The sequence below is a fragment of the Photinus pyralis genome, unplaced genomic scaffold (assembly GCF_008802855.1).
Source record: "Photinus pyralis isolate 1611_PpyrPB1 unplaced genomic scaffold, Ppyr1.3 Ppyr1.4_LG3a, whole genome shotgun sequence".
NCBI classification, from domain to species: Eukaryota; Metazoa; Arthropoda; class Insecta; order Coleoptera; family Lampyridae; genus Photinus; species Photinus pyralis.
In genome coordinates this window covers 13,015,432-13,073,782 of record NW_022170509.1, presented here as the reverse complement: position 1 = coordinate 13,073,782, position 58,351 = coordinate 13,015,432, and the positions used below count along the sequence as shown (strand labels likewise).

Sequence of the window (58,351 nt, the reverse complement as noted above, 5' to 3'; positions counted from 1 at the left end):
ACAAAATCACCTGCACAAATGGGAATAACTATGTCAAAGGAAATGAGGCGTTTAGAGTTAGCGTAATTGACGTGTTCTACTATGGTCATCAAGCCACTATAGAAGATTTTAACTTAATGTTTTGTTTTAAATTGTTGTATTATATACTACTGTTACACATGTTATTTTATATCTATTTGTCATGTTTATTTGCGTTTTTGCATTCTCATCGTTCCATCTTTAGTAATTTTTTACCGCATTATTTTATGAATCTTCTAGTGAGCTCGATTAAATATTTTTGCATGTTGCTTGCTTCGTATGTGTTAGTGTTTAAACACATACATAGATAAATGTCTTGTATACATAATGGTCCTACTATACGTTGTTATCTTACCTACATAGAAGCTGTTTAATATAAAATACATCTCTATAACATATCTTCCAAACCTGGAATGCAGCTGTTTTATTGCTATTACAAAATAACCCTAATACATTAATCATTTTCCTTTACTTTTCACTGTATAGCATAGTTTTTCTTATTTGCTGTATTAAAATTAGTAGGAAGAAGAGTGGGTACCTGTGGATTGGTGGAGAAAGGAAAGTAGGGATGGTGAAGTTACAAAAGGAGTAGGCATAACTAGAATACAAGGCTTCAAGTACGAAAATCAGCCACACTTATGGACGACCAGAATCTTAAGATTGGCCCATCAATGCCAAAGCCTTTAGCAGCCTAATGGATTGAATCAAACGTGGTGTTAAACGCACCCAGGGCTACCCCGCCAAACATTTCCTTCCCCAGCCCTCACACGAGACTGTAGAGCAGTCTCCGTGGACCTACCGCCCCTGTAAGCATGTTGGAATGAATGTATAGTGGTCCCATTCTTTATGTATGCATATATCATCTTCTCCACCGTTTTCAGAAGGACCAACCCAGCTTAGGTACGTCCACAACTCTTACCTTTCCCCAGCTTTCGGGGATATACCCTAAAACCAGGGAGTATCTAAAGAGGTGCAACAAATGTGAGACCAGTGGCTCTAGGCCCTTCTATCACCTTTACCTTTGAATATAAAGCCTTTTAACATAGACCCGGGTAGCTCCTTTCGGTGGGTCGGAAGTTATATAGTCTCCAGAGTCTGGAAAGTATGTATCCAGGAGACTTGGGAGTTTTTCTACTTGACATAAATGCAAATCCTTAGGGTTCAGTTGGCTGTCCCTCTTACGATAAAGATAGTCCTCCACCTAGCCCAGGCCTCGGTTACTCGTCCCCTGTAAACCCAAGGTTCTTGTATGAGGCATTGTCTGCTTTACCAAGTTGAGGTTCCCCCTTACTGTGCTGCAAATTGCTCTGTAAGTAGGTTACATGGGCAATATTTATTTATTGTGGTCTTTATTTTTGAGTGGGCAGAGTTTCAGCCAACACTGCTCCAACAACCCAATCCACTATACATTTACAGATATCCATGCCCGAACCACGGCACCTTTTAGTTCAACTGTCGCGCTTCAATTCAACTGCGCCACACGAGTCGGCACTGATATGTACTAGGTTTCCTCCCTCTCCCCCCTAGTGATGCCGACGGTTCCGAACCCGGAGCCAAGAACCGCCACACGAAAGCTCGTCGACATCTTCCTTGACCTCTAAGGGCGTCCGTAGAAATCCTGACGCCCTTTGGAGGTCGATTGCGAAACCCTCCGTTGCAAGGAAATTGGATCCCGCTGCTGCAGTAGAGCCCTCTCCCTTATCAGGCGCAGCCAGAGCACTCGCTTTCGTCCCTGCAAAAGGACGTACTGAAACCAGGATTTTTCCTCTGGAGGGGCTTCAAAATGGCGACCGTGTCATTCGGGAGCCCGTATAACAGAGCCAACACCCTCGTTACCTTAGGGACGTGTCGCTACACTTTCAGAGGCGCGCCACCCCAGGAACGGTCCTCCAACACTAACAGTAGACCTTGCTATACTGCTCTTCGCATTCGGTCTCAATGTGGCACTCTACGGATTCCAGCGGAACTTTGTCGTCAGCCGAGGAAAGCCCCCCCCCCCCCCCTTCTATTTTGTGAACAACTGCAATGCAGCCATAATACACTTCGACTGAGGGCTCAGTGATGTCCACCTCCGGGTGCAACCCCGCAGCGACTTGCTCATAGTTTTCTTGAGCGACACCCTGGAGTGCTTCCCTTTGTTCTGAGACGCTTATTGGTCGCCGACGTCGAGTTACGCCCTTGACGAGCCACCGGTCTTAGGCTATATGGTGCAGGGCCGCCCAGACAATTTCAGGGGCCTGGGACAAAGTAAATTTTGGGTCCCTGTTGTGGAATAGAAAAAATTTCAAAGAAAATGTTATTTTAGAAATGTACTGGCATCATCGGAAGTACAAATGAAAATGTGGCAACGGCAACTCTATTGCTGTTTCATTCATCCTCACAGATCCACGGCCAACACGGGGGCCCTTTGAAATCGGGGGCTTGCGGCAAATCGCCCCAGTTGCCTCCCCCCCTCTGGTGGCCCTTGGGTCCCGCTTGACCCGAGGCTTTGCCATCGAGAACCGGTGGATCCGATCATATCGTCTTTTATGGGCCAGTCCTATTCTTCTTGCGACTAGGGGCTGGGGTCACCACCAGGTCTTTGATTAAGGCCCTGCACCGTCCCCTCTTTCGAGTATAACCGGCCTCGGTACCCGACTTGTTGGTGTCCTCTGTCGAGGAGTCTAGAAAGGGTACAAACGTTTGTTTAGTCGTCCATACAATTCCCACGAGTAGTGCGAAAATGCAGTTTCACACCTGGGCCAAACCGCTTACCCAAGACTTGGCTGCCACCTCCGTCCCGAAAGGAAGGAGTCACCACTCAGAGGTTTCCCGGTATCAGAAGGGCATCGTTGTGGAGACGGCGCCGCAGTGCCACGCAGCCCTTGGCGCAGTCGCTAGCACCTTAGGAGCCAGGAGGTTCTTCCGCGGCGACGACCTTCGTTGCTATCAGTCAGGCGTTTAGCCCCTGTACGAGCCACTTATATAATCTTCACTGCACACACGGAAACACGGGTTACTTTACAAACATACTCGGGTGTCTGTGTGCGCGTCCTCCATCCGCCACCCGATGACGTGCCCGCTGGGTACCTCCACCGGTCCGCACAATTAACCAACACCAAAGATTAAACACGGAAATAGTACTAAGTCAGGTACTTATTCATCAAGGCAATGCATTTTTGCAGTTTATTCCGGAACAAAATTACTAGATAAATGAAGATTTTACTCTACCCATTGAATAAATTTTTATTCAATGCCTACCTTAAGAGCGCAAAATTTAGCTCCCGTGCATTAATGCTATTTTGCGGTTGCCCCGCCCCGATGAAATTGGTGTATAAATACAGTCATAGAGTAAATTGTATTTCCTCTATGATACAGTTCTTGTGTTTAGCTCTAAATAATACTGAAGAACTAATATTTATTTACATATACATACCTGCTGGTTGTTGGCCACATGATGCTTGATGATGATGCGCTGACGGTGCCAAGGAGCACGGGGCACCTACTGCTTTTCTGGGCAGTTTTCTATCGCTCGCTTTCTTCTGATTGGATAGTCAGACGGGCGAATCATAAGAGGCGGTTATAGTTTGCCGTGAGTCGTTACGCGGTCGCTCAGTCGCTGCAGAGTACTCCACCTCCCAAGATTTTGGTACATTTGGGACCAGTATTTTGGTGTGGGATCTGGGATATAGGTTGGTTCGAATGGACAGTGTTTGCGAAACATGAAGATCCCGTGTTGGAGGTGTCCGCTAGCGGTGGACTTGCTGGTGAAAGTAATTAAGGTGGGGGATGGCGATGGTCACGTCGAAGACAATAGGGATTTTGGTTTCAATTGGGACTGCAATTCTGTGGGCATATGTGCTGAGGGGGGATTGGTGGAGGAGAAGGGTATAGTGGTCGAGGAGAACGGGATGCAGAAGATAACCGTGGCGAACCATGACAAGATTCTGAGGGAAAAGAAGATCAATGCTAGCCAGACACTTGTCTGAAAGATGTTTAACGTGTCGCTCCCAGATAGTGCATTTTGCTTGCCGTTTCCTCCACGAAATCGGTAATAAATAAAAATGTTTTGATATCACCTGGAGTCAGTTTGGAAAAATTCGCAATTTAAAACTTTGGCTTTTTGATAAACCACGGAAATAAAAAAAAATTGTTTATAAAAGGCCCCCGTCGTAGGAACGAGTCGCCGCTGATAAACAAGAGCAGCTACGTATATACGTTTGAATACTACGCAATAGAAACAAATCATTTTTATTGTAATGTAGTAAACATTATAAAAATTAATTAAGGCCCTCTGCATGATAACGTTATTTATTAATTTATTTAATCGCTTTTCAGAATTTGAAATCAATTTTTAAAAAGGCAAAAGGAAGACAAGGAAAGAATGATTAGTACCACTAATTACCGTTAGTAGTAATGCCGCCATTGCAAACTTAACTCTGTGTATTTGTGCACAAAGACTAAATTTGTTTGCTTGTGCATTGTTTGTGTATGAGATTACAAGTCACGTAGACCTTTATTTGTCTGTGATTTGTGTAGTAAGAAATACAAACGAAAATCCTTTGTCATTACACGTAAAAAAGGCGAACGTTATTCTCCGAGTATTGCGACGTTAAACGTGTGAAAAATGTCATTAAAATCGAGTGTCGATGATCTTCTTGGAGGTGAGATACTCTTGTTTACGTTCCAGCTGGCATGCTCACATTCAAAATGTTGTTTACATTATTGTTGTTGTTCATAACGTCCATTGTTTCATCTTTATGCATTTCTTATAGAATCTTGGGTCGATGTCACGGCATCCTCAACTTGTGGTTCGCAAGGTGGTGGTACTCCCGGATCTGTTACGCCACAAGTTTCGGCGGAAGAATATTTACGCTTACTACGAGAAGCACAAAGAGAATCGAACCAGTCCTCTGCTAGAGTTTCGCTAGCTGGATCGAGGCGCGATTCTCCTAGGAGTAGTCCCAAATCACCTCCAAATAGTCCAGTTCAAGGTACACCCCTAATAATGGAATGGCAATCGTATTATATGAACAGTGAAGCGAAGGAGGTAAGGGAACTGTTTTTGGTTTATTTCGCATGGCAACTACCAAACTAAATAATTTTTATTAGATTAATTTGTTGCTCTATCATAAACTAACAATCAGTTTTTATTATAGGAAGCTGATTTGTTTAACGATTGGAGTAGTCGCCCGGACCAACTTCCACCAAAGAACTGGAGCTTCAGACATCCTAAAAGAGACGTCCTAAGCATTCGTTACGCACGTGTAGGCGATAACAGTGTTTTCTCACGCAAGGGTCTCTGTACGTTATTTTTAACGAATCTTCTATCTCTTTTACTGGGTGCCGGTGTCGGCTTATGGCTAAGTAAATATGGTTTCTTCGTACCGTCAATAAGAACCCGTTAAATGTATCTCTATAAGCAGTTTATACTGGATCGTGTATCAAGCGTAACTCGGAAGGAATTTTGATACACTTTTGTGATTATTTTTCTATAATTTGGTTTACGAATGCTGCCTTGCGAATGAGACTGGATTTTTCTACATGGACAAAATTTTTCATTTCTGGCAGGAATAACTCGGCTTAAGTTTAGAAATTGTTTAATCTTTTTATTTTGTATATTTATCATGTTACGTTAATATCTTAGAAGTTTAATGAAACAACAGGTACTGTGTAACACAAATGCTTTGTGTGTGTATGCGTACAGTAGAATGTTTTGTTAAAAGTTAGAGTACCTATCTTTATTGTTATTGATCTGGAAAAATAACCTATCAGTCTTATATAGGTATATATATTTTTATTTTTTACATTGTTATTTTACCAGCTCTATAAATTATATGCATATAAATATTAATATGGTCTTCTAGTGTAACTGGTTGACGTTTGTATATTCAGTTTAATATTATTAATAGATTAGGTTAACCTGTATCGTGTTTCTATTAATCACAGTTAAAATACATTTTATAAGGACATTATTTTGTTTTTTAATTCCCAACAACTTTAAAGTATAGGGAGTAGATTAGGAAGTAAATTATTTAAAATCAAACTCAACTGGGCAACTTATATAAATGACAGAAGTTTGGGTTGATTACGGGACATTTAAAAGCAATCATTAAAATAGCCACTCTAGAGGTTTCTGCATCACTTTAAATTTTCCTAATTTCTATTCGAACAAGTCATTATTATTTATTTTCCATTGCCTCTACTTTGCATTCAGTATCAACAGTTCTGCAATTTGATACTTGCAGTTGAACAGGTTTCTTGGATTCAGACAGCCCATCTACACACTACAGGGTAATAATAATAATAATAGTCTTTATTTGGTTTCCATTAAATCATAAGCTACAAAAAAAAAAGGTTTAAATCATATTTTTTTTTAAAAAAAAAAGGAAACGGAAAATAACTACTAGTTTCAGAAACCAAACCACAAGGGGAGGTTCAGTATAAACTACTCTTCCACCTAACCCTTGAAATGCAAAACAAACCATAATTCGTGATAATGAGCAATGCATTTAATAACTAAAATGTGTGAAAAACAAAATAAGGCATTATGGGGACATATTTATATATAATGAAATTTTAATTTGGCTACGCATAGGTACTTACTGATTTTGTAATAAAAGTTTTCTGAGCTTGATACAAAATATTGAAAGTGGCAAATCTTTTAATGCTAGCGGTATATTGTTATAAATATGATGGACCGTGTAACTGAATGACCTTTCAAACAAAGCTGTTCTGTGATTTGTGTCAGAGTTGTGGACATCGTAATTGCAGGAATATTATGTGTGATATTGGTCCATTATGGGTTTTTGCAGTAATAGTGCAACAGACCTCTACTTCCGCAAGCGCGGAAGTTCTGCATATTTTTCCCCATACGGTTCTGCTATTTGATAACGGAAGTATACCCAGCTTTTCAAATATGGAAGGATGCGCTCTGATTGGCACGTGACGTGAGCGCTTTGTCTTTGTTTACTCTCATTCATCTCATTAGTTCGTGCGTTTTTTCGCATATATATAGTTTAATATACTACATTTATATGACTAATTATTCTAGTTTTTATCAAACTTCCGTTTTTGCTTCCGCAAACAATATTTTGCCTTGTTTCTGCTTTCGTTATAATATAACACTTCCGTTAGTTAGAATAAGCATCCATCAGTAATGCACCGAAGACGCCGGTTATAAAATCGGCCTGATCTCGGCAAAGAGCGATGCACTGTGACCAGGGGCGGACTGAGTAACTGCGGGCCAGATGGAATTGCATAGGTTACGGGCCATTAAAGTATTACTGTAGTAATTATGGTGGCGGGGGGGTATTAGTATAGTAATGAAGGTGGCGGGGGGGTAGCTCTGCGGTGCACCACAATAACATTTTTTGCTTCATTTTAAAGTACTCCTTTTTCGGAAATCAATTACAATACAGGTTTTTTTAAATTGCAGCTGATAATTAAAACTAACAAAATATACAATCCAAACGAGGCGCGACGCCTATCATTGTATTTCATCACTTTCATGCTACGACAAAAAATGATAAATTCATTGTAAAACACTTCAATTAAAACAGAATTTTTTAATTTTTTAACAACCTAACATCAACCGCAATTAGAGAAACGTGTTAATAATTTATTAATAGTGCAAGAAACTAAATACAGCACATACTTATAAATTTCCAACGGGCCACTATGATCTAGAGGCCAGATGGCAATCGCCACCCACCCCCCGGGCCAGTGCGCCCCTGGTTACACACTGCCTTTTTTTAAACCACGAAATAAAAATTGTCTCAGATCAACCCGGAAAAAAAAATTTTCTTATAGAATGTGGCCTGTAGAATCCATAATTTCAAACAGTTCCAAGATTGGGCTACTAGGTCAAAAGTTACAGCCCTTTGAATTTTCTTTCGAAATTGGTTTCTAGTCTATAACTTTTGACTGAGAAGTCTAATCGAAAAAGTACGAATTGTTTTGGATTCTACGCACCAAAATTAATAAGAAAAAGTGTTTTCCCGAGAAATTTTGGTGCAGTCGATTTTTGGTAAAAAGGGAAGGTTATACACTGCCTTTTTTTGAGCCCCGAAAAAAAAAATTGTCTTAGAACGACCCGGAAAAAAAATTTTCTTATAGAATGTGGCCTGTAGAATCCATAATTTCAAACAGTTCCAAGATTGGGCTACTAGTTCAAAAGTTACAGCCCTTTGAATTTTTTTTCGAAATTGGTTTCTAGTCCATAAAACTTTTGATTGAGAAGTCTAATCGAAAAAGTACGAATTGTTTTGGATTCTACGCACCAAAATTAATAAGAAAAAGTGTTTTCCCGAGAAATTTTGGTGCAGTCGACTTTGGTAAAAAAGGAAAGTTTTATATACACTGCCTTTTTTTGAGCCCCGAAAAAAAAATTGTCTCAGATCGCCCCGGAAAAAAAATTTCCTTATAGAATGTGGCCTGTAGAATCCATAATTTCAAACAGTTCCAAGATTGGGCTACTAGTTCAAAAGTTACAGTCCTTTGAATTTTCTTTCGAAATTGGTTTCTAGTCTATAACTTTTGATTGAGAAGTCTGATCGAAAAAGTACGAATTGTTTTGGATTCTACGCACCAAAATTAATAAGAAAAAGTGTTTTCCCGAGAAATTTTGGTGCAGTCGATTTTTGGTAAAAAAGGAAGGTTATACACTGCTTTTTTTTGAGGCCCGAAGAAAAAATTGTCTCAGATCGACCCGGAAAAAAATTTTCTTATAGAATGTGGCCTGTAGAATCCATAATTTCAAACAGTTCCAAGATTGGGGTACTAGTTCAAAAGTTACAGCCCTTTGAATTTTCTTTCGAAATTGCTTTCTAACCTATAACTTTTGATTGAGAAGTCTGATCGAAAAAGTACGAATTGATTTGGATTCTACGCACCAAAATTAATAAGAAAAAGTGTTTTCCCGAGAAATTTTGGTGTAGTTGAATTTTGGTAAAAAAGGAAGGTTATACACAGGGGCGGACTGGGTACTTAGTATTAGTGTAGTAATGAAGCTGGCGAGGGGGGGGGGTAGCTCTGAGGTGCACCACAGAAACATTTTAAAGTACTCCTTTCTCGAAAATCAATTACCATACAGTTTTTTTTAAATTGCAGCTGATAATTAAAAGTAACAAAATATACAATCCACACGAGGTGCGTCGCCTATCATTGTATTTCAGCACTTTCAAAATACTACGACAAAAATGATAAATTCATTGTAAAACACTTCAATTAAAACAGAATTTTTTAACAACCTAACATCAACCACAATATTAGAGAAACACATACTTATATATATACTTATAAATTTCCAACGGGCCACTATGATCTACAGGCCAGGTGGCAATCGCCACCCGCCTCCCCGGGCCAGTCCTCCCCTGACTGTGACCCACCATCAGTATGGTTGTTAGCATGGAGATCTCGATCCTTTCCAATCTTCAGCCGACCTTTTCAGTGCCAAGTAGGAGGTGCCCATATCTTCCATTATTATATTAACGAGCTCCTAGTGAGTTTATAATTTTGCGTTGTCTGTCTGTTAGCACGAAATCTCGATAACGAATGGACCGATTACGATGAAATTTTGTAGGTGGGTTCTTTATCAAATTTATAGATCGAAGTTGGTGAATTGGCAATGTAGGCCAAAAAATAAAAAAATTTGGTTTTGCGCATGCGCAGTGACAACTTTCTTATTTATGGAAGGATTTAAATGAAATTTGATACATATAGCCACTTGGAATAAAAGCAAATGTAGCGCCAGTTTCCAAATTTGGTTTTGTGCGCGTTAAATATTGTAGAAAGCTTGAAAAGGTTTCATTTAATATTTACCATCAGGATTCACGAGCATGCCCAATGGTACTGTTTTCGTGGCGGTAGACATTAGAGAAAGTGAAGTTATAAAACATCATTTTTTGCAAAGATTTTACAACGTTTACGTAATGCTTGTGCATCTATTTATCTGAAGTGGCTTGAATGCATAATACGAGCCACCTCGGCAAGAGTCTGATTTGATAAATCTTTAATTCCTAACCAAAAGACCAGGAAAGAAACCACATGTAAGGGTTGGGTGTACGAATAAAATGCGGTATTGTCGTTCGCACGTATGAGTATCTACCATTACTTCTTAGATTCTGTGTAGGAATTTCTTAATTCTTCTTATTGTTTTCATAATGACGCATAGGAAATCTGCCGACAAAGTGCGATAGACCTAATTTACATTTTATTAACGATCTTTTTGTATTGGTCTCTGCCCGGATAACTTTGTATAGAAACGTCCAATCACGTTGAAAGTTGGTACACATGTTCAAAAGTAACTACGTGCGCATGCGCAATCAAATTTTTTGATTTGTTAACATATTTAAATGAAATTTTGTATACCTCGAATAAAAGTACCTACTGTAAACTAATGTAGATACAAAAAAATTTGTTTGGCGCATGCGCAGTACGATTTTTTTATTTGTTAACCTATTGAAAGGAAATTTTGAGATTAGGTACTTCGGAAAAAGTAGAGCCAAATCACAAAATTTGTCTTGCGCATGCGCAATCCGATTTGTTAAAATATTAAATGAAATGTTGGATGTGGGCACCTCGAATAAAAGTAAAGCAAATGCTGATTTAAAAAATTTGTTTTACAATAAGGTGTGAAGATCTCGAGGATCGTTCAGTATTCAGTTGTATCGGATTTTTTTTCACTGCCCATCGCGTCCATCCATTTGTCGGTGGCATACATTATTAAGTTGATTCCGCGGCTAATCTGGTGTAGGTATATTTGGTGTGGCTTTTAGTGGGACCCTTATGTATCATTCTAATGCCCTTAACCGGAAGATTGCTCTATTTGTCCAGGGCTATCCGAACTTATGCTGCTTGGTCCACTCATCTACCGAATTTAACGTTGAATCTCTCATTTAAGTTCTTTGCCGCGTCACTGGGACCCACACCATTAAATTGCAACTTTAACAAAATACGTTTATTGCTTTTGTCTAAATTGTTACAATTTCTATTCATCTAAACAGATACAGCAGCCAATATATAATTTGGAATAATTAGTATTGAGTTGCAACACTTTCTAATTTGTAAACATTGGGTTTCAATATCAAACACAACAGCGAATATATACTCACTCTTTGCAATTTATCAATGCAGTACTTGATCACCGTAGCAAGTATAACATTTTAGTAAGTTTATAAACTATATCAAAAATATCACATTTTAAAATTAATCGGTAATCAGTCAGGTACAATCAGTGCGAATCATACAAAAGATCAAAGGCACATAAGTTCACATATGAATTTTAAGGAATACTGGTAAAGAATGTATTCATTCAATTATGAGAAAGTCACAGCTGGTGGAGGGCACACAAGTTTTGCCCTTTCAAACGCTTCGACAATAGTATTCCTAAAAAAGATCCTAGAAAACACAAAGTAATAAATGTATTTCATTTGCATACCTAAATAAGTGAAGATACCACAGGTACGCACCAACATGACCCGTTTTTACATATCTTATAGTCGCTTGAGGCCACACATCTTCTAATTTACAACAGCCGCTGTTAGGAACATAGCCATCATGTAGGGCACAAATGGCATAAATAAGTGAGGTGTCGAACGGTATTGAGAAATTCTTCAAATGTGTGCATTCATCCATAATACCCTTCATGAACCACACGGCTTCTGCATCACGCCTCTTCACATCCCAGTTAGCCAACAACTTGGGGATAGACTGATCGCGCAATATGTTGACTAAATTTAAGTTCAAAACTGAAGCCATCATAGTATTTTTTTTGTTACTGAATTCATTCGATAAAGATGAATAATTATTAGAACGTAACAAATTGATTAATTCGAAAGGAGTTAGCCGAGTTCTTGAATTTTTATTTTTTGGAATTTCCATATCTATAACGTAAAGTTTAAATATAAACACTTGAGAAAATCCCAAACGCAAATGGGATATCAGAATGGAGAACAAATAGGGAACCTTATTGAATATAAGCGGAAACTAATAAGAGCCGAAACATTTTGCCAAATGGAGGGTCTACCATTGCAATATACTTTATTTTTAAGCCACTCTAAAACGCCAGATCAAACTTCTATTCTATTCACCAGGGGAACCCGCACATAGGCACACCCCTTTCCTTCGCAACTAGGTTGAGTCAGTTCTTCTTAATAAAGGTTCCAGATAATTTTTTCAAGAAAAATCACAGCATACAGGGTGATCCAAGCGGAATGGGCAATCTTTTGGGAAAATAAAGTAGAGGTTATTTGAGGACAAAAACTCTAATAAACTATATTTTTATTCTCAACCGTTTCGAAGATATAGTCAATAATTGTCATTTTGTTAAAACTAGGTACCTAGTTTTAATGTTCTAGCCAACTATAGTTAGCTTGGGGATTCATGGCTCAGTGGTAGAGCATTGGGTTATGAATCCGAAGGTCGGGTGTTCGAACCTGGGTTGAGGTGAATTTTACATCTGTGGCGGAGATGGAAATTACCTTAGACCAGCTCCGAGCATTCTACCAGCTACTCCGAATTAGGTTTTCCTGCAGTTTTCCTAATTCGTAAGATAAATACCGGAGTAGTATAGACCAACTTAAGACCTTCTGCAGAGGCACCTCTAAATAGCATTATGCGGGTCACTCTGTAATTGGGCGCATGCCTGTTGAGGGCCCAAAACAAGAGAGGGATAATAATAATAATAACAATAGAATACAAATAAACAGTGCATAAATATAAATTACGAAATGAAGCAAAATTTAAGAAGGATGGTGAAGTGCATTAACGTACAAAGGTAAAATTTTTGAGCCTTTGAAGCAGTCACACTGATTCAAAACAACTCAATTGTTACCCCAAATTTACTATAGTTGGCTAGAGACAATTGATTTATAGTTACTTTATTTAAACTAGGTAGTTAAAATAAAATGACAATTGTTGGCTATATCTTCGAAATGATTGAGAATAAAAACATAGATTATTAGCGTTTTTCTCTTCAAATGCCCTCTACTTTAATTTCCCAAAATATTGCCGATTCCTTCTGGAACATCCTGTATAGCTAACGCCCTCTAGTGACGACCGTAAAAATACCAGGCAAATACAATGAATAACCTTTATTCATTGGGCAAATAGGCTGTTGGTAGGCCAAAGTTTGCTAAAATCGATTAAGCCAAACTTGGGAAATAAATATTTATTTAAAAAAACATTTGATTTCCCCCCACCAGTTTATTTCACAAGATACGAAATAAAAGTTAAACAAAAAAGAATGGATATTATATCTTTGGTACCACTTTATTAGATACAATCGAGAGAAAATTAAAATTTTATATTTGATCAAGACTGTTTGCATCCTCTGATGGTCATTTTATACACTTTCCATATTTCCAGCAATTTCTCTTGGCCACTTTTATTACATAATTTTTTACCCGAAAGCTCTATGTGTACTAGTTTCTGAGATATGGCCATTCTTATTTGGCCACCAGGTACATCCATAAATATGTTTTTTAAGGTTAATTGAAACTTGTTTTGTAGCTTGCGCGTTCGTTTTACCTTTCTCAACAGCCTCTTTTTTTCTACTTTTCTTTTCTTCAGCAGTAGTTTTGCCTCACACATTAGTCACTTTAAGACATGACATGTTTCTTTAGTAGTAAGGGGTTGGTAGAAATTAGTGAGGCAGCTCTGAATAAAAGGAAGAATTTTGATTTGAAATTTATTGCAAATTTAACAACTCTGAACGTAAATCACAAGGTAATATTTTATTATTTATATTTGGCCAATAACATAAACTACATGTTTTTTCTTTAATTTTCTTATAGCGAATTTTCTAGAGCCATATCAAGGCGCCATCAAGTCGAGAAATGATTAGCCACCGGCGATAAGTGTGATATACCGACTCTAGAATCTACAAGCTTTTCGTTTGGTACATAAGCAAATTGAATTGTGTTTAATAGTCCCAATGCAGGACGTTACGAATTGTGAAATTCGCGCTTGTGTAATAAATTTGAGTACAAGAAGTGATAAATAATAATAACTTATAAACCAATCTATTTAAGGTCCATTTATAATTCAATTGTACATAAATAAATCACATAGTTAAATTTACGTTAATTTATTCTCCCCAAGGGATTTCATGAGCTAACCCTAAAATACTTTTTCTTAATGTTCTGGGAATTATCAATCGGTTATTTAAAAAAATCAGTTTGTCGTTAGCTACTACTTCATTTCTCATGTTATAAAAATGTACTAACGTCCATTAACCTAGCAGAGCAAGGTCAGCAGAACAAATCAAACATATTGCATACTTAGTTGCTAATTAAGCACCCTATCCCCGAATTAAATGCTCCTTTTTTTTAAAATTATTAAATGTTCTGCCAGGTTCATATGAACTCAGCAGAGCACTACCTTAAAACCCCAAGAAAATGAAGAGTGAACTAACTATAATTAGGTGCTAATTAAGTGCCCTATCCCCAAATGAAATGCTCCTGCTTTTTTTAAATTATTACATGTTCTGCCAGGTTCATATTAACTCAGCAGAGCACTACCTTAAAATCCCAAGAAAATGAAAAGTGAACTAACTATAATTAGCTGATAATTATGTGTTAATTAAGTGCCCTATTCTCGAATTAAATGCTCCTTTTTTTTAACTATGAACCTGCAGAACATGTAATAATTTAAAAAAAAAAGCAGCATCTAATTCGGGGATAGGGCACTTAATTAGCACCTAATTATAGTTAGTTCACTTTTCATTTTCTTGGTTTTTGAGGTAGGGTTCTGCTGAGTTCATATGAACCTGGCAAAACATGTAATAATTTAAAAAAAAAGAGCATTTAATTCGGGAATAGGGCACTTAATTAGCACCTAATTATGCAATATGTTTGACTGTGTTCTGCTGACCTTGCTCTGCTAGGTTCATGGATATGTACTATATAACAACTCCTCATCGTTACCTCATGGCAAAATTTTAAAATGACACTCACTCTGAAGAAAAGGGAAAATTTTGATTGATGCAGGGTTGCCACACTAATTTCTACCAACTTAACATTAATACAAAACAATGTTATCTCAGCATTTCAAAGACAGGAGCAGGACTACGTTTACCCCTACCCATCTTACATATACTTTATCGTCAATAATAACCAGTAACCACCATAGACGTTTCATATGTCTATGGTAGCCACTAATGTTAATCTAAGAAAAGTTCTTAACACCAAATTTTAAAAGCAACAATATGAGACAAAGTGAAACGTGTCTACTTTACCGACAAGAGAAAACTGAAAAAGACTGTTTTTTTGGCATTCATTTGTAATGGTACTGGTTTCAGTTATCATAACTTCTTAAGTAACGGTTCTGGATCCAAGTGAGGGGCTTATAAATGCCAATCCGTTCCAGTAAAAAAAAAACAGATAAATTAACACAAAGAAAATATGACTGTACACAGAAGCCAAATGGTTGTCGTCATGGCCCACCTAACATCACGTAGATGGTTTGATCATTCGGCAAAATGTTCAGGTCTCAGTTTCATTTTCAAATTGGCGACGAATCTAAGAAATTGTACCAGATTGGAGCGAATTGTACTAAAAAACTGCAAATAAAGTACTAATTTCCAGCTCTAATCAAAGTGGCACTTATTAAATTCCATTTGATGGTTTCCCAAAGTGTATACAATCTAGTGTGCCAAATTGATTAAAACTCGATGTTTCATACTCTATTGCAAATACTACTGTTATAAAAGTATAAGTAAAATGGTTGATGTATGGAAGATGAAAATGCATGCATCGCCGATAATTACTAATGAACCGTGGTAAATGATACAGCAACAGCCATCACAAACCTGATAAAAGACTCAAATTGCACTGAAACGGGTCATCTACGATGGTACACAGTTTTGACAGGGTATTATAAAATTTACTATCAGAGCTAAACTGTTTTTGGAGAAGGTCCCAATTTATTGACTGACTCATAACACCCTAGATAAAAAAGGATTATTTAGTTACAGTTCTCAATGATGCATGAAATATGTCTTCTGAAAGATACAGTGGGAGGAATTTAGAGAATAGTAACAGTAAAAAAGAACGAGCATTCAGAAGACATATTTTGATTAATGTCCTTGAGTTCCTAAAATTTCCAAGCAAGTAAATAAATACCTCTGTAAACACTGCAGATGCCGTGGACGAAGATAGACAAGGAACAAGCACTAAAGGTTTTGGCCAGCTGGTTGCAGCTAAGGAAGCCATCTAAACAGCAACAAGCAAGTATAATGTGATTGGCAAAATTATACAAAATTAAATATTCAATAAATACATACAATTTGTAATCGTTTCCCCAAGAAAGATCACAAAAACCATTCCAAAGCAAAAAAATAGTTAAAAATTGAGCTGAAAAAACTTACGGCGATTTATTTTTGGTGCCCACTATAAAACCAGACAGAAAGAATATTTACTATTTAACAGTGTCATCCTTCAAATTGGGGCGCAAGAGAACAATCAATACCATACATAAAAAAATTGAAGTAATATTTTAGCCACATTTTTCTACATAATGAAATTTAATGGCAGTCCGATATCACGGGTAATAAAAAATTGCATATCAAGAATTAATGGAGAGAGACAACTTCGTAGATTTTTAATTTTGCAGTTTGTGTGATTTTAAAAGATATTTACAAAAAACTAGAATTTTCCCACCCTATATCCTTTAAAATTAACAAAACGTGGATGTGGCGTCAAACACTCCCACTTTATGCTCGTGCAACCTTGGCTGCCATTTAATCTCCATACAGAAACTTAATTTACACAAGATTATAACCCCAAGCAAATAAACGTGGTAACTAGCAATGAGTTTACAGAGAAGTAGTACTCACATGGCCCCCCATTGATAATCCGGATATACCAAGTGGACCAAAACCCAAAGATTCGCACCATCGAAGCAAGACCAGACACTCCAGCATTAAACAGCCGCCCATTACGAATATATCCGAGACATTATGCAAACTAGAACGAAACTGATCTTTGGGTTTGCGTAGACCGTAGAATGGATTCTCCAATATCAATGCGGATATATCGTGTTTCAATAGTGGCACAGCCATAACGTTCCGTCGCTTCCAAAAGTGCTGCAATGCGGAGAATTAGAATAAAAATAAACTGCTAGTTCAGTACATGATCCCCAGTTCCGGCTAGGTGTATGCACAAGGGACGATACGTATTTGATTTCCATTTCTTCGGAAATATCAGTTGAAATCGAGCAGGTCTCACTTCTGGTATAACAACATCCGGTAAGAAATGAGCTAATGGACTGTGAAATGTTCCTTCTATTAACTGGTAGTCTTCGAATGATTGTTCCTAAACGTACAAAAATAATTTAAAGCATGTCCCGTAGAACTTACATTTAAAATTGTGACTGGATAGTCTTTGGGAATTAAGTCCACGCATTTATTTCGGTTTGATATTTCTTTTCGAAATTGGAACAATCTGTAAATATAACCACAAAACTAGCCCTGTAGTATAAACGCAGTTTACTACCTTAGTATATGATTTGGATTTCCCCAGCCTTTTACGAAGAACTTTGTTAATAAAATTCTTCTGTATAACTTGTCCAAACGGCTGATAGACATTACAAATAGCAAAAATGGATGTGTTTACATATAAATGAATAGAAAAAGTTAATAAAGCATATATATAAGAGATATGTAATAAAGACATTAAATTGACATTTGACAATTTCTGATCACGTCGTCCATAGTTAGGTAATGTGTCTCTTGGGCAACATTTGATTACGTGAATGTGTCACAACTACCACAAACAAACTATACGTGGAATCTTTTCTGTAAATAAAAGACATATTCATGTACTGAATGAAACACGAACCGCTTACAAATAACGTAGACGTATCACTATATCTATATGACAAATCACCTCAATCAATGCCATCAAGTGAAAACCACATTCCATTTCCCAGTTAAATGATAAGTCTTGTCAAAGGCACTTGCCATTTTTATGACAAACCTCGAACATTTTTAAATGCTTATCAACGCACATGTTTTTAAAAGATCCAAGAAAGTACTGCAGGCTCTTAGAGGTTCAAACTCTTGGAGGACTTTAGTGGTTTTTACATTTTGTTCAAAAGGTTTAGAAGGTGCTAAAAGACTCTTGAAAGTTTCTACACGGATCCTTAAACATATTTAAAATACTCTTAAAAGAACATATAAAGACTTTTAAAACGTCTTAAGGGGTTTTTAAAGGCACGATAGCTTAGAATTTTTTTGGTTCAAGTGCCAAAATGTGAATGCAAGTTTATTTTACTGTCTCTCATTTTAGGTGGACTGTGACGTGTGAAAGTTATAATTGTGAACATAATCAAATTTGAATTTTTGCCTTGACCTGAATCTATAGTATAGATATCAGTGATTTACTACTTATACTATAATAATATACTTAGCGTGATTGACGATATCAATTTGTGAAGGAACCCCATCGCATTGTTTGCAATAAGAAAATATATCAGTCCCATTCTGCTTGAGCATGTCTACCATAACATTCTCCCTAGCTGACTTCTTTTGCAACTGTGCTACGTGCTTGTCCACAGAAGGTCATCCACGGTCCTCGCTTAGACTTTTGAATATGGTCCTTATACGTACCTGCGCTGAGTAATCTTGAGATCTTCCCAGAGCATACGAGGTTAGTTCGCATGGCCCTATTAAGAAGCTTGCGAACCTCCATACGAATCTTTTCGCGGTCCGAGTTCCTCCAAAGGTCCGTGGTTTACAACTGTTCTCATAAGACACCGATAATGCGTCGCTTACTAATGCGGCCGCTTCCTCCATCTGCTCTGTTTTCCGATAGAGCAGAGGTGGCCACATAGCAGTCCCATTCAATGGATCGGGGATTCCGAAACCTACAGGGCCCGCAATGAGATGCCTGTTTAGTTGGAAAGGAATAATGTGTCTGTGGTCTGATAGCGACGACTCATCAGACATCTTCCAGTTCCTGATCATGTAAGCTATTGAAAATGAGCCCAACGTTAGATCTGACCCCGCGCTGTGACGGAGGTGGGGCGGAGCCTCTTCTGTGTAGTAGGTACCATCTTTGGAATCTTAGAACTACGAAATCACTGAGACTGAAGCAGAGATAAGACTCGATTCGTCTATCGACATGAATGCACTAGTATTCAGTTGCCTGTCCCCTCTTATAATAAAGAGGGTCTTACGCTTGGCCTAGACCTCCTACGCGTCCCTGTTGAGGACCTATTAAACAGGTCGTCCTCTTACTGTGCTGAAAATTGCTCAATAATGGTACTAGGTTTCTCTCTTCCCTGGTGATGAACCGCCACACGAGCCAGAAGATCGTCTCGACATCTTGATCGACTTCTAAGGGCGTCGATAGTAAACCCAACGTCACTTTGAGTTCGACAGCGACCAAATGCGACCAGTCCTGAAACCAGGATTTTGCTTCTGAAGGCGCTTCAAGATGGTGGCCGTGCCATCCGAAAGCCCGTATAGCACGGGCTAACGCCCTCCTTATATAATGGGGACTACCCAACCCACACCTCAGTACAAGTCACTTTACGCTCGTTCGGGTGTGTGTGAGATTGATTATTGAACCAATTATATTATACCATTGTAAAATTTACAATCTGGCACTGCCGCCATGAGAATACAGAAGAAACTTGGCGCCGCAGTTCACAGCAAAGTAAACAAATTCTGGCGCACTTTTTAAAATAAAAGCGGGCAGATCTAGTAGTTTTTATTCGACAATCTACAACCTGAATTGTGTTAAATAAATTCTATAGGTTTTTGTAGAACTCGGCGATATAATTTATAGCCTTTAAATTAATAGTAAACGCATTGATGCAATATATTGGCACGTTTCGTCGACTTGAAACGATCGTCACGTTTGTGATTTTTGTATGTTCCCAGTCAGTATGTTGAATGAAAAAGTAAACAATAAATACGGAGTTCCCACGGTAAAAGCAGATAAGGTTTCGTTTACATTTTTTTCGCGGTTGTATTAGCGTAGCCATAGCGACACTCCTGACATTTAAAAGCGCATCATATTTTATCTTTTAGGATAGCCGTATCCGTATCAATCGAAGCTAGTTCTAAACTCAGCGCGGAGTATCTGTGCGCGGCTTTGTTATGATTCGGAATTCCTTAGTATTTTAGTAAAGTAAGCAACAATTTACAAAGGAAAGTTTGTCGGTTCCAAAACGAGCTCTTGTTGTTAACCTGTCTACTACATTCACGTCATACTCATACGGTTAGTTACCGTCCCTGCTGCACCGCACTGTTGTTTTCGACGTTATTGTGTTAATTTCGTCTCGCATGAACTTCGTTAGTGATAAATTAAAGTGATTAAAGTGTCCTATTAATTTTAGTGCCAAAAATGGCATTAAGTCAGGACGAATCTAGTAAACAAGTGGTAAGGGTGGATCAAGATTCGGAAACAGATTTGCAGGCTTTGTTTGATAGTGTGTTAAAACCGGACTCTAAAAGACCTTTACAAGTTCCGTGGAGTATGCGAAAACTTCCCGATTCTTTTTTCAACCCTCCGTCGACGGGATCGAAATCTATTAACCATTCTAGAGAAAATTCGGTGGATTCGGCTTTCGGGTCATCAAGCGGGGGCGGTGGCAGTGGAACCGGCGCCACAGCTGTCAGCACTGTGCCATTACAAAATCAACATCACCGTGCCCATAGTTCCCCAGCTTCCTTACAACAAACCTATGCAGTAGGACAACAAACAGCCCCAAGTCATCATCATGTAAAACAACGTTCATACGACGTGGCTACTAAGTCGTCCGAGGACAGCACTCCCCTTCCCCCTGGCTGGGAACAAGCTCGCACCCCAGAAGGACAGGTGTATTATCTTAAGTGAGTATCTTTCTACCTGTATTTACCTGTTATGACTACCCGTTTTCTGCCACCTTCATACATAAATCGGAACTTGTTCTTTACTGTCTCTAAACAACCCCTCTAACCCCAACGGGTTCACTTGATAACAACCTGTAAAAGTGTAACAGTTACATAAATTAAGACCAAGAAATGCTAATTAACTTTTATATTGTACCGATTGCGGGTCTATTACTTTTCACGTTATGTAGGTACCAAACCTCTTACAACATCGTGTTTAAATAAAAAATGAGAAGGTTTGATTTATCTTAGAAACTCGACTTCCTAGTGCTAGATTTGTCATAAGCCTTTATTGTAATAAAACGGTTATTGGAAAACCCGTTCTGTCATGTCGCTGATTAACGAATTAATTAATCGTTATTTTCTATTTTCCTTGTAGTCTGTGAAGGTAGCACATCGTTATCGAAAATTGTGTTTACCTGCTTAATGTTGATAGTTAAAAATCTGCAAACGACTCTGAATAAGTTTAAATTTTCAAGGTGCAACCACATTACTTTACGTAGTTATAAATGTGATTAGTAGACCAATTATGGGTGCAAATAAAACTACTTAATACGGAAACTTTCGATTTTTGGAAATGAGGTGCAGTTGAATCGCCTGCTCTCCGTAAAGGAAAAATAATACTTCTGAAATGTGCATCTCCAGCCAGGTTTTGAATTAGGTCGTTTGTCTCCTGAAACTTTTTTTATTTCAAGAATTGGAGGTGCAATGGGAATTATGTGTACCAACAAAAACTGAGCTAATTAAGTCCACGTCCACCTCATGTTTGGGTCTGTGATTATATGATGTAAATAAACGGAATGGTAAGATAATTAGATCCTTTACAGTTTACAGTTTACCTGTGTGAATTTAGCAATTTAGGAGAGTTTGGACGCGAATTATACCAAATCTTGCAATTATTTCGAAATGTACACATGTCAACCCTTAAATAACGTCAGTAAAATTTGTACAAAGTTTGTCTGAAATAATGTTGCTGTATGTGTTTAAAGTTTATTGGCGGCATTTAAGGGTTGATCTGCTTGGATTTACTATCAATCGCATGTAATTACTGTCGAATCGCCTGTAAATAGGATTTACCGATTTATTGCTGTTAGCTGGTTATTGCGAGGGTTATTGCTTCACAGAGCACAGAGCTTATAGGTTTCCATCGTTGTCCGCTTGTCTGTGTGCATGCCTACTTTTTAAAAAGTCGATCGTGTGATTAAGGTACCTAACTCAAAATCGTCATCTTTGAAAACAAGACCATTATTTCGATGTCCAAGGACATAAATTTGAATTAACCACATACATTTTGATCAAAATATGTCACATTGCCTTCATTTGCAATTCTGGTTAGATAAATTTTGGGGCACTTCCAGTAGTATTCTCATTTGCGCTAAATATGTTATATACAAGGGGTGTCAAAAATGCCTTGAAGTAATTGTAATTTAGATTTTCGCCGGCGCATCCGGAACAAGCTGCAATAAAGCCCGACTTTTCGACAGCCATATTTTTAATCATCACTCCATTATTTTTTTATGATAGAAAGTTTATTAAACATTATTGTGAAGATTATTACAAGAGTTAAATCTTTTAAGGGTGAGTTTAAAGGATTCAAAGAATATATAAATACACGTTTTAAATTTCTATATCTCACTTAATTTTTGTTGTACAGAAAATGCTCGAGAAAATGTTTGGAATAAAAAAAGCTACAATTTGATAGTGTAGCATACTTGCGGTTTCAAGAACGCTGAGTGTGTACCTACAATATTTATTAATACCCGCAACGAGACCCGCAATATGGTCATTCGCCATCATGCAGGTGTAGGCATCCGGAAAATAGAGTTTGAATTTGAAAATATTCGCTCGCTTGAAAAGATTCTGGAGAAATTATTCAATTCAATTCAATTTTAGAATGGATTCATTTTATTAGGTACAGAAAAATGTTGCAAAAGTTACTGTATAATGAATTAATGATTATCGAATAATCTGCGGTTTTCAAAATGAGTATACGGAGTCAGGTAAAAAAGTTATAGGAAATAACATATTAAATTCTCTTTTCAAAAATATAATAATATTAATATTGATTTTTGATTTAAAAATTAAAAAAGATTTTTAAAAACTTCAAAACTTTTGAAACATTTTTGATTCATTTGAATCTTTTTTAATTTTTTTCCCCTATCTATTTAAATTTATTATGGTTAAATAGTGAAAATATCTTAAATAAATAATTAAAAATATATTAGGTTAGCAAATAAATTTTTTAAATCTTTTTTTAATATCCTCGGCGTGTTATGCTACCCTTTTCATTAAAATATACATTTAAAAAATTAGGTTAGGTGTGATAACTTTTTTACCTTGCCCCGTGTGTTTTTTTTAAAATGGCTTATTTAAACTTGTGAAACTTTTTTGTATCTTTTTTTCCCGTCAACAAAAATGTTTAAATTTTACCATTTTAAGTTTGACCCAAAAAAAAACGTTTTTCTACAACTGTCAAAAAACCTGTCATTTTCTGACATATTTCGAAGCACGAAGTACCTACTAGATTTTTCAACGGTTAATTAATAAGTAAGGTTGTTCTTGACAACGTTCGCGAAAACTTTAACAGTGAAAAAAGGTATTTCGCGCACGGACAAAGTGGTACCTAAACAGAAATTTAATGAATAATCAGTTCACTGTTCAGTTATAGAAAAAATGTATATAAGTATAACACGAGATATACGGAATTACGGAAATATTGTATAATAGTGTCGAAAATGAGCCACCCTGTACATGACTCTAGCTTTGTTAATCTCGAGGTTAATCTCGTCATTTTTTTTATGCATGATGTTGACCATTGACCGTATTTCGGGTATTTGCATGTTTTAGTGATTAGTGATGATTAACCAACAAACCCCGCAAACCTGAAGTAAATTTCTTAATTCAGGGATGTTGCGTAATCAGACAACACAATAGTATGTACAAAAATACTGTACAATAAGTCAACTTTTCCTATCCTGCTTGGTGCTATATAAAAAAACTGTTTGGGTCGCATTTCAGAATGACCCTATATCATTGAATTTAAGTTAAAAGCAATGCAGAAAAGTGTTTATTACCAAAGTTTCTTTATAGTGGTTGTTAAATAATCTGCCGTTTTCAAAATAAGTTTACGGGATCGGGTCAACAAGTTATCGGGCCTAACCTCATTTTTTTAAATCTATATTTTAATGTAAAAAATAGCATATTACATTTTTTTCAAAAATATAACAAAAGTTTCAAATGATTCAAAAAATTAAAAAAAGATTCAAGCGGGTTAAAAAAGATTAAAAAAAATTCAACAAAATTATATAATTAAAGAAAAAAAACGAAAATGGTTCTATAATTTTTCCTCGAAAGGAGCAGTTGTCCCGTTATTTGGCTTTGACTCTACTTTTCTTTGTTTTTTAAAAGCTACAATTTTCTTCTCGGCGGTTTTTTTAAAATAAAATGCATACTTTTCGAGTTTTTCCCTAATAACCAATTAAAAACATTGATCCTTTCTATGAACAAGAATTGAGGTTCTATTGAACATTTATTATTCACGAGCTCCTAGCAGTTTATAATTTTGTTGTGTCTGTCCGTCCGTCCGTCCGTTAGCATGATAATTCATAAACGAATGGACCGATTACGATGAAATTTTTCAGGTGGATTCTTTATCAAATTTGTAGATCGGAGTTCGTGAATTGGCAATGTAGCCCAAAAAATAAAGTAGGCCCTTTTGACATCTCCGTTAGTTATGAACCGAATTGCATGAAATTCAATATGCGCATAGCTTTAGCCATATGAAACACAATTCCAAAAGTTGAACCTAATCGATCAGCATTCACAGTGCCCTTTGTGCATCTCGACCATTTACAGATCGAATTGCAAACTTTCTTATTTATGAAGGTATTTAAATGAAATTTGATACATAGCCACTTGGAATAAAAGCAAATTTAACGCCAGTTTCAAAATTTGGTTTTGCGCATGCGCAGTGCCAACTTTCTTATTTATGGAGGGATTTAAATAAAATTTTCCGACGAAGTTGGGTGGACTATTTGCAGCCACATTTTCTGTCCGTCCGTCGGTACTACACTTTCAATATATTTTAGTTTGTTCTTTTTGTATTGTACATGTTGTAAATGGAAAGTATTCGGAGCGCAAACGATCACTGAAAAAACCGTAAAGTGAGGGAAGGTAGCAGTATGGAATTTTGTATTTGGAATAATTGAAACACGACGGGGGCGCAAACGAAGATATTCGGGGCGCTCTCTGAGAAAATATTCGTTTGAGGTCAGCTTCCGAAAATTGTGGCGCCAAAAATTAAACTGGTGAAGAATTGGTGAGATTATAGCGCGGCAACGCCGATTCTACTGTAAATAAAGAATTGACGACAGAATAAAAACTCCCCCCCCCCCCTCACTATTGTCAATCAAATAATAATAATTTTACTCGTGATCGCATTGCACATGTGAAATCAACACGTTACGAGTGATGTCGTGCGCGATCGTGAAACCAATCGTGCGCCACGAAAAACGACCTATATTTTCATGTTTTTGGTAAAATCACATTTAATAAAATCATGTCCTAAAATGTGAACATTTTATAATGGCATAAATTAATGGGGATATAGATTATGGATTTTTTTTAAATATCAGATTTTTTTAGCGCATTTCCACAAAAATAAAAAAAAATGCGCTATTGTGGCCACTTTGTCCGTCCGTCCGTCCGTCCGCTACTTTTGCGACGCTACTAGTTCTTTATCTTAAGAGCTATTGTTCTACTTTTTTCGCTATTTGGTTCGTTATGGTGTCGAGTCTTGTACCAAGGAAGGAATTTTTTCTGTACCGCTTACAAAAAAAGTTATGTAAAAAAACAAAAAACCGTTTTTTACATGTTCCATAATTTTACACTTTTGCCGTTTATTTACGATCCTAGAGATCGTTTATAATTTTGCATTGCTATCTGTCGCCTGCCGGTTGGTCTCTCCGTCTGTTCCTTTGTCTGTCTGTCCATCTATCTGTCCGTGGGAACGATAACTTTGTTTAGAAATGTTCGATCGCTTTTACATCTCCGTTAGTTATGAACTGAATTGCATGAAATTCAATATGGGCATAGATTTAGCCATATAATACGCAATGCCAAAAGTTGGATCGAATCGATTCAAAATTCACAGTGCCCTTTTCGCATATCGACCATAAACCGAATTGCAAACTTTTTTACTTATAAAAGTATTTGAATGAAATTTGATACATAGGCACTTGGGATAAAGGAAATTCAAACGCCAATTTCAAAATTTGGTTTTGCGCATGCGCAGTGCCAACTTTTTTAAAAGTATTTGAATGAAATTTGATACATAGGCACTTGGAATAAAGGAAAATCAAACGCCAATTTCAAAATTGGGTTTTGCGCATGCGCAGTGCCAACTTTTTTATTTATGGAAGAATTTAAATGAAATGTGATACATAGGCACTTGGAATAAAGAAAAATCTAGCGCCAGTTTCAAAATTTTATTTTGCGCATGCGCCGTGCCAACTTTTTTATCTATGGAACTATTTAAGTGAAATTTGATACTTAGGCGCTTGGAACAAAGGAAAATCTTAGTTTATTAGTTAGTTATAGTAAATTAGTTTTAAAATTTAGGTTTGCGCATGCGCAGCTCCAACTTTCTTGTTTAGAAAAGCATTGAAATGAAATTCTTCTCATAAACTGAAATTGAAGTAGCACGTCAACAATGGATTGCCCATGTGCAACGCTATCTTTCATATTTGTGCCGGATTTTTACGATTTTAACAGAAGTTGCATCTTACAAATGGGAAATGAATGCAAGTGGAAATGCGCTTTATGTAAATCGTTTACGATTACTTTTTAACTTGTTTATTTTTTCTTGCACACCGATTTTTGGATTTTTAATTTTTACGACAGAAGTTGCATCTTACAAATGGGAAATGAATGCAAGTGGAAATGCGCTTTATGTAAATCGTTTACGATTACTTTTTAACTTGTTTATTTTTTCTTGCACACCGATTTTTGGAGCGTCAAAATTGAGCAAATTTCAAAATGTTTAATGTTCTTTCATAGATGATATAATTGCCACACTAAATTTTCAAAAAATGTGCAGAGGGGTTAGGATTGCCAGATTTTGAGCATTGCCAACCAGAGTTGGACTGGGTCAAGCATAGAGTGACCCAGTGACCCGGTGACCCAGTTAGTTTACTGACCCAGTGACCCGGTGACCCAGTGACCCGGTGACCCAGTTGACCCGGTGACCCAGTTTGACCCGGTGACCCAGCTTGACCCAGTGACCCAGTTGACCCGGTGACCCAGCTTGACCCAGTTTGACCCGGTGACCCAGCTTGACCCGGTGACCCAGCTTGACCCAGTTTGACCCGGTGACCCAGCTTGACCCGGTGACCCAGCTTGACCCAGTGACCCATCTTGACCCAGCTTTACTCAGTGACCCGTCTTGACCCGGTGGCCCAGTAATTAAATTATTGTTAGGTATCATCCAAAACAATTTCAAGTAACTTTTAATTTAAAAAAAAAACTTCCTCAATAATATTCGCAACAAGCACGTAGCCCAATTTCATTCAAGAGAACTAATACCTAAAAAAATCAAATGCATTTGTTTATAGTTTGTAGTCAAGCAGTCAATGAAAGTACTTAGAAAAAAGATTTATTTGGATTAAGCTAACTAGTAGAAAAAAATTAAATGTGAATGAACACCTGTAAGCAAACTGGTAAGCCCTGAAGCAAAGAAATAACATTATTCTAATACAATTCGGGACATGGAAAGTTTTTTACGGCAGTATTAAAGCAAACATCACAGAAATGGCAGTTGTCAAGCAATCGAGTATTATTTTCAACAAACCAGCATTTCATTTATTTCATAATCTGTACACTTGAACCGAGGGCACTGACTTAACTGCGTTATTCGATCAAACTAGGTGACTGGGTCGAATTGGGTCCCCGGGTGAAATTGGGTCGCTGGGTCAAACTGGGTCACTGGGTCAAACTGGGTCACTGGGTCAAACTGGGTCACTGGGTCAAACTGGGTCACTGGGTCTAACTGAAAAGAGTAGGACGTGACCCAGCGACCCAGTGACCCAGTTTAATTTAGTGACCCAGTTGACCCAGTGACCCAGTCCAACTCTGTTGCCAACCGGGGCCGCCGGGAAGGGAGGGTGGTCTAAAATACAAACAGCAAAATAATGTAAATATCTCGGTAAATATACTCGCACCCACAATTATTTTGGATTGCGAATTCAGTTTAATCACAATTGAATGTCTGTCATATGGTCTAGCTAGTAGTAAGGGTACTCGGCTTGCAACCGGGCGGTACGGGTTCGATTCTTTGCATGGAAAGTTTTTTTTGTAACACAAAAATGCGGTTGGCGTTGGAAATTAGGTTATTTGTAGGTTTAAGATTGTTTTCTCAAATAGTTTTGAAAACTGAAAATCTGAGTTTTCCGACGAGGTAGCGCATTTGCTATTTACGAATATGCGTCCCTGTCAAACCGCACGTGTGGTAGGCGTAGGGTTGACATCTATCTGAAAATTGTGTAAACTTCACTGGCCGCATTATAATTGTAAAAATGGCCTCAAGTGCATCAGAAGTTACAATAAAATAAGCAATTAAAAAAAACGCATTTTTCCTTTGGTGAAGAATTCGCAAGCGGAAATTAAATTACAATTTTCCGGTATTACATCGTCAAAAATCGAACATTATCCGAAATTGTAAAAAAAATCGCTGATCCATCGCATCTGAAAAAGCAGTAAGGAAGTACCAGACTCGATAACCCCGTAGAGTTTACCTTGGCAGGTAAATTCTCTCATATTACGCGGATTTCTCTTTTTGTCTACATATTCAATTTGCTGCATCGCATAAAAATTAATAAGCCTCGACCAACGCAACGTACGTCTGTCCGAAACAGGAAGATGCGCTATCATTTTCTGGACCTCTACAGCCGACACTTGAGTCGGTTTCATGTTCATATATTTTTAACGCGGTGTGGGAAACTGTAACTATGTCGTCACTTCGTTCTCTCATTTCCAATGGAAGTCTCGCGTTGCGATTTTCGCTTAAGTTCCGTTACGGGTTCGTGATACACACCTTTATGCGAACTCAACGTCACGTACAGATTATGTGAACGTCCTTCTTTTTAATGTCATAGATTTTTTTAGCGCTAATTTGTTCTTTCTAGTGTATGCAGAAATCAAAGGTCAAACGTGTATTGCTTTCACGTTGTTAATTAGTCGCAATTATAGATGAATCCATTACACTTTTCCAAACTATCACTAATTGCGAAATAATTCAAATTTAAATTATTTTAAAAATTATGACCTCATTGTGTAATTCAGGAAACGTCATTTTTAATTGTAATAATAGCTTTATGGGCACTTGTAACTATACATACAATTCCTTTTAAATTATGACTTTTCTTTCTAATTACTACCTATGTAACGCGCTTCAACAGTTGCTTAGTTTATAAAAATCAAAATAGGTAATTAAGAGCATTTTTCAATTCAAATCCCTTCAAATGGTGATTGAAGGAGGACCAAGAGAATTATATAAAGGAAAAACCTAAGGGGAAATATGACATAGAATTTCGTACACCAAACATCCATTCAGTAGTAGTTAATCCATGGATATCCACCAGATATCTTCAGAAATTCATGGAATATGCGGAAGATAATCGCACGTCCATGCCAAATCCATGATATTTCTTTGGAAATCCGCCGACATATTCAAATTGCGTCCAGATAGAGATGTCCGTTTTGGAAAACTAGGAATATCGATGATAATTGTTCCAAATCTGCTCTGGTTTAACCTTCGACTTGACTCGAAGCAATCCTGCATGTTGACAGTGCAGTGCGGAACTTTCTAGTTGCACCAATTTGGGAACGCAGAGCTCTGCAGTATCTATTTCTCGCATCCGAGTTACAATTCAGCGTAACCGTAACCAGAGCTTTTCTGCCAAACCGCATCTCAAAACGTGTCGTCGACCCGTATACAAATATCCCATGATATCAGCCCCAACTGTTCTCACCACCGCATCCGACCTCGCTCTTTATCATAAGGACCGACGCCAGGCAGTACCCCTGGCCGCTGTACTTACTCTCTTTTTTGAAAGATACGAAGAAAAATCAAAATTGTCAATTTCATAATGACCCTATATTTTCTTATTTAAAAGCTCCACGAAAAAATGTTCATTACAAAAGTACTTTCTGAGTAATCTGCCGTTTTCAGAATATCGATGTCAGTAAAAAAAGTTACCGGACCTAACTTCATTTTTTTAAATTATTATTATTAAACACCCTGTATATTTTAATTAAAAAAGATAGCATATTAAAATTCACTTTTTAAAAATATGTCACAATAGGGATGATATTAAAAAATATAAGTGATTCAAAAAAGAATTAAGGTTCAAATGTTTTGAAATTTTCTGTATTTTTCAAATCATTTGAACCTTTTTTAAATCTTTCTTGAATATCATCCTTATACAATAAATATTTATAAATACCCATAAGGACAAATTAAATACAACAAATACGACAAATCTAAGTATACCTACTAATTTTTAGGATCTCAATACCTTTTCAGTAGTCTTTATCCAATTTAAGCAAAGTATCTAAGTAATAATATTATAAAATGCAAATATTTCAAAAAAGGCTAAATGTTAACATCAGAAAGAAAACATTATTCTATTTTTGAAAAATATACAGGGCGTTCCATTAAAAATTTGCATTTTTTACTAACTTACTTTACATTTTCTGGCAATGTATGATAAACCCCACCACAGGTATATTTAAAGTTTTTCTCCTATCCTATATTAAACATGCTGTCTAAATATACTGAATAATCCTTTACGTTTCGGTTCGATGGTTTTTGTTCAAATTTTGAATGTGTATATTAAAAATTTAAAAAAAAGCGTCGCAACGTCGTCAAACTTTTTTTCAAATAACACAAAATTTATAAAAATTATTCTGAAGACCTTATTTTTATGTGTACAACTCGATGTACAACCTCCAAACAAGTGCTCGTTTTAATTACAACAAAATTAGAAAAAAATGTCAAAAAATTAAAATATTTTTTGTCGGCAAACGGTTACTATTATTTCGATATAATTTTGCAAAGGTACATTCGGTATAAAGTATGTAAGACTGTCAAATACTTTTTTTCCGTTTTTTACCACCCGCACTTTAGTAAGGGAGGTATTGCATTGGGGTAAAAAATGACCCCCCACTTTTTTTACGGAAATATACGTTTTGAAGCACTAGGAATTCGAATCAAACAAAATCTCGATGTTGGTCTGCCTGTACTCTCATTTCCGGCTAAACGGTGGAACCGATTGGAACCAAATTTGGTACACATATTCTTAGACATAAAAGGGCAGAATCGTACATTTTCAGGTTTGCGGGTGATATCTGTGTTAGCCACAGCAAATTTTTTTATGCCTGAGCTTAGAGCATCGTGACGTCAATTTTTTTTAAACCAAGTAATTTGAAAGAGATTATTGTTCTTTGTTTAACCTATAGAAATTGGAATAAGTTTTATTACAAAAAACTTGGGAAAAAATATTAAAAATTGAAATTCAGTAGTTCAGAAATTCGGGCGTTGCTTTCTTTTTAGTTTTAATGTGAAGAACTTAAGATAAAATATCAATATGTTAAAATATGAACGTACATGTGTATACAGGCTGATTCAAATTCGAGGGCCACCATGGGGATCTTGGAGAACTGTAAGAGATAGATAGGTAGTTAAAATTTGGCAAAGTTACGTATTTTAATGCTTAATAAGATGCAGCTTTGAAAGTGAAAAAATTTCGACTACTTTCGGAGATATCCGGAAAAAAACGAAATTTTGCAAATTATTATCATTTTAGGCCATGCTATAACCTATAATGTATATGTATAAATTTTAACTTAATTTTTAGCTTCCCATAGCTTGAGCGAGGTAGCAATTTTCCGAGATAATCGCTCGATAGATTTTGTTCAAATTTTGCATTAGTATTATTCGGTATACGGAAACGAAAATTAACTGGCCGGATTTGTTTTACTTTTGTTTATTACTAAGTAATACCTAAGACTAATAATACATTATTGTCTAAACTCAAGCAAAGTTGCTTCCGGTTAGTATTTCGATGGGTAACTTCTCAAAAAAAATTTTTAATAGTAAAATTAGGATAGAAATTGCATTATATACGCATGTACAGTGTGTCCTATATTGGTTGAGACTGTAGTGTATCTCGGCTGTTTTAGGTAGATTTCTATCTATCTACTTATTGTAATGGTACCAGTATATTTATAGGTTTATCATCACTTCCAAGAAAATTATGAACCGATTTTCATTAAACTTTAAGGGTTGGTGTAACTCATAAATATCTCGGTCAAGTTCGTGAATCAGTCAATTACGCCATATTGAAACAAAATGACGGAAAGAAATCGACCTACACCTGATCGATTTTTTAAAGATAGGACGTCCAGTGCCACTTTTTTGTTAAACTTTTAATACCACAAATAGAATGAATCTAGCTACGCTTGTTTCTGAAACACAGGGTGAAAATGAAAAGTTTGACTTTTTGGGATGTTGTACCGTTGTACCCATATATAAGATAGAAAAAAGGTAATAATTGTTTCTTTTAGACATTTTCACGTAGAATCCAGTGGCGTAGTCAAAAGAATTTTGGACCACCGTTTCTGAGATTTGCCCTAATTTAGTCGTATACGCAGTAAGAACGTTTGGACACTAATATTTGCAATTTGCGAACTAAATCTAGAGAAATCCAACCCATATATAACGTCATACAAACTACTTTTTTTTGGAAATAGTTATCATATTTATTCGTTTTTACGACGCTTTTATTTTTAATGTTTGTGTATGTTTATGTAAATGTCGATGTAATAATTTCAAGAAAGGAACATATTTTTGTCAGAGAATTACCGGAATTGTCAGTATTTTGGATGTTCAAACGGAAGTAAGTGCAAAAATCTTAGTTTCAAAGCTCCTGTTGGGAAATAATTACGCCTTGATTTAGTGAAGCGGATGTGCTATCGGATATATCAAATTCCTAGGATTCCGATAGGTTCGTCACTCGAGGTATGGTATGTGAGCGTAGTATCGCTACCGATACGATAAAATTGTAAGAAAGCACTCATTACAGATATTTCTTAGTATACACGGAAGCAGAAGTCAATAATAAATACTGGGTATCAAAGGTTCGTGGAAATCCTACAAGGTGACTCATTGTTACTTGCGTACTTCTTGTGTTTTTTTGGTTTGATTGTTTTTTATTTTATTGGTCACATGAAGTTCATTTTATTAATAACTGGTACTTCTCGATGAATTGAAGGTTAGGATCCATTCATTGTTAAATTACCGTCGGGAAAGGGAAAGGTCGTGCAAGTTATTAATGACTTGTGCGTGAGATCATTGCTCTTATAACTGTCACAGTTTTAGAAGGCAACATTTGCGGTTACTGTATATCCTTGACTTGTACTTCTTTCTTTTAATCATCGAAGGAATCTCATTACAGTAGCTCATTTCCACCACCATAAACGTAAACCCTCTTCATTTACGACGACCGTAATTAGTCAAGGTAACTCAGTTACTATTATGAAATTTAAAAAAAAAAGCCATTGACGAATCGGTACTGGGTAGAGTACAATTGCTACAGTTCTACATTTATAAATTAATTGGTTTGTATAATTGACCTCAACACATAATGTTTCATCTTGTGTTGCTTATTTTGTTCTCGGTTTTAATCGACACGTACCGTGCGTTGTTACCAGGATGTTACCTTGCAGTACCTCAAACTTACATAATAACGATTTTTAACAACGTTATAGCAGTGGCGTAGCAATTTTCGATCAAAATCAGAGAATCATATTTCAAACTCCAAATCGTGACACGAGCCAAATTGGAACGCGTGGAACCGAGGAGGGGGCTTCAGTCGAGTGCAACCGAAACCGAATGGGCAATCCCTAACGGACCTACACTTTCATTGAAACGAAAATCAAAACTGCGGAAAGTCTAAGTGACATGATAAAAGGCTGATGTGCTGGATGCCACACAGGCGTGCAATAGCAGATAAAGGATATCAATCTCGATGCCCAATTTGTTTCGTATCAAACCATTCACTAAATATAGTTTGCCTAAATGCAGCTTCAATGGAGGTAAATTCGGTGGCTTTCTTTGGTACGGTAAAATTCACTCACACTAACTCACAACGATTTGGCACTGGACATTATTCTCTGCTAAATGAAAAAAACACGAAAAGTACCTGCGTCATTTGACTTTTACTAATTTTCTTGATTAATAATTAAAATAGAGGGGGCGGCAAATTTCAGGTCGGTTCCAGGCGACCCCTATACCACTACGTTATAGTCCACACAATGTACTAGATCGTATGAGATTCCATGGAGATTATGTTAAAGAAGTTTCGAAATTAGGACTAGTTTTATACCCACAATGTTGCTATTATACGATTGTTGGGCTTTCCAATTGTAATACATAGGTAGTATTTTTTCGAAAATTTAGTCTTTGTTTCATATGAATAGAACACGTGTTTTCTTTGCTCAAATTCAAGTAGGCAATAATTTACCTAGGAACCCCAGTGAAAGTGTCGAACGTGACGCTGTCTTAGGGTAAATTAAACGATCCGTTTCGATTACGACTGAAGGCGCGCCGGTATTACTTAATATTTTTGACTATGATTTCAGTTGTGGTAAGTGCACTTGTTTATTGTACTAAGGTGAGTGCCTCTGCTGGCATTTTTGCTGTATGCAATTAGACTTCGAAACGTTATGCATATGATTTACGTATGTGAGATGATAGAGTTATTAGTACTAATTACGAAAGGTAGCTTCTTGTCGGGTGAATTTCGGCAGCTGAATATTGCTATCCCCATTGTCATTAATTGGGATGTAACACGACCAACGTTGGAAGGTCTCCTATTTTGCAGGGGGTACGGTGGGCACAGGGCAGCCTTTTTCATCTCGCAGGAGTTACGTTTTCGGGTACATGTGGTTCGGCCCACCGCGGTTGAAAGACTCCTGTATACCCTCGTTCTTTGTGAGAGGGGTTGTCGCACGGGAGGATACGTGGACCTGAAGGAGAGCCCTGGGCAACTTTGACTGCGCATGAAGGTTTCGTACTCCGACACTTGCAGACTCTTGTTTAATTCCACGCGTGGGGGTAGTGCTTGCACAGGGGATCTGAACGTGAGAAGACCCTCTGTTCTCGATAATGCAGCTACTAAATGTAGCATGTTTTGAGTGTTGCTGAGTAAACACGATTAGAGTAGCTATGTGATTGAATGCAAGACAGAGCTGCTTCTTGTGTTTCTTGTAATTACAGTGGTCCAGGCCGAGAGCAGCCATGGGGACCAGATACTGTTAAGAGGCCTGGATGATCCTCACGATTGGGATGAGTGATGTTAATGGTTATAATTGTCTGATTTAATAACAATAACATATATTTACGAAAATTCTGGTTGTTTCTTATTGATTATATCGCTGTGTCGCTCATAATACACAAAATATCAAATATTGAAATTAATATAATAATAATAGCCATTTATTGGCTAACGTACAGAAGAAACAATACATAATTTTAGTGAATATTAAACTAAATTTATTACGTTATACCAAAAGGGCGAAGTTCAGATATGTAGTGCAAACTACAATCTGTTCTACCACTTAACCCTATATTAATTGTACACATATCACCCCTTAAATACCGTCAATAAAATTAAACATAAGCATTCTTTTTTTAGAAATAATGTTCAAACTCGCTGCTTTTTCTTAAATAAACGCGAATACTTTGTTGATAATGAATGAAGCCATGGATTTGACAGATTTATTGAATGTGAAATTTTTAAAGCGAAGCAACACTGTTTTGGTTTTACTTTGTTGAGTTTGTGGTGATTCCGTGATTTCCGAAAGCACGTAACGTTTGGTGTAAGGACTCGTTCGACGCTTTTATGGTAAAAAAAATACGAAAACTTCAGCAATAATTATCCTTGCGTTCAACTAACAGAGTTATCAAAAAATATCAACCCCGAAAATTCAACTTACTTCTGGTAGCTGTGATACTCGGAACTTGATTAATTAATTTTTCTAATTGGACTAATCCACCCTAAGTTTCTTCGTAAAATTTTGAATTCCAAAAATGGCGGATTAACTTTCAAAATGCCAAGGCGATGTCAAATTTTTCGTTGGTTACTATTCTTTTTCCTACCAATCCCTAGATGATTCTATAGGTGGGTCATCAATTTAATTCTCATCTTCATACCTTATAAAAAGGCTGCAATCTTATCCCTACGCTCGCTGTCTAGACTAGACGCCAAAAACTATTAACGCACAAAAGCTCATTAAAACACCTGCGTAAAAATGACACATATTTCGTTGACTTCAATCATCCAGATAAATTCTCTACGACCAACATTTGTTTGGGAAGACACTTCAGAACTTTGCTATTTTGTTTAGCTAAATTGCCTATTTCTTCGTGAAAATAAAAAAATGAAAAATCCATAAAAACTTATCTGCGCTTTACATTGAACAAAACTAGGGTAAAATAAGTATCATTTTTGGTGTACACCAAAAATTCAAATTAATTCACGTTAATTCATGTTAATTCCCGTTAATTCAAAATAATTCATGCTAATTCAAATTAATGCACGGTAAGTAATTCAAATTAATTCACGTTAATTCAAATTAGAATTTAAAAAGAAACCTCCCTAGAAATTAATTATGTTGACAAACTTAGTGGAGTAACGGCACGTCGCAATGTGTACAGGATGCTCCAAATTGCTCGTTTTCAATGATTTTGGGGGATATTTTAAAAACTAAAAAAGATAGGAGTGATGCAGTTTCGACTCATAGTTACTTTTCAAAGCTTCATAGATCGACGATGTCAATTTTAACGTATAACTTGCGCGAACGTGGCAACAGCGCAAAAGTTTACAGGAAAAAGGAAAAATACCCCCTTACTAAGAGATTATTTTTATATACAGTGTATTCTTTATACTTTTTGATTTTTCCCACAAATAACTAAGTTACAAAGTACAAACTTTTTATTGGATATTTGGACTTTTGCGCTGTTGCCATGTTCGCCCAAGTCGTACGTCAAAATTTGAAATCGTTGATCTATGCAGATTTGAAAAGTACGAAAAGTGCAAACCGCATCACTGTATCTGTTTTAGTTCTCAAAATATCTCCAAAAAACATCGAAAACAAGCAATTTGGAAAACCCTGTACATATCTGTTTTCATTGTAGGTACCTACCAAGGTGTTAATTAGGTGACGAATATGGGGGGGGGGGGGGCCTAAGGACTTGATAGTTTTCTATAAAGGACCATCGAATCTTGCTTTCCTGACGAAAAGCCCATAATCCAGAAACTCCTGATGTGTTACGTTGGATGGTCCTTTTCCAAAAATTATACCGTAAGTGTTATGGGCATTGTACGTTTTGGGGAAGAATGTAGAATCCGCAGGTCTGGGGGGGGGGGTATCCACCAGCAAAGCGGCCGGAGATTTTGATGTGTACGGAAAGTAACAGTGAATCTGTCTTTGTTTTCTGGTATAATACTCTCAGAACCCCCGACGCTATGTTACCTCACAAAACGTACAGACTCTCGTGATAGTTTTCTATAAAGGACCATTGAATTTTGCTTGAAAGGTTACTTCGAGGTGTTGTGTTGTCTCTGTTACTTCTCGCTCATCCGTCACTATGGGTGCAGACTCCTCTCGGAGAGTTTTCCATGGGGAATATTCAGTGTCCTTCCTTGCGGATGCGTTATACTTTATTTTTGTAATAACAAGTCCTCCTCTATAGCTCTGGTATGGATTACAAGATAAGCAGAAACCCTTAAGTCAGAGATTAAGCACACATTAATAGGAACAGTATGCATCTAGTATTTTGAGGAGCAATCCATTCGCATTCCACGTGGCACGTTTTTGCTCCTTTTGTAACAGTGGGGAATCCGTATCCGCAAGAGCTCGTAACTAAAATAGTCTTATCGGCGTGTACTCATGTAGGCTTACTAATCAGACCGGATTGTGATAGTAGACGACATCGAGCGCCGTTTTTTTTGTTTTTTATCTTTATGTATTTCAGATAAGTTTGGCACCTTCGCACAGCGGAAGGGTACCGAGATGTAATTGCGTTAAAAGTATTAGTCGGATTAAATGTGGGCAGTGTCTCTTTTCGCTGAATGCTATGAATGAATTTTGACTCGAGGTGACAATTGCCAAATTTATTTATATTCGAATCGATTCTTACGATTTTCATCATAGCGAGTTACTAATTGATATTTCATAGTAAAGTGTGTTATTTTTGATTGCTTATAACTGGCGCCGCTTTTATTTGAGTTGTTGCTCGTTGTGTCTATAAATATTGTGTATAGATAAAAATATTGCTAGTAGGCGTGATTCACAAAACCACCTTTTTATTTGAGTACGTTTACTTACGCGATGTTTAGCATTTGACCAATTTGCCTTCATTCTTTAGATGGCTTTAGGTGGGTAAATTTAGATTCTTTCCGACCTATGGGCAACCTAGGTGATGTGCTTAATAAAAGGGTCTACCAAATTCGGTACGCTTCACCAACATTTAAACTGCAGTTCCTTCCAAAAGCATATTATGGTTCTAAAATTAGCAGCAGTCTTTCAGGTACTTCAGAACATGGGCAAATATTTCAATAAGATTCGTAGTAGCGTAACCAATCATAAACACATTAACAATTGAACTGTCATTTGTCAAGATGAGAAGATCTATTCATGTAAGATCTTTAGTCCTCCTTATTTAACATAATACCGTGATCAGAGATTGTCACATTTGGTACTGTGTAACTGTGATGAGCGTCTTGGGGTGATCCCTATCTTCTGACACAGTCGAATAACGAGAGGAGGCTGTGATTTCCAGAGGGTAGACTCACTGGTGAAGTATGGTGTAGGTACAAATGGAGTGAAGTACATGAAGTTTTAAGTTCGTGCAGTATTTGGTGAGGTTCGCGAATTCCATGAAGTTTTGCTGAAGTACTAGGGAAATTTATGGAGTCCTGTGAATTTCATAATGAAATCCGTATCCATTTCCTAAACCGCTGTTATTATAGATAATAATATTTTCGGTTTCGCTCGCTGTGTAGTCTTTTTAAATAAATTATTCGATAAATTCCAGGATGAATTCACTCACATTGATAGTTGACAGTAACTTAGACTCCTCACCATCGAATTTTGTTAAATGTAATTGCACACAATACACAATAAAGTGCTTATTTAGTGCGGTAGTGTCGAACGTGTCATCCCGCCCATTTGTCAGTATTTTCCTGATCGAATTGGGGAAGCTAGCTGAAACTCCCACAAATGGGTAAAATGTAATTAGACTCAAAATAAATTACAAATGCGGATTGTAGAATTTTTGCTGATTTGATGGTCACTGTTATATTATTTGCTACTACAACTACAACTAATTACTTACTAAATTGCAAGTTTGAAATTAATTGCTCAATTTATAACGTTATAATTTGTGTAAAATTAAATGAAACGGCATAAGGGGTACCAGCTACTCTTAAATAATTGTATTGCTGCTATGGTTTAAATACTAAACTATATACAGAGTGAAAATGTTATCTGGAACAGTAAATATATCTTCCAAACATTTTTTTAAAGAATTTGTTTGGTATCCAAAATTATGAAGTTTGCTATTAATCTACGCACTTTAAGTTTGTGGCCAGGGGCGTACTTCGGCATGCTCAAAGGGAGCCTATTTTCTTTAAATACCCACTAGTTTTCACTACATATTCTTAAAGAGTACACTTTTTTGGATATAGCAGCATAAACAACTTTTTCTATTACAAAATCAAATTTAAGAGAAAAGCCCAAATTAAGATTTGTTTATTAATTTAATAATTTTACTAATTTGATCATGTTTTTTATATTCATTTAAGTTCATTCTTTAATACTTCACGTGGTTTCCATTAAAAAAAAGTTATAAGATAATAATTTTTAAGCATGTAGATTTACTTAAATTTTTAGTTTCCTAGCATGCGCTAGGTAGCTATTGCAATCACTGATTTTTGGACATGTTACAATTTCATCAAATGTCGATATTTTAGATCATTTTAAGCAATTTTTTAAGAATAACATTTTTTCCGTGTGTATGTATGTAGGTACAATTGTCGGAGATAACGATTCGGCGGAAGAGTCTAAAAATTAAGGCGATTTTTAGACAATCTTGAAATGTAAGAGGTCAATTAGGGACGTCGAATCCCTGACAAAATCACTAATTTGTAATTTCTAATTTGGTTTTCGTAAGACATACGCTCGGCGTCTCGCCTCCCTCAAATATGGATCGATGTAACACACATTTCAATTTTTTCGCTTTATTTGATATTTTACGATTGATTATAATTACGTCAAACTATCTTCAATTTGCGATCATTTAAAAATTAAAACAATAATGCGATTTTTGGCGAATATTAATGTTTGAGGCTCCAAAAATGCCATTTAAGGACCTCAAATCTCCGCCAAACCTTTTCACTCATTTTATCTCGTATTTTAACGTCGATTTTAGTAAAAAAACAAAATTAGTAATTTGTGGACGAAATTTGTCAAAAAAATTCCGTTTAATCCTGATTTAATGCACTTGCGACTGAAATGTTGGGATGGTAAGCATATGTAATAAAGATTGCCTCTAAAGTAATCGTTTAGTAACAAAAAGTCCAAATAATTTCATCGGAAAGTGCCCATTTTGCGCCCATTTAGGTTAATTTTTAGCGCATTTTTTAAGAATTAAAAAAAATGTGCTATTGTTTGCGTTTTGTCAGTCCGTCCGTCCGGACCCACTTCTACCGGTTTGAACTACTTCTAGGGGAATGGTCCTAGAGTCCTGGATTTTGGCAGTAGGTAGCCTATACCTTGAAGGTGTGCCAGACGGCCATCAAATTTCGCTGTCCAAAAGGGGAGCCTCCCATAAATTATTTCCTGAGATGCTTTTGGAAGTAAAACATGCATAGCTTTTACATACGACAACCAATTGGTCTCAGATTTTGCATACTCATGCCTTCAGTGGTGCTAAGTTAAACTTTTGGAAATTGGGGGGGGGGGGGGGGCATATGTTCTACCCTTCATGGTATTCTAATAAAAGGTCTCATCGAAATAAATTGGTTTGTACAAGCTATAACTTTCCCGCGACTCTTTCGAGATCAGTAAGCGGCCTGGGGAGTGAGGGGAGGGGTTAAAAATTAATTTTAACTCAACGAAACGTTTTCTTCCATCTACTGTCCTTCTTTCTGTCCTCCTATTAGAGTACGGGGTGGAGCGGGAGGGGGGGGGGCTAGTTTTATCCTTCACGGTACTCTAATGAAAGATCTCAATGAAAGAAATTAATTTCTAACAACCATAGTCCTTCTCCTCGACCTCTTATCGTGATCGGGTATATTCCCTTATAGCTCAAGAACGGATTGTCGGAAGAGGGTACTCACAAAGGGGCGTTTGAGACGTCCGCAAGAAATATATCCATTGGTGATGTCATAACAAAAGCTATTTCGGTTAAAAAAATGCGCTTTATTTTATTTTCGCTTTTGTGTCGTATTGCGTAGGCGCTTTTGAATCTTTTCAGGTGACCAAAGTGGACTACGATATCCCCATACTTCCTCTTTAGATCGCCGGGTCAACTGTTCGAGTACATTGATTATTAGCGAAACTATTAATTTTTTTGTAAGGGTATGCATAATTCGAAAAATGAAAATTTGCTCGTACGAACTAAACCGTCCATTTTTTGTAATGATATTTTGTAATTGATGCAATCTACGTGACCAATTATATAAGATGGCATTGAAACAGCGATGATTTTTTCTTCGGTACATGTACAATGTACATGGATATTTTATCGATTTCAATTTTTTCGTATAAACTGCAACGTTCGACATGTCGGTAGACCGAATCGGCATTTTTTTGAATTTTCAATTTTGAAAAAACTAAAGCACTTTTCTATGCTCTTTAAGAAAATCATTTTCTTTTTTGAGGCGACGTTTCAGCTTTTAGGTAGTAACATTTTTATTTTGTGCAAAACGAACCCGTTTTTTTCCATGTTAAGTAGCTTTTGATATAATGACACTTACTGCTATCTCTTTTCAATACAAGTCGTCTGAAGTGTCCTTGATATGGTTACCTTCTCTTCAATAAAAAACAAATTATATAGGTCATTAATTTTGGGGAGAAACAACCTTTATCCCCTCCAAAAAAATTCCTCAATCTGATTTTAGATAATCACTGAGGTGTTTATTTTTGAAATTGAATAGATGTCTGGGTGATATTTTCAATTTGTAGGGCAATGTCAAATTATTAGTTTTGATAATGGTACCTACCTGTAAATATATCGAAGCAAAAAATGAGTTACTTCATTGTTTGTGTTAAAGTTTGTAATTTTAATCATGCGTGATAACTTTTAGAATTTGTATATCTTAAGACGGAATTCTATACACACATACTTTAACTATCATTGAGAAATGTTTGATAAATGACAAACAATAATATGAATAAGATCACTGATAATCTAGTCGCATCACCTCATATCTAAGGTATTCCAAGCACAATTTTATCTTCGTAGAAATATGTTATCTAGACTGTGATATAGTGCAGTTAACAAATCTCATTATCAGGATTCGTGACATTCTGTTCTAATTTAATGCCCCCTCTCTTTGTCAAAAACACATTTACCTACAATAAAAAATAAATATGATATAGTCAGTGATCCCCCCTCCGCTGCATCTGGGGATTTAAGCGAACCATGTTTTTCGAAAGTTATGAAAATTAATAAATGAGGGACTAATTGCATATCAGGCACATCTATTGAATTTTAGCTCGATTTACGACAATGAAATTAAACAAGTGAAAATGTTTCGATTTCTACTACATATGATATATTTTTCTTTACTATATGGTTAAAATTTCAAAGAAATTTCTTCATAAATAACGAAATGGGCACTGATTGCGCATGCGCACATCTACTGTTTGCAATATCAGATATGTTTGTCGTTAACAGAAGCATCTGTGATTAAAATTTCAAAAAGATATCTCGATAAATAAGACAGTTAATATTGCGCACATTAATCTGATGTTTGCAATATGCGATACGTTTACTTTTACTAAAAGCATCTTTGGTTAAAATTTCAAAGAAATATTTCTATAAATAAGAAAGTTGGCATTGCGCAGTCTGCGCATGCGCACATCTGATGCAAAAAGAACGAACTAAATATCTTGAAAATTGTAGGACAGACGGACGGGCAGAGAAAGTGACTGCAATAGCGCAACCAACGTCGTTGGAAAATGCGCTAAAAATAATTAAAGGCTCTCTTAACCTAATGTGTTCAGCAGTCCACAATTTTGATAAAAAGTTCACTTAATTTCTTCGAGGTTCACTTGGCGTAAGATATTGGTGTGCGGTCTGTAACGGTAGTTAGTTTACAGATTAAAAAGAAATTCGAGTTTTTTAGTATGTTTCATATCGGGAGATTTATATTGTTTTAGCTTCATTGTTGCATCCTGTGTGGGGACAGAGAAAGATTGTATGCGGTAAAAGGCCGTCTTTCGGTGTTGCACCCTGTATAGAGGAGAAAAACATACCGCTTTCTCGATTTGGGCTTTTATGAGACGTTATTGTGTATTCTAGTGCGACTTCTGTTGGCCCAACATAAACCAGGAGACGGCCCTGTTCCAAACGATTAGGTTCCTTTAGTAGGGTGCAATCCCTTTTAAATGGAGTAGGCTGGTACCTTCCCATTCCAAGCCCAGTACTTCGTGCCTCGGTATTTAAGCAAGTAGCGCCTGTAAATTTTTTTTGTTATTTGCAGCGCCCAATGGTTCTTTCCATGACGCTGTAGACCATTTTGCTTTTTTGATGTTTTCATGTTTCATAATTCGCGTTTGGCTATATTTTCTGAAGTGAGGTAATATAAACGAGTAAGAAGAGACCCCATTTGGGAAGGATGTTTTTTGAGGAGCGAAAAGTACTAAGTACGTCCCTGACGTATTTGATGCGCTGGGTACGCGCCATAGCGTAGTAGACTAAGCGGTTTTGGATATTCGATAGCACAGGTGGGTCACAAAGAATTTGTTATTTGTGATTATTTCTTTTATATACATTTTTGCGTTATGCAAATTAGAATATTAAACAATTTTGTGTAGCATTCTCCGATATCCTGCTAGTGGACACATAGCTGGGGTGAACGCTTTTATTAACTTTTAATGTAATAAAGGAGTATAATGCATTTTAAGCGTTACTTCTGCATACATGACGCTACTGCTCTCATGAAATCGCCATCGGCTGCGCCCTATCCAGAAAACAATTTCACCGGGAGCGATTTAATAAAGTATTTCCTTTTCACAGGAGCTTAAAAGTCTTTACCTAAGCGCAACTTTTTTACATTACAGTGTATAGATCTGATCTTGGTCCTTAGTAGTTCCCACCGACACTGTGCAGCGGCGCCACTTGTTACACTCAAATTGTTGATTTATCGCCCGCCAAGATACAGACTTTATTTACAACAATTATGATTTCATTTTTTGGGGTCGTGTTTAGAAGTAACTTATCTAAAAAACTGTCGGTTTACTTTTTCCATAATATGTCTTGATCGAGAGTAAAAAAATAAAACATATTAGCGCAATAATCGGTGCGAAACATCTAATATTTAAACAATCGGTATTCAGTTGCTATAAACTTAAAAAAAAATAGTCCGAACATTTTGTAGATAAAGGTCTAAATTTATAAAATAGCTCTTTAAAAAAATTGTTTTTTGAAAAACAGCTAGAGTGTTTATGGCGGGCGCTCTTATGGAAATTTACATTGGGTGCAGTGGGTACAGGAGACTTCTTAAACTAATTGTAAAGGTAAAGACTATAAATATTGTGGTTATATAAATATGTAATCTGTAAGGTAGCAAAGTACCCCAATTCTGTTCGATATGAGGCATTGGGCTCGTGCATTGCAAATATTTCCGCGAAAATAAGATTTGTTCACTATTCAATAGGTAAGTGTAAGCTTTTTAGACAACTAGCGTTGGACAAGTGAAGGTTTTTTTTACCTGTACTACATTTGTAGCTTTTGTCGGTTTGGGGGAGGAGAGTAATCCTCTACGGATTGCATTTTTCGCAACGCCCGCTGCTTTTGAATGTTTTAGAATCGACCGCAGCACCGCACTTCAAATCATATTGGGGAAGCGTTGCTTGTCACATCCTTTCTGGAGCGAATTTTTAGCATCACCGACTGCAAACGTATCTAACTCTGCATTACGCTATATTTGTAATTCTCTATGAGTCTGAAGTTGGCCGACAGAGATGGGTTACTAGCCAACTTCACGTACGTGATTTTTTGTGTCCTTAATTTCTGTTTGAAATTTGAAAAGGAGTTGTTTTCCATTAATAGCATAGGTGTGTACGAAGAGTTGCGGACTGGAAATAGTCCTTTATAATGAGGATAGAAATACGCAGACGGTCGTGTTAAATGAATTTAGAAAGAAGATTTCTAATTGGGTGTCACCTGGCGTGCGTCGCTATTTAAAAAGATAAAATGGCTCTCCCGCTCAAACGCGTGTCAAAAATAAATTTAGTCCTATACCGTTACCGTCGATTACTATATGACACTTTAGAGCAGTGTGTATTTGTTGCTAATTTTTCAATGAAGGCCGCGGTTCCACACGCGTTCAAAAATATCATGTTGGAAAATAGGACCTTGCGGATCTTCATTATGCACGTCTCATTACGTACCTACATACACCTGCTTTACGCACCTTGAGGCGAAGATAGCATATTTTGGCAAGATAGGCCCGTGCTTCCACAGAGAAGTAATTAGTAGCCGAGACGAGTATTTTTAGAGTTTAAAATTCTAGGCGCCTAAGTCGGCCATCGAACCTGATATTTGAATACATTCATAAAATAAAAAAAAATGATCAATTGTAAAATTATTACTTGTTATGTGTCAATGAATTATTCCGCTATCCCTTTGTTAGTTAAGACCACCGTTTTAACCATTTGATAAATGTCGATCCAGCCACCGTTTCTGAGTTTATTAATAATTGTCAAAAGTGTCCAGAATTAACCATGGTCTATTTGTCTATGAGCGTAATAACGTAGAAGGTTAATTTTTTCTTTAGCACACTTGTTCTATTAATATGTTGCAGATCAACGTATCTACTTGCTTTTTTTTTGCTGTATATAACTGAACTGGGCCTTCCATTTTGCAGTTAACGTGAGTAATTCGTTCAACTTTATATAAAAAAAAAGTGTGTATACAACATCGCTTCATTGCATTTGAATTGATGTTTGTTTACAAAACTCTGTGTAGTTTTAGTTTGAGACACATTAACTTCTACTGCCTATTTACTTGTCTAGACGCAATACAGGGCCAAGTTCCGCCTATGTAAATGTCAAAAAGTGTTCACACTGTTTCTTGTGAATACTAGCGCAATTTCCAATTTAGTGAATAAGTGTACCTGTCACCCGGTTTGTGGTATTTACTACAACATTATTCAATAAAGGTGTCATGGTGAGGGGCTCAGTCGGAAATGCAAAATAGTTCGGATTAGTCCTCCTATTGTAGTTATTGTGTTGTGCAGTTCCGCTAGAAACTTAAAACATCGGTCAGTTTTCACGATAACTCCAAAACGCATGGATCTATGGAGATGAAATTTAGCCCTAAAGAAGAAATGATTAGGTTTTGAGGCTTCGAGAATCTGTGGGGGAAGGGTATCTTATCTTCATCAGCAACTCATAGCATGCGTTATATTTTTAAAAAGCTCTTACCAAGACTACAGCATTCAAAAGTATGTGCAGGTGATACAAAGCGCATGGTCTCACTTTTTCATTATAACTTTGCCTGATCCGTGGTAGTTCGTCTGCATAATTACTTTTTCGATCATATTGAAATTTTGTGAATCGGAAACGGGAAAAATTAATTGCTAAAATAATTGGATTTTGATGCCTTGTTGGCCTGCTTGTTGGTAACTGCGTGGAAGATCAAAACATGTCAACATTGTTAATTATGTAATGGAACCCAACGCAAGAAAAAAAAGATGCCGTACATATCTGAAGTACGCTAAATGGAGAGATATATGGAATCGACGATCGCGAGGGTCAAGATAAGTGAAGAAAGTAGAAAAAAGGGAAGAACGAACGCTCGAACGAACGATAAGTACACATTCGCACTGTTATCGCATGATTAGCATAATAACTGTACCAAACAAAATAAAACGAAAATGGATATGGAAAAAGGTAATGCAAGTAAAAGAAAAACCACGAAACGGAAGATGGGGTAGTAAAAAAAAATTTTTGGATCGCCCAAAGTTGGTATTTTTCAAATGGAGCACCCTGTGTAATGTCAATTTTTGCATTCTTTTTCGTGATTACATTAATGTATCACAACCTATACCTAGGGCGTACATCGCCATAAAAATTCAGTCGACTTCTGTTCACCCCCTGGTTCACCCATAGCGAAGAAGACTCACCCATTGCGTAGAATCGCCCTATTTGTGTTGCAGTGTATTTGACAGTTAAGGCTGTCACTGTTTTAATAGCTTTTAATCGCTGACACTAATTTCCATGTCTCCTTCCCTGGAAACTCCGCAGAAACAGAATCCGCTCAATTATTATGACTTCCTGTAACAAAAAGGGGATTTCCAAGACTAAAACTTGCAGAGTAATTAAACTAAAGTCACATACAATGAGTGTGTGGACATGGAATCATAGACAGAAGAGTAAGGGATGAGTTGTCAGTATCTAGATTAAATCTAAAAATTCAATACGATGATTACAGGGGCGGACTGGCAGGGGGGGGGCGGGTGGCGATTGCCACTGGCCTGTAGATCATAATGATTGGAAATTTATAAGTATGTGCTGTATTTAGTTTCTTGCACTATTAATAAATTATTAACACGTTTCTCTAATTGGGGTTGATGTTAGGTTGTTAAACAATTCTGTTTTAATTGAAGTGTTTTACAATGAATTTATCATTTTTTGTCGTAGTATTTTGAAAGTGCTGAAATACAATGATAGGCGACGCACCTCGTGTGAATTGTATATTTTGTTACTTTTAATTATCAGCTGCAATTTAAAAAAAAACTGTATGGTAATTGATTTTCGAGAAAGGAGTACTTTAAAATGTTTTTGTGGTGCACCTCAGAGCTACCCCCCCGGCACCTTCATTACTACACTAATACTTTAATGGCTTAATGGCCCTTAAGTACCCAGTCCGCCCCTGTGTATAACCTTCCTTTTTTACCAAAATTCGACTACACCAAAATTTCTCGGGAAAACACTTTTTCTTATTAATTTTGGTGCGTAGAATCCAAAACAATTCGTACTTTTTCGATCAGACTTCTCAATCAAAAGTTATAGACTATAGAAACCAATTTCGAAAGAAAATTCAAAGGGCTGTAACTTTTGAACTAGTAGCCCAATCTTGGAACTGTTTGAAATTATGGATTCTACAGGCCACATTCTATAAGAAAATTTATTTTCCGGGTCGATCTGAGACAATTTTTTTTTCTGGGCTCAAAAAAAGGCATTTATAAGTATGTGCTGTATTTAGTTTCTTGCACTATTAATAAATTATTAACACGTTTCTCTAATTGGGGTTGATGTTAGGTTGTTAAAAAATTCTGTTTTAATTGAAGTGTTTTACAATGAATTTATCATTTTTTATCGTAGCATGAAAGTGCTGAAATACAATGATAGGTGACGCACCTCGTGTGGATTGTATATTTTGTTAATTAGCTGCAATTTAAAAAAAAACTGTATGGTAATTTATTTTCGAGAAAGGAGTTTTTGTGGTGCACCTCAGAGCTAACCCCCTCGGCACCATCATTACTACACTAATACTTTAATGGCCCGTGACCTATGCAATTCCACCTGGCCCGCAGTTACCCAGTCCGCCCCTGCTGATGAATGTGTTCACAGAGTATGTCTTGGACCTGTCCTTTTGGAGGGATGTTCGGTAAAGACAGCCACGAAGGTGGCAGGAGGGGTTATTAGTAATAAGAGTGAGTACCTATCGGAGGGGGCATTTTAAAGAATTGTAAAGAACTCATAATACAATCAAATGGGTCTATAATGATTAATGGCGGCTGTCAGTAACCAACAGATGTAGAAATGTGAGACACCATCCGTAACTCTGCAGACAAGAAATTCCAAAACGGACCTTACTTAAAAACTTTAAAAACATGCCTCATAAATGTAACGAAGCCCATTACTAAAGTGATCTCATAAAAAACAAAAAAATCACAATAAGACTTTATAAAAAGTGTACATTTTGGCATCATCAGCGAACAAACGGAAAGTACAAATCTTATTTCGGGTGCTGATACTAATTAAAAGCGACCCTCCTTCACGATTATTTAAATAATGCGGGAGGTACATTAGGCGACTCAAAACAAGTGGTTGTGTAATTTTGTTTTATACTCGACCAAGCATGGAAGATATATTTTTTTATTTTATTTTGCCTTTATTCTTGAGTGGGCGGGGTTTCAGCCAAGGCTGCTCTACCAACCCAACCCTATACATTTACAAATATCCATGCCCGAACCCGGATTCGAACCAGGGACCCTAGCACCACAATTCAGCTTTAACTGAACTGCGCCACATGGGCCGGCGCCCGTGCCCGTGATTTTTACACGTAACATACTAACTTAACACCTGTTATTTTCAGTCACTTAACACGCACAACAACATGGGAAGATCCAAGAAAGACGCTAGTAACTCAAGCGGCAGTCCAACAGCATCAGAGTGCGGAGCAGTTGTTACCTGCACATCAAGTGGCCCAATCACAATCACCTACCCAAAGTTCAGCTTGCACAGGTTGGTATAGCTTTAACTTTGGAATTAATTTACAATAATTAGTATTAAAAGTCGGTTTCACTTACTTCAGCTAAAGCAAACACAGACGTTGATTTGGGACCTTTACCTGAGGGATGGGAACAAGCACAAACTCCAGAGGGAGAAATTTATTTCATTAATCATCAATCTCGTACTACATCATGGTTTGATCCTCGGATACGTAAGTTTCGAAATTTTTTTTTATTTTGTAAATTGCCTTTCCGTACATTGTTTTTTGGTAATAATACGCAGACCATTTGTCAAAGACTAACCTTTTGAAAAACACATATACACATAGATGTATTGCAATGCCCGTAATTTTGTATTTTAGTCAAAAAGGACCTATTAGAATGCGTTTTGTTCATTGGTCTGGTTATGCTGACTTTGTGTAGGGAACCAAGAAATCGAATTTTCACGATTCATTATAAACTCTCAGTGTTTTTGTATTATTGATCAATATACGGTTATTTTTGTCCTTTTACGCACTAGTTTTAGTGGGAAAACGTTAAAGTACCTTGCATTCATGCAAAGATGACATTTTGCATTCACTGTGTTTCCTTTTTTAACTTACGTATTGTCTGGTGAACCACCTCCTGTGGCATTAAATCCAGCAAACGGGTTGATCAAATCTTGGCCAATAACTGAATCCTTACTAATCATTTATGCGTATTTTAACTTTTAAGATCAAATTTTTCCATGTGGTGTTTGTTATTGTTTGAAACTGAAATAATTTTAGCGAAACAATTTCAGGAATGTTCAATTATTGATATAAAAATGTTCATTAGCTCAACATTTACAACGAACGCCAGGGGGCACCAGTATTCTTCAACAACCGTGGCAGCATACAAGTACTTTATCACCGCAATCATCGCCGGCCAAACAGCAGCAGCTACGTCTACAGCTTTTGCAACTAGAACGTGAACGTTTAAAACAGCGACAGCAGGAAATTAGACGACAACAAGAGCTAATGTTACGTGGGAGTAATACGGAATTGCCGATGGATCCTTTTCTGTCGAGCCTTACCGACCATTCTCGTCAGGAATCTGCAGACAGTGGATTGGGTAATTATTATTAACTTTACCTCTACTTTTTAATTGATAATGTCACGCTTGGACATAGTTTCAAATTACATAATATTAAATCTTACCATTGGTCATCGGAAGCCGTTGCAGAGAAAATCTTGCTGGCCACCTCACAACTTCAAAATCGGATGATCATGTTTAACGAAACAAAGCTCATTTCTCTCCACTTGTCTTGAGGTTGGTCGTGAACTTCTAGCGAAGAATATGCCCAAGATACATTGAGCCCGGGGAGTTGTCCACATATCAATTCTCATTAAACGGGCGCAATTCGAACAGAGCAGCCTGCAGAAGTCTATAAATAGTCAAGACTAAGAGTAGTTTCATTTATTTTCATCGCTCCAGAGTAATCATAATGCGATCAATATACTGGATTGGTTCAGGTAGTTTGTTCTAATTACTATACACGCAAGTCAATATTTAAAGTGTCTTACCTTGGCCGACAACGGGGGGAAAAAATCACAAAAATTAATGACTTAACACCGTAATTTGTTTCGTGATTCGGGATGCAACTTGGTAAATAGTCACACATCAATTTTCTTCTCCTCGTAAAGGAATCAGTAAACTGATTTAGTGGTTGTTTATGTCATGGCTATACTGGGTGTTTCCCCTCCCCTATGACTTTTTTAGTTTTTTTACAAAAAATGAAATTTTACAACTGTTTATGGGTGGTAAATATGCATTAAAAGACGTATTCAAATGATTTCACCGGAAATGATAAATGAATTTTAAATGTGACCCTCTGTAAATCCTTACATTTTGAATACAATGGCACCTCATCTTTATAAATAAAAATGAATGTTTGTCTGTCCGTATGTCTCTTATGCCTTGCTAAACCGTTCATCCGATTGCAATGTAACTTTGGGCGAAGGTTTCTGCCTTAGTAAAACACTGTCTGATATTTCTACGGGAAAAGGATTTTACATCTTACAGTTGCGGAAGATAGACACTCAACATTTAGACCATAGGTCTCTTTGTTGATAAATAACGTGCTTTGGCATTAAAAACATTTGAGTGGTCGATTCTTTCAAGTCTCCTTGACTAAAAATTGATCGTTTTAACATAGCCATGGCATATTTTAAGATTTGTCAGAAGTTGACATATCGAAATGTGTAAGAATATACAGGGGGTCCCATTTAAAATTCAAAAGTTTATTATTTTTGGTGAAATAGGAAATCACAAAAAAATAAATATAACAAGTGTTTTCTTACAGGTGTCAACTGACTGCATTTGTAATATTGTACCTAGGACGTACTGAATTGTACCTACTGTTATCTGTTTATTGTCGGACCACAATATCCTTTGTACTAGCAGGTGACATTTGAAAGGTAGCAAGTGTGGATATAAATCCTAAAGGTATCAGAACAGTGAACTAAATATTACTGGTTTTTAGAGGAATTTTTCGAAAGGAAAACAATTACCCTTATGTGATGGTTTTGTCCGTCTGTTTGTCTGTTCCCCGTCTTAATTTGAAAACGAAATGAGACAGCAATGGAAAACCTTCGCCAATCGATTTCTACGAGTTTAAGGATCAGTGCTATTGAATATGAGCCGGATCAAAAGTCTGGTTCCGAATAGGAGCTGAGTGGCAAAAAATTTCCCTACTGAAAATCGTACGCGATTCTTCGTATCTAGTTGTTTATGTGTTGGTTATCAATTTTTCGTGTATTTAACTGGTTGCTAGTGCAAGCATATCCTCAAAGGTACTACACAACCGATTGCATTTATATTTTGTCGCTAGGATATCGTATTGTTGCTTATTTATACACCGGAAATCAATATGAGGCGTTACAATCTACAGGTATCAGAAAACTTAATGTACATTTATTTTTAAATTTATATAATAGCAATAGCGGTTTTCGAAAAGTGCTTGATGTCAATTAAAATAATACAAGGTAGTTTGGATATGGGAAAAAGTACAACATTTGCCAATTAAGTTCATCTTCAGTTTTAACAAAACTCGCTATAATAATTAAACAAAAACAAAAAAATATTGGTAAATTGCCAAATGCTAATATTGTAAAGATCAAGAATCCTTACTAGTCCCTTCCTGTACTTAATTCTATACTGTAGGATTTATTCTGGTGGTTCTGTAGCACATTTTTGCCTATCAGATACACTGAAACTTTTAGCGCGTCTGCAGCACAGACAAAAAACTGAGAATGATAATTGTTTCTTTCTTGCTTACAAGACAGTAGAACCCCATGCGCGGGTTATCCGGGCAGCGGATTATCCGTGCTCGGATTTTCCTTGGATTTTGGATATTTAAGGTACAAATTTTCTCGTACAAAAATTCTCTGTTTTTTTTATCCTTTTTATGCTGTTCCTAAATATGAGGTGTTATAATTTCACAGTTTCACAATTGAAATCTTTAATTTGTAAACATATGCAAACACAAGGTACAATTTCACATGTGAACTGTCAAATTTTAATGTATTTTTTAAAAGTAAACTCAGTTTTACACTGCTAGAAATTTCTTGATATTTGTCGTACGTCTAAACAACATTCACATTTCACAGCAACTTCAGTTTTTGTCCATTTTGTTTCCAAAAATCGTGCCGTTTCTAAGATTTCCGAACTTTCGACCTCTATTAGCAAAAATAAATGGCATTATTGCAGTTTGCTGTCCCAATACTTGTTGATTTGTATGCTGAGATCAATTTCACCGTCCAGATCACCCTCGCCACATCCACTATCTCACTGCTAACTGCCCAGTAATTCTCTGTGGTTATGAAGGGGGTTGCTTCTGACCAGTTGGGATACGGCGCTATGGTGGCTCCAGGAAAGTGGGCGTCTCTCAGTACCTCAGCTGTCTCTGAGAGATTGTCCGTGTAGGAACCATCCTCTCGTCTGAGGCTAGCTGGATTATAATATGAACCTTTTGTTGGAATTTTATTTAGGCAGGATGTAGAGAAGGTGGATTCTATAGAGCTACAAAAACTCTTCCATGCCTATCTCTTGACGGTTCCTAATATCCTTATTATGTAGCCTTAGGTTTACTTTATAGGCCTCCCAATCGGCTATAGATTTACTCTTCTTTGCCTTATTGAACAGTTTGCCCAACTGAGTTTTATGCTTTTCGAGCGGCCTGCACCACCAGGGACATCTTGGCAGTCCTCGGAGCACAGGTCTGTTCAAATGACTGGAGTCGGGAAGATCTACTTTGTTCTGTAAGTCTGTAGGATCCGAGAGGCGTCCCCTGGAAGGGTGCTCTCTTAAGTTTTTTTCCAAGGGGATGTTCATAAAGGGGAATATCAGTGGTGTGGTGCGCATTTGAGTCACACCCTATAATAAGGTGTTTATTGTTTTTCTCAGTTCTGCCATCTCATTACTAGGAGGTAAGTTGACAGAATCTCCCGGAAGATATACTGATGCTATTACTACTTGAGCTTCACCCTGTATGTTACAGTTTGGCTGTATAGAGCAGAAGAGTAAATACTTGTTCTAAGTTTTTCTTGCCGTGTATCAAAGAAAAGGGTTCCTTTGTTCCGCTAAGACCAAAAACCTCAACTACAGCATTGTAATAATTACGTTAATACGTATGTTATAGTGAACCAATTCAATCAATCGCCCCGCGCTACACAGTATTTTTGTTTAATATTTTGGTTTTTTACGATACCCATCTTTCTACTGAACTAATATTGAGACTCCATCAGCAGTGCTACGTACAGGTTTGATTGCTGATTTCACACTTTTAGCAATGTTGTTGAGTAGGGCAGATATGACAAAGCGCAACGGACTCAAAACTGATGCAATGTTTTGTTCAGACCTTGATTTCCATGTAGGTGTTCCCGCTTTCAATCAAACCATGAATTAGCTGCCACTAAATTCCTCCGCGGTAACACAGAACGTTCTGTAATAATGTCATGTTAAAATAGGAATTTGATGCATTTTGTTTTTGAAGACAACCCATTGACAGCATTTTTTTTAAAGGTATGGGAACCACATATTCGATGCCACACACACCTGAAGATTTTTTATCTAACATGGATGACAACATGGACGTTGCCAGTGAGAGTCATACGATGGACACACCGGATATATCATCTTTAAGTGACAATATTGATTCTACGGATGACTTAGTGCCTACTTTACAATTAGGTGAAGAATTTCCAAATGTGATGTTAGACGATGTCCAAAGTCTAATAAACGCGCCTACAACAAAGCCTGACAATGTGCTCATTTGGTTGTAAGCAAAAAACGAAGGATCATTTAAGTGCCTGGTATGCTCATTTCTTAAAATTTACTAGTATTTTCTATGTTTATTCTACATAAAATGCAAAATGGGGGTACCTCATTGTCCTATTTATTTTTATTTATGGCTAAGCGAGTAAACCTTCTCTACTTAATCAGTGGGAATAAATAAGACTGAATACTGAAAGGGATTAAAGTAATTTTAGAGTCATATACAACCTGTAGAGAGATCGCTGAACAAAGATGAGGTGCCATCTATTTGTATTCAATTATTGGAATCGTTTCGATTTATAATTGTGGAAATCATTCACAAGGTAGTGGATAAGGTAGTTACTAATGTAAGTTTGCAATATTTCTTAACGTACGCTTTAAATTGCAATAATATCTCTTAAGCTGTATTGTTGAAACTTTGTTTTCTCATTTTCTTAACGTTTAAAAATCACTTTGTTGCACTGCCAAGACTACTTACACACTGTATGTTTGTGAATGTACCTGCAATAAATAATGAAATGCGACTAACAGTGACGCAGGTAAAATAAGCTGTTCACTAATTGATAATTGTCTACTATTGTCAAACAATAGCGGAGTTTAATTGTCATCAACTTTGATAGTACAGTACGACGGGCAGCTTGTTTGTTGTATAACATTTATAGTTAATGTTGAGCAAATTGTGTTAATTATTTATTATATGTTATTTATTGAACTATTTTCTTTTTCAAAACTGTGAAACGGGCCTTCAAAATTGCTGTAGTTGCGATTTCAAAATTCAACATTATATAGTAGGTACAGTGTGGGGGATAGGTTTAATTGATACAGTACTATTATGTTAAGTAGTTTATAAAGTAGAGTAGGATAGGTATTATAATTATAGCAATATTATTACAGTAACAGAAGCAAATGATTATAATCAAACTTAAATAGCCTCACACTAGTAATAAGTAAACGCTTATCATTGGCCTTTTATAGTACTGAATAAGCAACGAAGAGATTACATATTGCGTACTACTTAAATTTATATACTTAGGTAAGATTGAGAGCTATATGAGTAAAGTTAGTTAATTATTTGTGTGGTATTTACACTCAATTTGAATGTTTATATAAATATTATATATTTACAAATTTAGGTGTGCTCATTATCATCGATATTAAAAAATATTGCACAAGTATCTTTGATAATGACGTTACAAATTCGATTCCGCCGATACTTTCGAATTTGTTACATTTGCACTGCCCCGCTCGTGATTTTGGCTGGCTCAGTTAAAGTTATTCGCTTTTTTATACATTTCTTGTTAACATTGTAATTAAAAAATACTGTATTTACTTGTTGCGCTCATTACTAAACAAATCCATCCATTTTGGTGCCTTTAATTATTAATGTAAATACATGACAATCTTTAATTATAGTTGATAGGTCTAATGTAATAAATAATTACAAACCGATGTATAGTGCCTTTCACTTAAAAATTTTACTTTTAAAGGTGTAGTGTTTAAGTGCTATATGGCCTCGTCAAATTAACAAAATAATGTTGTAATTTTGTATTTATTCGACAGTAAATTCTACCAAAGTGATCTTTGTAATTTTTGCGACATAAAGAGGTGTTGGGTTAGTTTTTTATATGGTCATTTGTATTTTAAAGTTGTTACAGAAATGCAAGTGTTTACATTATAGAATTGAGTTTTGAGTGCCATTAGTTGTTAATGTATTTCAATTTGCAATAATATAAACAGGGTGATAATAGGTTGTGTATGATATTACACACATTCAGTTTTCAATTATTTGTTTACAGCGGTTTGACATTGCATTCATTAGAAAAACCATTTTTGTAGTCTGTATTTCAATTGCTGAGGTTTGCAACAATTTGAGATTGGAGACATTTGGCCAGTTTAAATGGTTAAACATCTTTCACCCCTATTCTTATATAACTAAAGTTTTCACATTGTCACGTTATGATTATTACTATACATCGTTTAAAATTTCTTAACTTTGTTAGTAGCATGGCCCACTAATGCATTCAAAAGCCCATAAAAGTAGCGTACCTGTCGTAGGTGTTGTGCTCTCTGGAAGTAACCACCACATTTACAATCAAAAATTGTGTGGCATTCGGAGATAGATGAGACCGTAACGACTTTTGGCTACTTCATTTGTGAAGTCTGATTTCGTTCATCATACTGTAAGCCTATTTTTTGAATTTGAACTTGCATTGTAAAAAAGTGACTTGCAAACGGGTACAAAAGAACATTCCTTTCTTAGGATCTATGCTTAGTGTTAGGCAAATGGCTATTTTTTACCGAACGTATAAAATTGTGTGAAAATTTTAGCAAAAAATAATAATTTGAGCAGTAATGCTACTGATTTAAAAAAAAAGGACCTTTAAAACTGTGAAGTGGCCAAACTGTAACTCTTTATGGAAATAGTGGGGAATCAAGTGACGAGTATTATTAATTGTATAATTTTATTTAAGTTACTGTTTTGTAATTGAAGTATATTTTCATGTGAAAATATACATTTCTATCAGTTCGGTGACCTGAAGCTTAAAGATAAATTAACCATTTAAATTGAGGAACGACTAATTATTGTTTTGATAAAAAGAATTTATTAGTATAATGTACATACTTCAATAGACATTTTCTGACTATTATTGTTTTATTCCGTGTTCCTCTAACACTCCTGTACAAAAAACATCTCCCCAGTAATGTGACTTCTATTTCTGGTCATGTGCATTTGATCATCGGGTGCAATGCCAATTATTTAACAAACATTCTGACTAGTTGAAAACCTGGATTTTGCCATATACATAGGTTTAACCAGACCCATCAATATCTTCCCCTGATAACGCAAAACTGCTATGAGAATTTTAGTCCGATTAACTTAATGGTTTTCAGACAAGTATAAAATGCTGAAAAAATCTAATCAAACTATTTTACCTCTAAGCATATTATACGAGTGGCACAGTCTATTTTCTAGGGCTAACCTTCGAGATAGATAACTGGTATCCCTTATCGATCTAGAAGGGAAACTACCCCACTCTTCCGTCGTGTTAACAATACTATACCCGAACCACAGTACTTCTATTGTTGACCATATCATTTTTACCAAACCCCTCTCCCGCTGCATCAACATCAACTGCTTCCTAGGCACCACAATCCCCTCCGATCATCTCCCATTGCTAGTCCGTATAAACCTCACCCCGCCCACTGTAATCTACAAAAAGGACTTCTGCAGAACCAACTGGAAACCTTTTGTGCAACACTTTACGGAAAACATTCCGCTACACCCCTCCCTTGAAACACTGCAGAGAGACGGAGGTCGATACTGGCGCCAGTTCAACATGATCAGCAATAGGAAACAAATGCA

General features: G+C 36.5%; 4 protein-coding genes across 7 annotated transcripts in view; 3 read left to right on the top strand and 1 right to left on the bottom strand.

Moving 5' to 3' along the window:
* The window catches only part of LOC116165354 (succinate--CoA ligase [ADP/GDP-forming] subunit alpha, mitochondrial-like), a 2,679-nt gene extending 2,263 nt beyond the window's left edge, over positions 1 to 416 (top strand). The window contains exon 6 of the mRNA XM_031479719.1: positions 1 to 416. This exon is cut by the window's left edge and continues 15 nt beyond it. Coding sequence (XP_031335579.1) covers positions 1 to 66 — 66 coding nt within the window. The 3' untranslated portion in view covers positions 67 to 416.
* A 3,981-nt stretch (positions 417 to 4,397) lies between these two features.
* On the top strand, positions 4,398 to 5,717 carry LOC116165357 (BCL2/adenovirus E1B 19 kDa protein-interacting protein 3-like). The gene is made up of 3 exons (XM_031479721.1): positions 4,398 to 4,661; positions 4,773 to 5,047; positions 5,157 to 5,717. Exons 1-3 carry the CDS (start codon positions 4,625 to 4,627, stop codon positions 5,403 to 5,405), a joined length of 561 nt encoding a protein of 186 aa, XP_031335581.1. The 5' UTR covers positions 4,398 to 4,624; the 3' UTR covers positions 5,406 to 5,717.
* Positions 5,718 to 10,942: 5,225 nt separating this feature from the next.
* LOC116165620 (protein ABHD18) lies at positions 10,943 to 17,676 on the bottom strand. 3 transcript variants are annotated; one of them, XM_031480208.1, is made up of 8 exons: positions 17,493 to 17,676; positions 17,357 to 17,441; positions 17,130 to 17,312; positions 16,835 to 17,083; positions 16,367 to 16,388; positions 16,122 to 16,211; positions 11,438 to 11,882; positions 10,943 to 11,385 (listed from the first exon to the last, which is right to left on the bottom strand). In XM_031480208.1, the coding sequence occupies exons 1-8, from the start codon at positions 17,582 to 17,584 to the stop codon at positions 11,316 to 11,318; spliced, it is 1,236 nt and encodes a 411-aa protein (XP_031336068.1). In that variant the 5' UTR covers positions 17,585 to 17,676; the 3' UTR covers positions 10,943 to 11,315. The 3 variants fall into 3 exon arrangements, with proteins under 3 accessions (XP_031336068.1, XP_031336067.1, XP_031336070.1); XM_031480207.1 differs by lacking the exon at positions 16,367 to 16,388 and adding an exon at positions 15,809 to 15,944; XM_031480210.1 differs by lacking the exon at positions 16,122 to 16,211.
* A 2,402-nt stretch (positions 17,677 to 20,078) lies between these two features.
* LOC116165346 (transcriptional coactivator YAP1-A) lies at positions 20,079 to 56,565 on the top strand. Of its 2 annotated transcripts, XM_031479696.1 has the most exons (5): positions 20,082 to 20,839; positions 49,557 to 49,705; positions 49,776 to 49,904; positions 50,509 to 50,784; positions 54,736 to 56,565. In XM_031479696.1, exons 1-5 carry the CDS (start codon positions 20,352 to 20,354, stop codon positions 54,993 to 54,995), a joined length of 1,302 nt encoding a protein of 433 aa, XP_031335556.1. In that variant the 5' UTR covers positions 20,082 to 20,351; the 3' UTR covers positions 54,996 to 56,565. The 2 variants fall into 2 exon arrangements, with proteins under 2 accessions (XP_031335557.1, XP_031335556.1); XM_031479697.1 differs by lacking the exon at positions 49,776 to 49,904 and having other exon boundaries at positions 20,079 to 20,839.
* The last annotated feature ends 1,786 nt before the right edge of the window (positions 56,566 to 58,351 follow it).

Coding starts and splice junctions, on each gene's coding strand:
- LOC116165357 (XM_031479721.1), top strand. CDS start 4,625: ATGTCATTAAAATCGAGTGTCGATGATCTTCTTGGAG. Junction 4,662..4,772: donor TGTCGATGATCTTCTTGGAG/GTGAGATACTCT, acceptor CATTTCTTATAG/AATCTTGGGTCGATGTCACG. Junction 5,048..5,156: donor TGAACAGTGAAGCGAAGGAG/GTAAGGGAACTG, acceptor TTTTTATTATAG/GAAGCTGATTTGTTTAACGA.
- LOC116165620 (XM_031480207.1), bottom strand. CDS start 17,584: ATGTCTATCAGCCGTTTGGACAAGTTATACAGAAGAATTTTATTAACA. Junction 11,883..15,808: donor CAATTTGAGTCTTTTATCAG/GTTTGTGATGGC, acceptor TTTACGTTATAG/ATATGGAAATTCCAAAAAAT. Junction 11,386..11,437: donor TGGTATCTTCACTTATTTAG/GTATGCAAATGA, acceptor GATCTTTTTTAG/GAATACTATTGTCGAAGCGT.
- LOC116165346 (XM_031479696.1), top strand. CDS start 20,352: ATGGCATTAAGTCAGGACGAATCTAGTAAACAAGTGGTAAGGGTGGAT. Junction 20,840..49,556: donor GGACAGGTGTATTATCTTAA/GTGAGTATCTTT, acceptor TGTTATTTTCAG/TCACTTAACACGCACAACAA. Junction 50,785..54,735: donor ATCTGCAGACAGTGGATTGG/GTAATTATTATT, acceptor TTTTTTTTAAAG/GTATGGGAACCACATATTCG.